The sequence below is a fragment of the Choloepus didactylus genome, chromosome 18 (assembly GCF_015220235.1).
Source record: "Choloepus didactylus isolate mChoDid1 chromosome 18, mChoDid1.pri, whole genome shotgun sequence".
Taxonomy (NCBI): domain Eukaryota; kingdom Metazoa; phylum Chordata; class Mammalia; order Pilosa; family Megalonychidae; genus Choloepus; species Choloepus didactylus.
This window is the reverse complement of record NC_051324.1, coordinates 53,213,728-53,283,265: the sequence shown is the minus strand read 5'-3', so window position 1 is coordinate 53,283,265 and position 69,538 is coordinate 53,213,728. Positions and strand designations below refer to the sequence as shown.

At 45.2% G+C, this 69,538-nt stretch overlaps 3 protein-coding genes across 4 annotated transcripts; 2 read left to right on the top strand and 1 right to left on the bottom strand.

The window, feature by feature from the left end:
• The first annotated feature begins 9,299 nt into the window (after positions 1-9,299).
• On the top strand, positions 9,300-20,487 carry LSM12 (LSM12 homolog). The gene is made up of 4 exons (XM_037810507.1): positions 9,300-9,305; positions 16,283-16,392; positions 17,965-18,091; positions 18,922-20,487. The coding sequence occupies exons 1-4, from the start codon at positions 9,300-9,302 to the stop codon at positions 19,012-19,014; spliced, it is 336 nt and encodes a 111-aa protein (XP_037666435.1). The 3' UTR covers positions 19,015-20,487.
• A 10,639-nt stretch (positions 20,488-31,126) lies between these two features.
• On the top strand, positions 31,127-34,624 carry TMEM101 (transmembrane protein 101). Its single transcript, XM_037810061.1, has 4 exons — positions 31,127-31,291; positions 31,612-31,792; positions 32,671-32,817; positions 33,581-34,624. Exons 1-4 carry the CDS (start codon positions 31,155-31,157, stop codon positions 33,887-33,889), a joined length of 774 nt encoding a protein of 257 aa, XP_037665989.1. The 5' UTR covers positions 31,127-31,154; the 3' UTR covers positions 33,890-34,624.
• Positions 34,625-35,462: 838 nt separating this feature from the next.
• On the bottom strand, positions 35,463-40,097 carry NAGS (N-acetylglutamate synthase). Of its 2 annotated transcripts, XM_037810059.1 has the most exons (8): positions 39,344-40,097; positions 39,196-39,240; positions 38,531-38,805; positions 38,211-38,424; positions 37,715-37,895; positions 37,035-37,206; positions 36,755-36,937; positions 35,463-36,084 (listed from the first exon to the last, which is right to left on the bottom strand). In XM_037810059.1, the coding sequence occupies exons 1-8, from the start codon at positions 39,767-39,769 to the stop codon at positions 35,931-35,933; spliced, it is 1,650 nt and encodes a 549-aa protein (XP_037665987.1). In that variant the 5' UTR covers positions 39,770-40,097; the 3' UTR covers positions 35,463-35,930. The 2 variants fall into 2 exon arrangements, with proteins under 2 accessions (XP_037665987.1, XP_037665988.1); XM_037810060.1 differs by lacking the exon at positions 39,196-39,240 and having other exon boundaries at positions 39,344-40,084.
• Between the last annotated feature and the right edge of the window lie 29,441 nt (positions 40,098-69,538).

Sequence of the window (69,538 nt, the reverse complement as noted above, 5' to 3'; positions counted from 1 at the left end):
TCCTCAGGGGCTTATGTAGGGATGTGTGGGTTACAGGTGAAAAAAAAAAAAGTTCTCATCTTCTCTTGCTTAGCCCAGCACATGCAGTCCTGACTTTTCCATAGTAGCAGTAGCCTCCCCTTTGAAAGTGGCAACGTTAAACCGAGTGAGAAGAAGTGGCCTGCTCTTGGGCTGAAAATGATTTCTGAATTACTCTGGAACTCAGTCTTGGAAACAAAACACTTCTGATTGGAATAAATGTGCCATCCCTCCCCTTTTATTTGAGCTACAAGTGGGTTTATTTGGATATTTTGGGGAGTAGGGGCTGTGATCCTTTGTGGCATCTTTCAAAATGAAGTTCCCACTGGGTTTGCTGCCTTTGAGTAGGAAGTATTCTAATTCGTTTAGCTACTACTTGTAGATTTGTAGTTTAGGAAGATGTCTTCTGAAACTATTACAGCAGTAACTATTGATTTTTTTTTTTTCTTTTTTAAAGAAGAGGTCATACCTGGACCTAATAAGACCCTTTACATTAATGGTTTCATTGGAAGGGTCTTTGGAATGAGGAATTACTTCTTTTTATTGGTATACAGTAAATGGCTGGAGAGTGAGTGAATGAATGAATGAATGAATGAACTAGCTGGGTCATCTTGGGTGAATTTCCTTTCCAGAGCTATAGTCTCTGCAAAATGGGAAACCTCGAATCTGAAAAATGAAAGAGCACTCTACAGATTCAGGGAATATCATGCTGCAAACAGAAAACACTGGGTCTGTTGTTGTGTGGTTAAAAGTTCAAGACAACATTATACATAAGGCTTTAAAACTGAATTGTGCCTCTCTTCATGAGACAGGGAGAGAGAAGAAACCCTTTTGAGGCTTCCAATTTTTGGTTGCATTTGGGTTTGTAAAGCTTAAAATCCTTTGGTATGGGGGGTGGGAGGAAAGTGAGAGGCAGAGATTTCCTGAGAATTGTGATTTTTGTGAGATTCCCCTCTCTTGCTTGTCATGCCTTTTACATGAACCTTTGGTCATGGTATGTCTTTTACATGACTTTGTGTGAATCGTGTTTTTCCAAGCCCCTTTTGGGATGCATCTGTGCCTCTGCTTGCCCCTGTTTTCCTTAACTTTATTTCTCACCAAATGTCCCTCTTCCGTGGAAAGCCCAACCATGGCGGACATCTGCTCATAATTTCAGTATGTTTCAGAAGTGGAAATAATTAATGACCGAACAGAAACCCCTCCTCCCCCCTAGCTTTCACCAATGTTAGTAAGGGTAAGGACTGGAGGACAGGTCTGCCTCACCAAAATGAAGGGAAAGATGAGTCTCATTGACTTACCTAATTTTGGGGTGTGTTTTGTTCTTTTCTTTGACTTATGATTGCTTGTTCTGAGTATTTTGTTGTTTGTTTGTTTGAATGTTGCTTGGTTTTTCTCTTTATTTCTGGGTATCTTCAGCAGGTCTTAAGAAACGTCTTAGGGCCCAAATAGAGTTGAGAGCTTGCTTTTTGCCTGTGTGAAAGAGGGTTTTTTGTTTGTTTGTTTGTTTGTTTTTGTTTTTGTTTTAAACCTAGAGTCCATGCATGAACTTGGGGTGGGGCCGGGGGTGTTGCCTGTGAACCTCCTAAAAGTGTGTACGTGTGCACCACAAATGTGTTTCCTAGGTGAGGATATGGAGAATTCAGATTCTCAGAAGGATTCATGCTTGACCTACAGAAGTTTGAAAACCTCTGCCTTAGAGCTTCCTTTGTGTGTCTTGTTTTTAAGAGAGCAAGTATAATTTTATTAATTTGGTGGGTGGAGGTCTACATGTAGTCTGTTAACACTTTATTTCAGTCATCCATACTTCAATCAGAAGTCAGTCATCAGCTACTATAGATAAGTATGAAATTAAGTTATGTTATGGATGCTGCTCTATTGTGACATGATACCACTTTTTAAAAAAAAAATGCAATTTTATTGAGCTATATTCACACACCATACAGTCCATAAAAAGTATACAATCAGTGGCTCACAGTATCGTCACAGCATTTGTGTCTTTATGTTTGAATTTTGAGGTCTAACAAATTTGGATATATAGAGTATTTAATCTTGGATGTACAAATTGTGATCTCTGGAACTGCCAGACCACTTTTGGACCCTTAAGGTTTGCTAACCAAAGTTCATGGTGATCGGTAATAATGATGTCCTAAGGTCTGTTGTGTCCTGTACTGTCCTCTGTACTTGAAACACGCTTCCTTCCAGAATGACTGGAGTCTTAACCATCAGTACTCAACTTAAATGGCATCTCTTTCAAGAGGTTTTTTCCTTGTCACCCAGGCTAAAACTGAAGCATTTTTGAGAGTAAAGAGGTATGCTTTTGTTTTACATTGGGACAGCAGGTGTAGAATATGTGACCTGGGGAAATTGGGATCTAAGATCACCCTATTCGTAGCCATTCGTAATTATAAAGACATATTTTGTTTAGTTGTCTAATGTCTGTCCTCACCAGATTTTGTTCCATGAGGATTAGAACCATACCTGTTTTGTTCACCACTGAATATACAGAGCCTTGCACAGAGTAGGTGCTCAATAAATATTTGTTGAATGAATAAGTTGTACTTCGGTTTTTAGTGTCACTGCCTTTCTTTAACTTTCTTGAATTAGTGTAATGAAAGTTTTTCCCCTCTAGAGGAATCTTGTAAAAATGTATATTTTCTTGCCTCTTTTGGGAATGTGGCATACTGACTACAGTTCAGCAAAGCAAGGAAGCCCTCAGGCAGCTGAAATGATAGAGGGCAACAGAGGCTAGCAGAATATAGGTTACCTCAGGGTCTGGAGCCCCCTTCTTGCCAGATTCCTTAAAATGCCACACGTTTTTTATTGATGGCTGAGGACAGATTCAGAAGGGTCTTGAGTTTCATATTAAAGTCTGTTGCCTACATGATATCCTGTTCTTAGAAACCTGTAGGGTTTTTGAAATCCTGGCTAATCAGATATCTCCTCCTAGAATTTAGGCACTCTTTGGACGGTCTTGAATCAGCTCCAGAGATTTTAAAGATCTGAGTAAAATAGGTTGATTCCTAGTAGGTTACAAAGAAAGTAGGCTCTGAATTATCCTTTGTGTATATAGGGTATGAGAAGTCTGTCACTATATGATGGACCTTTAGTGAATAGTAGGGAAAAGATTAACTGAAAGCAGGATGGTTTTGTCAAATTTAAAAGATAATGTATTTCGGCTCTTGTGACCACTAGGGCCACCATTTCTTAGAGAGGGGCTGGAGTGGTGCCAATGGGATTAAGTGGGAGCTGTTAAGAAGTTCTTGGTTATTTAGTTATAGATTCTCTTGCCTTTGGATTTTACTTTCTGCTGGTCACGTTTTAGTTTTAGTTGTTTACTAGCATTTTTATGAACTGATTGTTTACCTACTCATTCAAAAGAGCAGCAGGAAAGCAATAGATTGGGGAATACCAGAAATCTTTACTTTTCTTATTTTGTAGCCCGTTTGCCATTCTCAAAAAAGGTTTTGCTGGGAAGAGGAGGCAGAAACTAAAAACTAAAATTAGGTTGGAGGGTTATCTTTGGATTTCATTTATTCATTTTCCTTTTGCAGAGACGTTTATGAGTAAGCTATATTGGTTTCCCTTGAAACCAACCTTTAGGATGCTTTGCAGTTCCCTCCTTTGATTCATTTAGAATTAGAGGGAGCCTACTTGGCTGTCACTGAAAACACTAATGTGGGCAACTATATGTACATGTTGATGAAACAATACAAAAAGTTCAACCCATTTAAAGCCTGGACTTTGGGTTTTCTGAAGATGGAGGTTGGTTTGAGCATGCAGAAGGGAACTAAATTACGCTCCAGTCCTTGGAAAATACCTGAAGCGGGTTGTGCTTCAAATGCTCACAGTCCAGGGGAGCACTACTGAGCACCAGTAGCATCCAGGGGAAGATAACCATCAAGTGTCAGCTCACCTTGCTGGACAAAGTAAGTGCTCTGTTCAATTAAACCTGTTAATATGAACTGGATAGTGTTTACTCTGACCCACAGGAAATGGAAGAGAGGACCTTTTAAAAGGAAATTCTTAATTCCAGTCCATTAGAGAAGGTATGAACAGCAACTTCTTGTAGGTGAGCCTGTTTTTGCTTTGATTGGCAGTTTGCTGCAGGCTAAGAAGTCATGTTTCTGTCCACAGCTTTGGGATAGAAGCAGCTTGGGGGAGGAGAGTGAGGTTGCAGAGGAGGAAGGTTTTATCTTCTCCCTAGTAACATTGTACCCCTGTTAAAGTGTTCTGAATTTCTTGACTATAAAACAGAAGCAATCAAATAAAAATACAAAAGCATACCAGAGCCAACCAAAAATGATGTTCATTTATTCACCATTGTGGTTTATTCTTAGTTTTACTCTATCACAGAGGAAGACATATTTGCTTGAGGATGAGAACCCTAGGAGCCTCCTGGTAGGGTGAAGTTTTTTTACTTGACCCAGCGTCCTGTTCTCTGGAGATAAAGATTGCCTGTGGGTTACTAGTGCTCTCGGGAGATGATTTGGGACATAAGAGCATTAATAACATGTTCCTTCATGTAACATTTATCAAACATTTACTGAACATCTAATTTGTGCAAGGCATTGTGATAAGCTCAACTGGAGCCCATACCTTATATTTTCTAGGGCCTTAGGGTTTACAAAGAGATAAGGACACATCTCATTTCATCCTCACAACCACCCTGTGTGATCTTTAGAGTTTTTTTGTTTTTTCCCCCCCTTTTAGTTAAACTGGTGAGGAAATAAGCTTATCAGTTTAAAAGACTTGTTGAAGGTTACATGGCTAGTAGTATGGGATTTAATATTTGTTACGTGCCATGCTTGAAATTAGCCATCAGTAGATATCTCATTTAAACCCTCACACCAGTTCTTATGCTGTGGGTACCATCACCATCTTACAGATGAGTCACCTGAGACTTCAGAGTAGATGAATCACTGGCTTAAGATCATGAGGCTAGTAAAGTGATACAACAGTTTTTTTGTGTTTTTTTTTAGCATTTTTTTTAAAATTCAGTTTTATTGAGAAATATTCACATGGCGTATAATCATCCATGGTGTACCATCAGCTGTTTACAGTACCATCTTATAGTTGTGCATTCATCACCCCAATCTATTTTGAACATTTTTCTTACACCATAAGAATCAGAATAAAAAATAAAATTAAAAAAAAAGGATCCCCTCCCCCATCCCACCCTATTTTTCATTTAGGTTTGGTCCCCATTATTCTACTCATCCATAATAAAGGGAGTACGATCCAACAAGGTTTTCACAATCACACTGTCACCCCCTTGTAGCTAAGTTGTTATACAATCGTCTTCAAGAGTCAAGGCTACTGGGTTGGAGTTTGGTAGTTTCAGGTATTTACTTCTAGCTATTCCAATACATTAAAACCTAAAAAATGTTACCTATATAGTACGTAAGAGTGTCCACCAGAGTGACCTCTCGACTCCATTTGAAATCTCTCAGCCACTGAAGCTGTATTTCGTTTCATTTCGTATCCCCCTTTTGGTCAAGAAGATGTTCTCAATCCCACGATGCCAGGTCCAGATTCATCCCTGAGAGTCATATCCTGCATTGCCATGGGGATTTACACCCCTGGGAGTCAGATCCCAGGTAGGAGGGAGGGCAGCGAGGTTACCCCCCAAGGTGGCTTAGAGAGAGAGGGCCACATCTGAGCAACAAAGAGGCACTCAGGGGGAGACTCTTAGGCACAATTATAAGCAGGTTTAGCCTCTCCTTGCAGCAACAAGCTTCATAGGGGCCAGCTCCAAGACAGAGGGCTCAGCACATCAAGCCGTCAGTCCCCAATGTTTGGATACACGGTGAGTTTTGATCTCAGTCAAGTCCCATGTTTTTTTCTACTTTTGTATCCAAGGCACTTATAGAGTAGTCTGGCAAAGTGAAATGAGTACCCAAATATCTAAAAATACTAAGTAATTTTTCTAAGTAAAGAGAAACATCTGTGTTGTATGGTACATTTGCTATTACAGTTGGGTAGTGTGGTCCAGCAGGAGGAACCCAGGAATGAGCTGAGCAGATCTGTCTTTAAGTCGCTTCTCACCACTTAACCTTACTGAGCATCCATTTCCTCAGCTGTGAAAAGAGGGTAATGTTAGTGCCTGGCTCATAGGGTTGTTAAGATTTGTGAAGTTGACTGGAATCAGCAGATGTCATTTCTGTACTCCTGCATTACTGTGTATAGCCAACTGATGCTTCTTGAGTTGTGGGATGGCGGGGAGCAGTGGTGGGTAGTATAACAGAGAGAAGACATACAGGAACATCAATGTTATTATTACTGTGTCGGGTCTACCCAGCATTGGAACTGACTTTCATTCTGAGAGCAGAACTTCCCAGCCCAAAATTGGAAAAAATCAAAATTGTAGTATCTTATACTTAAAAGATGTTTTTAAGATGTCTCTTGTTGGTGACCAGTATTAACTTAAATTTCCAAGGCATTGTTACCAGGTGGCGTAAGAAAGTGAACACTTACCTGAGGACTGAAGACTAGAATGAGTGGTCACAATTTAGGAGCCTGGGCTTTCTGCCTGAGACTCTTGTTAAAGGAATTGTTGACACAGCCAAGGCCAGTGTGTGTATTTATTTGTTTAGATAAAACGCACCCCACTGCATTGCATGAGATGTGAGTCTTACACTTTGATGATCTGGAAAATACTTTCGGAAGAGATATTGGTGGGGTTGTGGGGGTGGGGTGGGGCAAGAAAAGGGACAGTATGGGAAATGAAGGTAATAGAGAATTTAGGTGTTCACCTTCCTTACCAAACCACTGACTTTAAAAGTCAGCCATTTATCCATTGCTAACAAGCAGTGAGTGATTAGATGGCACCAGGAAGAGATTCAGAGAGCTTATCATTTGCCCCTGGTAGTAGAGAATGAGTTGGCTGCCCTTGAATAAAAATGGTATTTATTGATTGGCTTGGGGGTAAGGCCTCTAAGATGGAAGACTCACAGAGTTGACTTTGAAAAGAAACTAATGAGGCCTTGGGCTGTCCCTCAGCCTCAGACCACTGGGAGCCACCCACCTCCTCTCCCCACCCTCAGGAACAACAAACAAAAAGAAAGAAACTGCTTTACCTTTGTTTATGATACCATGCTGAGGGAAGAACTGACTTTCTTTTTTCTTTTTCTTTTAGGGTTCCTAAAGTTGCTCTATTTTTATTTGGGATGTTTTTGCTCCAGATGTCAACAAAGCTGAGTTTCTTATCTCAGTTCTCAAAGGCACTTTTTGAGAGGGGTGTTGCATAATCATTCTACTAAAAAAGGGTCCCCTTCCCTAGACACTGTCTAACCCTTAGCCTACTTTAATTTTCTTTAGCGTAAACTTACTTGACCTTATTTGTTTGATGTGTTTCCTACCCACATTGTTCTGTGCATGTCATGAAAGAAGGGATTTTCTCTGGGTCTTTTCTGTTTTGTTTTGTTGTTTGCTTTACTTGTATAACACAGTTTTTTGTTGTTGTTTCTGTTTTTGTTTTTAGTATTTTTTTACAAACACTCTCATCCCCAGTCTCTAATCTGGGAATAGGCTATTTTTAGTCCCCTCTTATGAAGTGATAACCATACAAATTTTGTCCTTACTGTCCTTGCTTACTTCCCTGAGCATAATGTTTTCAAGTTTCTTTCATGTTGTGGCATGTCTCAGCGTCATTCTTTCTCATGGCCAAGTAATATTTCGTTTTGTGTATGTCTGTTTATCCATTCATTTGTTGAGGAAACCTTGTGTTGTTTCCACCTTTTAGCCATTGTGAATAATTCTGCTAAAAACATTGGTGTATAAGTACCTGTTTAAGACCCTGTTTTCACTCTCTTTGGGTATATGCCTAGACATGGACTTGCTGGATCATATGGTAAATCTGTATTTAACTTTTTGAGAAGCCACCATATTGCTTTCCACATTGGCTGCACCGTTTTACATTCCCACCAACGCACTCAATTTCCAGTTTCTCTGCATCCTCTCCAACACTTGTTATTTTCCGTTTTTTAAACAGCCGTTCTTGTGAGCATGAAGGGGTATCTTATTGTGGTTTTGATTTGCATTCCTCTAATGACTAATGATGTTGCGCATCTTTTCAGTGTTTATTGGCCATTTCCTCTTTGAAGAAATGCCTGCTTGAGTTTTTTGCCCATTTTCGGACTTTGTTTTTGTTTTGAGCTAAGCTTTACCATTACTTTATGAAGTTCTGGTTATTTGAAGGTTAATCTCCAAATATGAGTAAATTCCTGGGGTGGTTTATGACTGTTGCATTGTGGTCTTATGTTCATGAACCTAGCTTTTTAGCAAGGCACTTGGCATACTAGTTGATCACATCTTGACCCTAATGCACTGAGGTACTGATTGAGGTAGGGAGTCACCACCAAGTAGGGTCATGTGTGGCCTGGTCACCATCTGCTTAGGTGTGTGTATTTTGGTAGGAGGTGGAAGGTGTTCATATTGTGTGTGGTTGTGGGAAGGGAAATAACTAGTTGGCTAGGGTAAGCGAAAGTTTTTTGTTAGACAAATGTAGCTTTTCTGGTTCCTAGAGGCTATAACTTACTTGGCTCACTTGGTTAGAATATGTTGTCAAGGGCTCAGTCCCAGGTCAGAGTCCACCAGTAAGTTTTGCACCTGGCTCTTAGCAGACACTGTTTCCTCACAGGTGTGTCATGAAGATGCAAGTGTGGGGGGAGGGAGTATTAGTAGATGAGATCAAAGAGGTAGTGATTGGCATTTTAAAAATCACTGGCCTTTTGAAGTAGGTCAGATTTAGTGGCATTCAAACTTTGGAGTCAACCTGAAAGAACCATGGTGGCGAGTCCAGTGCCCTAGGTTTGCCCCACGTTTGCCTCAGGTTTGGGCTGGGACTCCTGACTCACTTTAGGTTATAGTACATGTTGGCCAGCTGACTCATTGGGGCTGCCGTTAGGCCAACGGTGCCTTCTTGGCATCATGGGGGTGTGTGGGGAATCACTGTCCACTTATAAAGACAAGCTGCTGAGCCCAGGTAACTCTGGCAGAGTTGTGCCATGGTTGTGTTATTGCAGCCACTTCCACACCCTGGAGACAATTCAAAATAAGGTTCTTACTGGTGAGTTAGTGATAGCATCTCTAGTGTTAAGAAAGGTCATTCTAACTGGTATAATATTCCTGGCAGAGGACAATCTTAAGAAATAAAGCAAGCACTGGAATTTTGAGTCTAGCTAAACTGTCTGAAAACTGCCCTGGAGAGTGAAGCAAATTGTATCTGGACTGGAAAATAAAGGGTCTACACATTATGCTACAAGCTAAAGTGGTACGGTAGAATGCCGGTAGTTTAAAGAACTGAGTTTTTTTTACAGCTGGACTGCTAATGAATTGTGTGGCTGTATGTTAGTCACTTAACCTCTGGGAACTGTTAGTTCTATGATTGGTTCTATGAATCTCTTAATAGTCATCAAGGTTTCTTCTCCTTTTATCTACCTTCCCTCCCCATCCCTCTCCCCCCTCCCCCTATCCCCTCCCCCATCCCTTCCCCCTCCCCCCTCCCCCCCCTCCGCCCTCCTCCCCTCCCCCACCCTCTCCTCCCCCATCCCTCTCCTCCCATCCCTCTCCTCCCCATCCCTCTCCTCCCCCCCCTCCCCATCCCTCTCCTCCCCCCTCCCCATCCCTCTCCTCCCCCCTCCCCATCCCTCTCCTCCCCCCCTCCCCATCCCTCTCCTCCCCATCCCTCTCCTCCCCCCTCCCCATCCCTCTCCTCCCCCCCTCCCCATCCCTCTCCTCCCCCCCCTCCCCATCCCTCTCCCCCCATCCCTCTCCTTCCCCTCCCCCCTCCCCATCCCTCTCCTCCCCCCCATCCCCATCCCTCTCCTCCCGCTCCTCCCCTCCCCCTCCCTCGCCTCCCCTCCCTCCCCCTCCCATCCCCCTCCTCCCCTCCCCACCCCCCTCCTCCCCCTCCCAATCCCCCCTCCCCCCCTCCCCCTCCTCCCCACCCCGCTCCTCCCCACCCCCCTCCTCCCCATCCCCCTCCCCCTCCTCCTCCTCCCCATCCCCCTCCTCCCTCCTCCCCATCCCTCCCCCTCCCTCCTTAATCAGGATAATTAAGATACTGCCCTTGCCCAGGAATCTCACTTTTTTTGGGAGTATTGAGGAGAGTAGCATTTAACTTAGGGATAACAATATGACAGGATTACACCTCTTTCACTGTCACTGATAAAGTCAACTCTTTTATTTAACAAGTGGAGCCCCCCCCACTCCCCATTTTGGCAGATAAAGGCATTTTCCAGCATATTATTCTGGCTGTATTTTGGGAGACATTCTCTTTAGGACTTAAGGCCTCACTAGCATCTCTTGTAGAAAACAGCTGAGAGAGAACACTGTGCTCATTCACTACAGGAAAGGTCGGATTATTGAATTTTTCTGAAATGACCCACAGGCCACCTTGTCTGTGCTAAAAAAATAATAGTAATAGTTAATATTTGTATAGTGCTTAAATAACTCACTTAGTGGTTTTCACCCATATTGTCTCCCTTAATCCTTAGCCAGGCTGTGAAAAGGCTCCTCTGAGCATAGCCCTCAGAGGTAGGTTGTTGAGGTCAAATTCCAGCTTGCATCCCAGCTAGTTTCTCACCAGTAGAACCGCATGGTAGATTGCAGAGCAGTATTTGGTTTCAGAGTCTCAGGACTCAGAAATTACTGTGTTGGTGTCTGGGAGGTTTAGTTATCTGTTGTAACTATGAATACTGTTTTGTGACATAATCACAAATAACGAACAAAAACTATTGACTGCTGACATCTAGTTTTTGCTTTAAACTAGGTGAAAAATAAAACTTTGCCTATAATGTGTATTGACTTTGATTTGAATCTGGTCCTATGTTGTAGGGTAGCAATGTGGCTGTTTTTACATGTAGAAACTTAGAGATTGAGGTGATAATATCACCACCCTGGATTTGCAAGGTGTTTTTATCATAGCTCAAAGTACTGACGTATTCATGTTGTTTTAACATTCTTGGGAAGTAAGTAGAGATTGGATAAATTCTTTTCATAAATAGAAAATTTGAGACCCACATTAGTTAAGAAATCTCTTCAGGATCTCATAGGGTTGGCCTGAAATGCATTAGATTTCCTCATTCTTCATCCTGTTGTCCCCCCATCGGGCTGCATGGAGAATCTGATTGTGGATTTAATAATTGCTAAACCATGTTTGACTCATCTGTTTAACATTCGTGGGTATAACATCCAGGAATGGGAGAATTTTTTTTCTGAAGACCAAAAACCTATCTTGTTTGTGTGAAGACCATTTCTGTAGCCCAACATAACAACTCCTGTGATTCAGATAAAAACATAAACTAGTTGGCTTTTTCTGACTCAGATCTGTCCTGTGCAGCTCCTTGCTTGACTTAACCTTCTCTAGTCTTGATGCATGAGAAAATGAGGGATCCAAGGAATATCTATTTCATTATTGGCATGAAATGCTTTCTCACACAGGATCTGATCTCTTCAAAGCATCCCTGTGAAATAACTTTAAGAAAAGAAATAAAGGATGTTCTTGAGGTTTAGGGTGAGACCAGAGCCACATTTTGGAAGAGACAAGGCAGATAGTTGTGTGTTCTGTATTGGAGACGTTGTCTGGTAGAAATAGCCAAATTGCTCTGGTAGAAAGAGAAGACAGCAGCTGAGTCTTAAAATATTTTCCCTTTTTAATAATTTTATTCTGCATTCAAATTTGTAACTGTATTTTTAATAGTAATTTAGACTTATTTCTCTTAAGTGAAAGTATTGTATAGTGTAGTTTAGTGGGTAAGAAGATTACAGGCTCTTGAAGCAGACTGTTTCAAATCCAGACTCCAACTTGTGGCTTGGTAACTGTGGGCAGGTTTCGTAACAGTTGTGCCTTAATTTCTCCATCTATCAAATGGGAGTGACATTAGTCCCTATTTCATAGGACTGTTGTGTGGGTGAAATGTTTTAGTATGTGTAGATTGTGTAACTTGGTGCCTATCATAGAGTCAGTTCTCATTCAACAAAAGTTAGCTGTTCTTAGGATTGTAGTGTCCACTGCCAGGCCTCTTTAGCTATACCTTCCCTCTGGATTCAATGTTTTTCATTCATATCTATGTATTCTAGGACATAGCTTCAAGTAGGTTGCTGTATTTTCTGAGTTCCTTACTGTCTGAGTAGTAAAGTTTATGTTAGAAACATTCAGGCAGGAGCTTTCACCTAGGGAACAGGGAGACTTGGGGATATTGGACTTTGGAATAAGTGTATTTGAGAGTCTGTTCCTAGCTAAGAACGAGCTTTCCAAGAGCCTGCCCCGGAATTGAAACAGCAGGAGCAGGCCTGGACCCTTAGGATGGCAGTTGTTCTTAGCCACTCTGGGCTGCAGTCAGCAGTTCCAGGGCAGCAGATGCAGTGCTTCCTAAGTCCTCTCTGAGGGCAGCTGGTTAGAAGACCCAAATCCACAGAGAGGACAGACTGAGAGTGGCTCATTGGAGTCAGTAGGTCACACCCAGCAGGTTGTATCAGCTGTTACAGCTTGTTAAATACTTGCAGTAGGAATCCCTCTGGATTCCCCACCGCACCTGTGCTTCCTGAGCTGGGTGTGTGGAAACAAGATGGCCCAGCTGGTGACTAAATAACAAGATGAAGTGCATATTACTTAGTTTTTTTTGCTACTCCGGTTTCCTGTTCCCCTCCATGTCATTGAGTATAGGAGGAGAGAGGTTTTCATTAATTCACCTACTCAGGGGTTACTCAGCAGCAGGCATGGTTAGAAGCCTTCATGTTGAAGTGCTTTGGTAGCTAGTCCACACACTTTTTTTCTTTGCCCACATCAAGGGGCTACATGTGAAATGGCTACAGGAGGAAGTGTTGGTTAGACTAGGAATGACTCTTTGTTTTCACTGGGAATCGTACAAAATGAAAGGAGAGGCAGGTAAGCCACAAGCTGTCTTGTATAGTCATTTCAATTAAGCCATATGCACACTAGTAACAAATACTTACTGTTTTGTGCTCCTGCAAATGATGTGTTCTTCAAGTTGGTACCTTTTATTTTGAGATGCTAACCAGTGAGTGCTTCAGTATTGATTTGGTAGAGAGGCCAGCAGCTAGCAGATTGGCATTGAAATTCGGTATAGAAAAGGTGATATCATTGAATTTTAAAAATTGCCATCCTCCTAACCCTCAGCCTAAACGGCACACCCTCTTTGCTGAGGATAGCTTTTATTTGTTCCTCTGGTGCTTTGATAGTAACCATAAACTTAACTTAGAGTAATGAGATCATTTATGTGTATACATCCATTTACGAAAATATGTGGAAAAATTTAGATTTGTACAACAGCTAGATTGGGGTAGAGTGCTATCACTTGCTTTACAAAAGGAGGCTTATTATTATAATACTAGTATACAAAAATGCAAGTTCTGCCACATTAGTTTTCGCCAAAAAAGGCAAAGTAATCTCCCTTCTCCTCCCCCAGTTTTGAGGAGAGGAAACACTTTTAGATTCTTTTTGTGAGGTCAGTCTCCCTTATACCTAATTGGTGGGTTTTCTGTGGGAGAAATTTGTCTCACTTGCACAACTTCCTTGTGAAAACAGATCCCTGTAGGAGAATAGCTGAGCATCAGATTCATGAGCCATGAAAATGCAATCTGTAAACTGACACCTGAGGATTCAGAGTCTGTGGTGAGTCTACACCCCATATCACAATTGCTGCAGGTACAGGTAGGGAGTTGAGGATATTAGGGGTGAATTGAAACCCATTAGCTTGCACTCATTTCTTCTGACTTTTCCATGCATGGCTCCCTGATATATCATTTAGCATTTGGATTTGTTTACACTAGAATTAAAATGAGGACCGTTTAGTCTACTCCTTTGCTTTCAGAACTTTTGAAGGAGATTGTACAACTGATATGTTGGAGGGCAAGGAGTATACTTTGAAATAATTATTCTATAACCAATGTGTCATTGCTCATGCTGACCAAACTAAATAATCACTTATGGCTGAGATTTATATCCATTCTACTCTGCCTCTTGTAAAAATTCAAAAGTGGCTCCTCTCCCAGCTTTTTTCCTCCCTCTTCTAACTTAATTTGTCAGTTTCATGCTTAAACATTCTGCAAAGATGCCTGATTCCCTTGAACCAACTCTTCTCTCTTACTGAACAGGGTGATGTTATGTTTTTAACATACTATGTAGGTGGTAAGGATATTTTACTCTTTAAGCACTCAGATTATCTGGTCAACACAAGCTTTATAGAAGCAGTTTTGTCTGATACAGCATTGGAGATGGTTTTGATTTCCAGGGATAAACATTTTTCAAAGAGACTGCGACTTCAAAGTGAGACTCTCCTGCCTACTCATGGGGTAAACATCTGTTGAACACTTCTCAGGAGCTGTTTCCCAGGAGCTCTGTAGGAGTTTGGTTAATCCAAGGGAGCTCTGCTACTTCAGTTTTTTCCTTCTTTTCTTGGAAACTTCAGATTCTAAGGGGTTATTTGGGAAGTGAGACTCAAGGAAACTCCACTTTGTAACCAGGTTTTTCTTGGTGACTGAGTAAGGTTTGCTAGTTGCTGCTGAACATACACCACCAGCAGTTCTTTCTCCATAGAAATTGTGTGTTTTCAAGCCATAAGGCTTTCTTGCTGCAGTTGGAATTGCCAAGGCTTGGGGGAATGCTGTTATCCCTGTGCATTTATTCCTCTGTAAAGTTGTAGCCTGGTGGGGCCAGAATGGCAGGACTGGGCTTGAAAGATTGTTTATTTACTGCTGCTTCATCTGTGTCTGCAATCCAAGTCTGGGAACATTGTGAAAAAGTAGCTCTGGCTTCAAATCACTGCATAGTTTGGACTTCCCTCTTTCACCTTGAGAAGTTGAAGTGACAGCACATATGAGCTAGCTCTTCTGCTCATCTGCGCTCCTGCCCCCTCTCCTCCACTCATTTGGAGTGGTCTCAGAGGCAGGGTTGAGACTACCCAGTGCCCTGTAACTGTTCTGGTATAACCCAGTTGAAGGTCTCTTCTCTTCTTCCTAGTCAAACCCAAGCCTTAATAAAGTGCTTCATTTTACCAACAAAGAATTAGACACTTCGCTTGCTTTTCCCCTTGAAGAACCATGTTTGATTTGTGGTTTGAAGGGCACAGTAAAAGCAGTAGCGATTATAATTCTGTAAGGATTCCAAAAATTTTTGGAACATGCTAGAGGTGTAATCCCTCTTTGTTTCTAAGGAGCTGATATTGGGGACAAATTATGTGTTCACACATGTATGTTTGAGTGTGTGAACTGCAGCATCATTATAGTCTGCTGTTCCTGTTGATGGAGGAAAGTAGGGTCTGAGAATCTCCAAATCATTTGACTTTGAAATGATTTGAAATGACCTTTTGTTTGTTTTAACAGTCTTTTCCAGCAGATTTGTTTTGTCTTACATTCAAATAAATTTGTACTTCTGTGGTCTGTAGCAACCAATAGTGTGTGGTGGGGACCAGAAATGTTCAGGGTGGGGTGGGGTGTGTGATAGGGATTGACAGCATTCTCATCTCTTGGGAGGGATTTAATAGAGCTCCTTTTCTTTTGGTCAGTTTGTAACGGTTCCACCAGAGGGCAGTCAGGAAATAGACACGAGGTATAATTCAGACTGTTCCCTTTTTCTGAAGGGCAGGACAGGGTTGCCTTCAGCTCAAGTGAAGGTGGACGGTATCCATGGTTACTTCTATTTGAGTTTTGGTTCCTCATGTGCACACAGATAATGGTGCTGGAAAGAGAGTCTTTAAGCCTCAAATTCTGGTCTGTAAAGGTGTGAAATCATTAATTTCTAGACCTGAGGCTTTAGCACAGAAGCTGATAAAAATTCTTAATTTTTCTCCTTCAAACAGAAGTGTGTGCATTACCTTTTGTCTCTGACCATCTCATCTAGACTAGCCCCCCAGTCACACTCTATCACATTACTCTACTTTATTTTTTTCCTAATACTTGTCCAAAGTTATCTTGTTTATGTTTTTGCTTACTTGTTTATAGTCTTATCTTCCCCTCTCCCTTTCAGGTCTGCTTTTCAGTGCTGTATCTCTTGCCTGGCACAGTGAATGTCTGTCACAAGATAGGCACTCAGTGATATTGGAAGGAAGGAAGGAATGTTTGCCAGAAATAACAGTGGTTGGGTTTTTGTTTTGTTTTTGTTTTAATTTCATTTTTGCCCTCTGAGAAAATTGAATCCACCAAACTTAGTCTTTTCTGGCTTCCTTTCTTCAGCTTAGGTCCTCACTATTGGAAAGAATGAAGGCGAATGGTTTTCTGAATCCCTTTCTCTCCCCTGCCCTAGCTTGCCAGCAAAGCACGGACAGAGAAGGAGGAGAAGCTGAGCCAGGCCTATGCAATCAGCGCTGGTGTCTCCCTCGAGGGCCAGCAGCTCTTCCAGACCATTCACAAGACGTGAGTCAGGGGTACACAGGGGTTCCCTTGTTCTGTGGTAATGCTGCCTGGTTGTGTTGTCTGGTGGCAGACTTTCAGGTGATTGTGGTTGTATTCCTGAAAGTCCGCCAGGGAGGCTGGGTAGAATATTGGCAATATTCTGGGTATACAGAGATGTGGGTGCTTGTTGCTTTTCTACACACAAGTATGGTGTAACCATGGACAAGTCATCTTTTCTTCTTTGGGCTTCTGTTTCTTTTTCTCTTTTTTTTTCTCTAATTTTATTGTGGTAAAATTTGCCATTTTAAATATACTATTTGGTGGCATTAATTACATTCACAGTGCGGGCTTTAGTTTCTCTGTCTGTAAAACTTAGTTTTGGATTAGATCATCATTCAAGTTCCCTCCAGACCTAGTTTTCCATAATTTAGAAATAGCCATCTCTTTTTATTATTTTGTTGTTGTTGTACCTTTCTCCAAAAGCTAATATAGTTTTATTAAGGAAAAGTTATAGCTGTCTCACTCTTCCCATTTATACACTGGGATGAACATAGGGAGCTAGAGAGAGCAGAAGGCTGCCTTCTTACCGCCTCCTAAAAGACATTTTGTCACAGCAGAAGTCATTTTGATTCTCTTTTGGCTCTCTAGCTGCTGAAAAACTTCAAACATTTGACAGTCTGTGCCCCCCGCCCTCCCCCCCCATACACACATGCCTTCTGTTACCCTATTTAACCTCCTGGGTCTGGTGCACAGGTGGCAGCTGGCATCAGTGCTGTTTGGGGCCATGGTGTGAGTATCTGAACATTTTACAGGTATGTGGAGGAACTCTCTTAGTAGCATCAGCTGCTCTGGGTTTCTCCAAGTGTGAACTGGAATGGGTTTTCCCAGTCTGGCAAGTGCCCAGCAGTCTGATAATTGAGAGGGGCCAGTTAGTGGAGCGGCTTATGTTGCCAGTGGTAGGGGGCAGAGTACAGATCACAGTAAGAGGGTGAATTTGTTCTCCTTTCTTTCCAAAGGTGCTATTTCCTCTCAGGCTGAGGATTGGCAAACTATGGCCAGTGAACCAAATCTGGTTTGCTGCCAGTTTTTGTAAAATTTTATTGGAACACATCCATGCTCACTTGTTTATGTATTGTCTGTGGCTGCTTTTTTATGACAACGGCAGGGTTCAGTTGTTATGACAGAGACCGTATGGCCCACAAAGCCTAAAATATTTACTGTCTGGCCTCTGCCCTAGGCTGCTGTCTAAATTGAATCTAGTAGCCTGAGCGTAGTGGTTTATTTGTGACTCAATTTGGTTTGGATTCTGAGTCTGCCACCAAGTTTCCTATGGTTCTCCAGTTCCTAATGCTTCAGAGTAACTCTTCTGGACCCTCCTTGGAATAAGTGTGCATCCATTTCATTGCTTTTCCTAGCTGCTGTTGCCTAGGAAATGTTTCTTGGCTACTCCTCTCTAGGTGGCTGCTGGCATCTAATTGTTGACTGAGTGGAGCTGGGAACTGGGGGCAGCTTTCTGGAGTTATTTATTCATCAGGCAGGAGGTGTGGGATGCCTGCAAGAGGTAATATTTCACCTCTTCTCTTCTCCTTCCAGCATTAAAGACTGTAAATGGCAAGAAAAAAACATTGTAGTCATGGAAGAAGTTGTTATTACACCCCCATATCAAGTGGAAAATTGTAAAGGCAAAGAGGGGAGTGCACTGAGCCATGTACGCAAAATAGTAAGTAAAGGAGCTGTGAGACTTTAGAGAGGGGATGATTCCTTGACCTTCACCATCCAGCATCAGGGCATGACATGATGCTCTCATCCCTTTCTGTGACATAGCTGGCTTGCTAGCAGCACTGCCTAACCTCCATGCCTGTCGGCTCTTGGGGCTCTGCAGCTATGGCTCAGGTAATCCTGTGAGGATGGGACCACTGGGCATTGTGGAATAAAGCAAGCAGCCAACTCCACGTCCTCTGCAGCATGGCTTTTTGGAAATTAGCCAGACCATTCCATGGTATTGAGCCTGGTTGGGTTCTTCTCAGCCACTGGGGACTTCTAGGAAGGGATAATTGGTATAATCGGTTGTAGTTGGTGTCTCTATGACCTTATGTATATCACCTGACTCTAAATTGAGTTACAACATTTGTTAAAAAAAAAACCCAAACGCTCCTCTATTTTTCTCTGAGGAACATTGAGAGACTAACATTGTGGCTGTAAAAAAACATGATAAGCCAGTAATTCCCCACCAGCTTTTCATTCTGCACTTCAGTGAAGAGGGGAGAGGGAGTTTGGGTCATAACAATCTCCCCTCATTTTATTTTATATTTTAGCTTATAGATTCAGCTTTTTCTAGCTAATCTTAGCTGAAGCTGTTAAAAATGTGGCTGAAACAAGAGAGCCCTGCCTACCTTGTGGTTGGGAAGGCCAGTAGACAGCAAGGACAAATGTACCAGGAAAGTCCAGGGCTGGACAGCCATTTTGGGGCTTTTGAAGCCTGGTGGACTGTTGGGGAGACCTTGCTTGCCCATCCTCCTTTTCTGACCATGCTTGCCTGGTCTCTTTTAGGTTGAAAAACATTTTAGAGACGTGGAAAGCCAAAAGATACTGCAACGTTCACAAGCCCAGCAACCACAGAAGGAGGCTGCCCTGTCATCCTGAGTCCATCTACGTGGAGGACTCTTCCAGCATCCGGCCAAGGAGGCATCGATGGCTTCAGCGGAGGCAGACCGGGGGAGGGAAGGGATCCTTTATTTCCTGTTGACTCTTGTTAACAAAGGGTCAGCATTTCCAAATCTTAGACTTGAACAAACAAAACACCCAACAAAAAAGAACAAGAGAATAATTTAAAAGTTGAATCATTACTTGACTAACAGACTTTGGTCCACCCATGTCCTTTTCACAGCCCCCTTCTGGAGCAGTCACCTTGTTAATTTTATTTTTGAAAATTCTCTTCCTCTCCTGCTCTGCACTTCCACCTTTGACTTTCCTTTTCTTCTCTGTTCCCTGCCATTCTGTTTTTATAAAGTGGTTACACTTGCCTTCTGAGCGATTGAAAGAAACTTTTACATCTTCTCTTCCAAAATAAAAGTAACAAGCTGACTGTGATACTTAAGTTGAGACCAGAGCAGACGGAGGTCTCAATTTAAATTTTTTTTTTTTTTTTTTTTTTTTTTCACAGGGCATGGCTTGAATTAGTTTTATTTTTCTTAACTTTAAATATATATATGAAAATATATATTAAAATGTTCTCTAAATATTTTCTGCTTCTTGCAGGCCTCTTTTTACTAGATCATGGCCATTTTTCCCCACCTCATTCCTCCAAAAATAAAAATGTATTGCCCTCTTACCACTCAAAGCCAGGCAACTAACTTGACTTAGTTCACAGCAAGAATCTCCTGCAGCACTATGTAGAATCAGTGTGTGCAGATGGGATTTGGGGTTTGAGGGTTCTTGATGACTTTTTAGTCTTTAACTGTGTATGTACCAGGCTCATGTTTGGCTAAAACCTCAGGATTCTCCCTCTGCCTTTTACCTACTTCATGGTACTAGAAGAACCACCTCACCACTCTCCTTGATGGGAGAGTCAGCTGCCCTTTCCTGTGCTTCTGCAGGAAGAACTATTTTACATGGCACATCATCTCAGCTCCTCCTCCTTGAGGGATGACTTTCTTTTATAAGAAACCTGGAGTTCACCCACCTGACCTCTCTTCCTGTTGAGCCACTAGCCTAGGAAATAGCTAGGGTGACCTATAGTTTCTCTTCTCCAGCCAACCTCCTGCTCCTGTGCCGTCTTCCCCCCCACCCCCTTTAAATTTTACAAGCTTATGACAGTTTGTATGTGCTCTCAGCCAGTGGGCAGAAAACCTGGGAAAGAGAGTTTCTGGACTTTAGCCCACCAGTTTGTCTGGTTTTGATTAACCTGCTGAGGGCTAAAACTGGCACCCATTGCTCCTGTGCCTTCAGGTGGTTACATGGGACAGTGTAGGCCATCAGCTGCATATCAAGCACTGAGTGGGATGTAGGTGATGCTCATGTGACTGGCTAGAGCTCTGGGCATGGGGGGGGGGGGGGTTAGTTACTATTTTTTTGGCCATGATCTGTTTCCCCTTCCTTTTTTTTTTTTTTTAATTAAATAAATGGATCAAAATTAAATAATTCAAGCCCTGCCTTCAAAATGAATTTTTTTTTTTTTTTTTTTTTTTTTTTTTAGTATTATTTAGCAAAACAATAAAACCCAAATTTTTTTAACCATCATTCATGTCTCAGGTTTGTGCTTACTTTCTAGGCTCAAAATGGGGAGCATCCAAGGCTATGTGTGTTTGGTTTGACCTTTCCCTTTAGATTCTCTGCTTTTTATTCTTTGCTCTCTCCTTTCACACTCCACACCCTGAATTCATCCAAAAATACAGTGTGAAGGGCATAATTGTAAGGAGGGATCCAGGGCTCAGAGTTGTGTGTAAGTGGAGTAGGGGAAGAAGAGAGTACATGCATAAGACCATTTGTTACCGGGCTGTGTTTGAAGGCACAAATGACAAGAATGAAGTAAACTTCCAAATCTACCTGCCATTGGTCTGAACTTGATTAAGGAAAAGTAGATTTTTAGAGCTAGTGAAAGAGGGAGAGGAGGAGAGGCCTTTGCAAGATGTATAAAACCTAAGAGATTCTTGAGTTTAAAGGAGTGAAGGTAATTTAATTAGTGGGAAATAGCAAACTGGGAGGGAACTTGTGTCATGTGCCCCATGTCATCAACGTCCCTCCCCATTAATCTCTATAAGTCTATGAATGAGGTAATGTGGGTGCCAGCTGGTTTTGGCTGGAAGCGCTTTTGACTCTTCAGTCTTAGTTTCTGCAGTGGTTTGGGGAACTTTGCTCTGAAGTGTTCAGGAGGTGGAGTTACTGTAATTGGAAGGGAGGGCAGTGAGGTATAGCAGAAAGAATAAGAGCTTTGGAGACATCAATGAGTTAATTCCTCACAACTCCATTTCCTCGTTTTGGGTAAGCCATTTCACCTTTCTGAGCTTTAGTTTCCGTGGCAGTAAAAATGAAAATAATACCTGTCTCCTAGAATTGGTGTGAAGGGTTAAATAAAATATGTTAAATGCCTAGCATTTAGAAGATGCTCCATAAATGGTAACATAAATATTAGCTTGGTCCTGGGATGGTTAAATCTGGAGACAAGATTGGATTTTAGAAGCCTTTGTTTAAGATGAAATCTTAAGGGAGACTAATGTGTAAAATATTGAAATTTGATTCTGGCAGGGGTAGGGGTCTCAGATGCCCACGCTCTGAGTCTTACAGATATCACCCCTTCCCTGTCTCTGGCATTCCTGGGGGATGTCTTTGATCATAATTTGAAAAGAACTCATTTTATAGACAAGGAGAGTGAGTTCCACCAAGGCCAAATCACTTGTCCTGTGTGGTGGCAGAGCTGGAACAAGAACCCAGGTCTTATCCACTTGGGTAATACTGCTCTTGTTCCTTTCCTAAACTCATGTCCTGTGTATTGGTCCGTTTTATTTGCCAGGTTTAAGAAGGAACACAGAGGATGCTATGGCGAGAGTGGCAGAAATTGCCTCTCTAGGTTGAAAGAACACTGAACTGTTTGAAATGTGAACTTCAAAGTTCACAAGGACTTGCATGTGTGATGAAACATGTACAGATAATTTTGCACTATCCCTTGGCTTTGGGGCTTTCTCCTTCCTCCCCAAATACATACATCATTACACCCCAGCACTTACTCTGACTGCTGTACACACATGCCTTTGGGCTATGTAGAGCATCCAGTCAATATAGTATAAAGTCTTATCAGGGTGGGTTGATACTGAGTCTGTGCTGCATAGGTGTGAGCAATTTATTTCTGATTCTTTTGGTGTTTTGAAATTTTGAAAATTGCTCAAGCACTTAAATATTATTAGTTCAGGGGCTTCAGCCTGGGAACCACTAATTCAGGGTAAAAGCTCTTTGACATTCTTGGAGATAAGATGTGTGTCAAAATCTGTTTTCCCAGAAGACATCCTGGTAAAGGAAGGAGTAGAGGGATCTCAGTCATATACAGAGTTAGTTGAATCAGCCATCCTACCTACTAATGGAGGACACAACACAGAGGATACTGTGGTATGAGAATGTATAATGCTGGAGGCTGAACTGCATGAGGATGAGTGGTGGGATGGGAGGGGACGAGAGTTTTGGGAGCCAGAGATGGCCATCTGGGTTGGAGGATGGTTGTATTTACCTGTGGATTTGCTTTCCCATCACTCCTGGCAGCCACTGGTGCCAGAGAATTTTCCTTTAAGAAACTTGGACTCATAAGCATGCACTGCCTAAATTTCGGGAGCATAATGTAATAGTCAGATAAACACAGCATCTTACTGGTAAAGAAGGGATGCTGTTGGCCTGCCATCCACTAGGATAGACTGCTGCTGGTTAATCAAGTTTCAAAACATGTTTATTTTGTATTATAAACACCTTACATGTCTCATTACAGAAAATCTAGAAAATAAAGCATTTTCCCATTTCCCATCCCCCGAAACATTGTGTAAATACCTTTTATAACCTTTCCAATCTTTTTCTATACAAATCATGTTTTCTAGGTTCTAAGACACTTCTCCCTGCCCCTTTTGTGAAAATGCTGTTTACTTTGAAGTTAATGTTAAACTTGCCAACTGGTTCCCTCATCCCCAGCCCAAAAAGTTAACAGATTTATTGATGGTATACTCTACAATTTATTGGCATCTTAGAATTGATGTTAATAAAAGGTACAGGGCGAGGTGATCTCTTAGATTGCTTTCAGCCTCAACAGTCTTCCATGTTGTCCTACAATCCCAGGCTTCAAAGCTAATTGCGAGGCCATCCTTGAAAATTAGAATGGAAAATGATCTATTTAAGAGTTTGTTTCTATTGCTTGTGCCATGGCATATATGACTTGCCTTGTAGTTATGTTTAGGTTTATCTTTAGTGATCTAATGGGGAGTTTTGAGGCTTTTTCAAGGCAAGGATGATGACTTTTTTTATTATTCCTTAGCTCTCAGCTGTTGAGATAAGGCTGAAAGGTAGAGTTTTGTAAGTCATCATTATAATAAATGGATGAGTTGCTGGAGCCAAGACGAATAATGACCCAGGACTGGGTTTAGAGAGAAGCATTGAAGTTCAAGTTTAGAAGTGGACGAGGTCTCAGTAAAGTACAGGAAGAGATGAGGAAGGCATGTCAAGTCCCTGGTTGAGAAGCGGCAGGAATCTCCCCAGCTTTCTCCAGAGCAGACTTAGGCGGCTGGGACCAAGTCGGGTCAGGTTGTAGCCTCCCTCCCTCTCAATTTTCCTTTTCAATTTTGTTGAGAAGTCCAAAGTGTTCTTTCTTTCTGAACTAGTGGGGTGGGGTGAGGGCAAGGCATATTACTGGTGACACCTCAAAAACCTCTCCTCCCATTTCCCCAACTAATCCTGGTGCTGGCCCCAGCATGTTAGTCAGGACCTTATGTGGGTCTTTAGCAGAGGGGCCAACAAGTGGGGAATCCTTTTTCTAATCTGGCCCCCTTTATTCTGGTCTGTCTTCTAGCTTAAGGTTGTTGGTTTGTGCTTTAATGGAGGAGGCGAGGGTACCATTCTAAATAAAATATTGGCCTCTAAGAAGCTGCACTTCAAGCTGAAATAGAACAAGGTGCCAGCCATTCAGCTGTGCTCAAGATGATGGAACAGCCTTGAGGCTGATGCACTTGGGGTGTTTAAGAAATAAGAGAAGACAGGTGGCTGAAGCCTAGTGAGCAAGATGGACAGGGAAGTAGGCAGGAGCCAGAGCATGCAAGGCCTTGTAGCCATGGTAAAGAGGCTGGATTCTGATTTTGGCACAATGGGAAATTATTAAGGGGGTTTGAGCAGTCCTTGGAACTGATTCATTTTAGTTTGCTTGTTTTAGCGCATTGGTGATACAGGGAAAGTTAGCAACAGTGAAAGCAGAAAGACTGTTCTGTTGTGAGTCTGTTTCCAAAGTCTAGGCAAGATAACTCTGCAGATAAACTCACTACACTCTCCCCTACGTGGGACATGACGCCCAGGGTGAGCCTGGCCCTGACATCGTGGGATTGAAAATGTCTTCTGGACCAAAAGGGAAAAAGAAATGGAACAAAATAAAGTTTCAGTGGCTAAGAGATTTACTTCAAATAGAGTTGAGCAGTCATTCTGGAGGTTATTCTTATGCAATCTTTAGTCAGATATTGCAAACTACCACAATATGCCAAGCCCCGACCAAGAGTATTCCTGAAAACCCTAGGAAGTGCTCTGGGCTTTTTCTAAGTTTCTATAAAAATTTTTCTTATTAAAATTATTCAGGAACTTAAGGCCTCTAGGTGGCTCCTATGCCAGATAAATATCCCTGAAACCCAGAGGTACTAGGGTCTCCATGAACATCAACCAATTTCATGACTCTATTGCATAAGGTCAACACCCCTTTCTAGCACGAAGAAGTTAAAATGATCACTGCCCAGATACCCCTGAAGATTGACATGACAGATCAAATGAGAGGGAGGAGGTGTAACTTGAGAAATTTGGATTTAACAAATGACTGTGACTACTGACTCATATAGGTATTTCTTTCTAGTGTCTAGTGTTTTGGAATAGCCAGCAGGAAATATATAGCCCCAAAACCCACAAAAGTCAGTTGCCTGTGTTTCAATGGGTCTACTTCTGGATGTTTTGTTCTGTTCCACTGATTTTATATATATATATATATATATATATATATATATATATATATATATATATATATATATATATCTGACAATACTACCCTGTCTTAGTTAACCTACCTCTATTGTAAGTCTTAAAATTGGGTAGAGTGCAAGACTAGTGATCAATAAGAGGGAGAGGTAAGGGGAAGGGGATATTTTGGGTCTTCTTTTTCCTTTTTATTTCTTTTTCTGGAGTATTGCAAATGTTCTAAAAATGATCATAGTGATGAATACATAAATATGATATACCGTGAATCACTGATTGTATTCTTTGGATAGATTGTATGGTGTGTGACTATATCTCAATAAAATTATGTTTGAAAATGTCCAGGCAAGAGATGATAAGTGTCAGAGCAGTGATTTCAGAACTGGTAGGACTGGCTGTGAAGGCAAGGTGGTGAGGGAAATGGAGGAGCTAAGAATGACTTCTAGGTGGGCGGTGGTGCTGTTTACTGAGATGTTGAATGGTTGGGGAGGAAGTTCTGATTTGCCTTTGTAAGTTTGTCTTGCCCATGAAACACAAGAGCAGATGGCAAGTAGGCAGTTGGATAATGAGCCTGGAGTTCAGGGGAAAGGACTGGGCTGGAGATAGACTTTTTTTTTTTTTTTTTTAATTAAATTCAGTTTTATTGAAATACATTCACACACCATACAGTCATCCATGGTATACAATCCACTGTCCACAGTATGATAACATAGTTATGCGTTCATCACCACAATCTATCTCTGAACATTTTCTTTACATCAGAAAGAACCAGAACAAGAATAAAAAATAAAAGTGAAAAAAGAACACCCAAATCATCACCCCATCCCACCCCATTTGTCCTTTAGTTTTTATCCCCATTTTTCTACTCATCCATACACTAAAGGGGGTGTGATCCACAAGGTCTTCACAATCACACTGTCACCCCTTGTAATCTACATTATTATATAATTGTCTTCAGGAGTCCAGACTGCTGGGTTGGAGTTTGGTAGTTTCAGGTATTTACTTCTAGCTATTCCAATACATTAAAACCTAAGAGGTGTTGTCTATATAGTGCGTAAGAATGTCCAGCAGAGTGACCTCTCGACTCCATTTGAAATCAGCCACTGAAACTATTTCGTCTCATTTTGCATCCCCCTTTTGGTCAAGAAGATACTCTCAGCCCCATGATGCCGGGTCCACACTCATCCCCAGGAGTCATATTCTGCATTGCCAGGGAGATTTACACCCCTGGGAGTCGGGTCCCACGTAGAGGGGAGGGCAGCGAGTTCACCTGTCGAGATGGCTCAGTTAGACAGAGAGAGCGCCACATCTGAGCAACAAAGAGGTACTCGGGGAGACTCTTAGGTACCATTACATGCAAGTTTAGACTCTCCTTTGTGGTAATGAGCTTCATAAGGGCAAGTCCCATGCTCAAGGGCTCAGCACATCAAACCGCCAGTCCCAGTGTTTGTGACAACATCAACACCAGTCCAGGTGAGGATGTCCAACACATCTGCACCTTTCCCCAGATCCTCGGGGCTGGGGAGGGGGAGGCTGTAAATATATTTTTTATTATCTGCCCAAATTACTCTGGGATGTGTCACTGTTTCACTCCAGCCTATACTAACCTACCGTATCTCACTTCCTATTCAAAGTTCCATGCAATTGTGGTGTTTGAACAAATCGACTGTAGAGTTGTACCATTTAGAAAATTTAGATCCTGTACCAAATAGATATCTATTCCCTTGGTCTCATATGGAAGTTGAAGTTTTAAAACACAATCAGTTTCAACCTTTACCCTTTGGCCTGGCTTGCCCTGGTCTTAACCAGACCTGCTTCATTCATATCACTAATTGAAATCTGGGCTCTTTTTCAGCTTTTTTTTTTTTGACAGTGGCTGTATGCACTAATACTGACATTCATATCTGCCGAGCTCTAGCTCTGAGTTTCAGTTGTCTCAGAGATATGCATTGTTCCAGAGACCAATCAGGTTATACGCTAGAGGATCAGCATCTCAAAGTTTAGAGATAGGCATTACAATTCAGAGATAGAGTTAACTGCTGTAAGAGCTTACAATCTAGGGACTATTACAATTATTATGTCCACGTTAGGCTATGTTCTAAGATTCAATTCTGAGTTTACACATTGTAGTTAGTCCATATTGGTGAGGCATCACCCCTCTCACCATGTTTTCTCCAACACTTTTACTCCTATATATATAGTTTCCTACAATTTTATAGAGTTATATTCACATACCATACATTTATCCACAGTGTACAATCAGTTGTTCATGGTATCATCATAAAGTTGTACATATATCACCACAATCAGCACTTGAACATATTGATTACTACAAGAAAAAAAAATTTTTTAGCAATAAGAAAAAAATGATAAAAAGAAAAATAACGTCATACAATACAATATACTAGTAAGGATAGCAAATAACACCACTACCAAGAATCCCATATTCCTCCCCTATGTCCCCCTCGCATATACATTTAGCATTGGCATATTGCCTTTGTTACATTTAATGGAGGTATATTACAATGTTACTGTTGACCATAGACTCCAGTTTGCTTTGATTATGTTTTTTCCTGAATACCATCCCCTTTTCAAATTTCTACATGGTTGACATTCATTTGCTTTCCCAGATGCAAAACCATTTTTATATTTGTATATTTAGTAACAGTCATTGGCCACTCCAGTTTTTGCCACATTACACAGTCCCAGTCTTTATCATCTATCTTTACCTCTGGTGTCATACATTCTCCTATCCCACCTCTTTCAGCTTTACTCACAGACATCTTTGTTCAGTGTACTTACAATACTGTGCTACCATCACACAGTATTATGCTATCTATTTCTGGATCTATGCAATCAATCCTAAACATTCTGTAGTCCTTCAGCGTCAAATGGCTGATCTCTGCCCTCTTTCTATCTCCTGGTCGCCTGTAGTTGTCAGCTTTTAACTCCCAAAGTTTGTTCATTAATGTCTGTTCATATTAGTGAGACCATACAGAATCTGTCCTTTTGTTTCTGGCTAACTTCACTCAACATAATGTCCTCAAGGTTCATCCACATTATTACATGATCCATGTCTTTGTTCTGTCTTACAGCTGCATAATATTCCATCATGTGTATATACCACAGTTTGTTTATCCACTTGTCCTTTGATGGACATTTGGGCTGTTTCCATCTCTTGGCAATTGTGAATAATGCTGCAATAAACATCGGTTTACAAATGTCTGTTTGTGTCTTAAGTTTCAGTTCCTCTGAGTATATACCTAGCAATGGAATAGCTGGGTCATATGGCAAATCTATATTTAGCTTCCTGAGGAACCTCCATACTGTCTTCCAGAGTGGTTGCACCATTCTACATTCCCACCAACAATGAATAAGTGTGCCTCTTTCTCCACATCCTCTCCAGCACTTGTCATTTTCTGTTTTTTGGATAATGGCCATTCTGATAGGTGTGAGATGATATCTCATTGTGGTTTTGATTTGCATTTCCTTAATAGCCAGTGAAGTTGAGCATTTTTTCATATGCTTTTGAGCCATTTGTATTTCCTCTTCAGAAAAATGTCTGTTCATGTCTTTTGCCCATTTTTTAATTGGATTGTTTGTCTTTCTGTTATTGAGATGCAGGATTCCTTTATATATTTGGGATATTAAACCCTTATCTGATATGTGGTTTCCAAATATCATCTCCCATTGTGTAGGTTGCCTTTTTACTTTTCTGACAAAGTCCTTTGATGTACAAAAGTGTTTAATTTTGAGGAGATCCCATTTGTCTATTTGTTCTTTGGTTGCTCGTGCCTTGGGTGTGAGGTCTAAGAAACCACCTCCTATCACAAGATCTTTAAGATATTGCCCTACATTTTCTTCTAAGAGTTTTATGGTCTTGGTGCTAATGTTTAGGTCTTTGATCCACTTTGAGTTAATTTTGGTATAAGGTGTGAGATGGACATCCTCTTTCATTCTTTTGGAAATGGATATCCAGTTCTCCAAACACCATTTATTGAACAGGCTGCTCTTTCCCAGTTGTTCGGCTTCACTGCCTTATCAAAGATCAGTTGTCCATAGATGCGAGGGTCTACTTCTGAACACTCAATTCGATTCCATTGATCAGTATATCTGTCCTTATGCCAGTACCATGCTGTTTTGAGCACTGTAGCTTTGTAATATGCTTCAAAGTCAGGTAGTGTGAGACCTCCCACTTCATTCGTCTTTCTCAAGATATTTTTGGCTATTCGGGGCAACTTACCCTTCCAAATAAATTTAGTTATTGGTTTTTCTATTTCTGTAAAGTAAGTTTTCGGGATTTGAATTGGTATTGCATTGAATCTGTAAATCAGTTTAGGTAAAATTGCCATCTTAACTATATTTAGTCTTCCAATCCATGAACATGGTATGTTCTTCCATTTTTTCAGGTCTTGTTCAATTTCTTTTAGCAGTTTCTTATAGTTTTCTATGTAAAGGTCTTTTGTGTTGGAGACAGACTTTTAGGAGTAGTTCTTTTGTCATGAACTCAAGATGGCTAGGTGGCTAGGATCCATGGCCTCAGTGGATAGATTGGCTTCAGATAGAAGAGGACACTTCCTCCATTATAAAAGGAAAGGAGGAGGAAGACGATTTAGTTGCAGGCAAGTCTGTAGATTTGGTTAGGAAGAACAGGGTGTAGCTAGGGTTTCTCTCATTCCCCTTACCTGGAGATCTCCCCACCCTCAGCATACATTTAATCCCATTCCCTAGTTCTTTGCATGGACACATCCCTCTCTCATGTTCTTTTTGATATACCTAAACTGAACGCTAGTGACTTTGTTAAAAAATGAGATACGATAAGATGATATTTTATTGTTCAGCTTTCAACTGACTGAGTGGAAATTTATAATTCACGGTGTCACAAATGCTGTTTGGATATAAGCTCCCTTCTGGCTCCCCAGGGAACTGGAAACAGCCCTCCCTTATTAAGTGACCTACTTGGGGTGCTCGCAGGATCTTAACTTCAACACTGGAAGATAAATTCATGAATTCATGTGTTGGGTCAGGGGAGTATGCAGGAAAGTAGTGGGGGGAACTCTGGTGGCAACCTTAGAATGTCAGGAATGTTTGTCTATTTACTTGACAAACATTTATGGAGCACCTACTATGATCTAGGCATGTACATTTATTTATCTATTCAGCACATTTTTCTTGTATACAAGGTCCTGAGGATATAATAGTATACAGAAATCAGACACGATCCTTACCCTCATGGGGCTCACCATCTAGCGGGGGAAGATGGTTACTGATAAAAGAATCACAATATATAATTGCCACTGTGTTAAGTGTTTCAAAGGAAGGGTACCTGATGTTATGAGAACATAACAGGGAAGCTAAAAAACAAACTGGAGGGTGCCAGAGGGGAAGTGGTGGAGACCAGTGGGAAGGCTGTTGTAGTTAAACCGACAAAAGAACATAGGCTAGAGTAGGAGGAGAAAAAGGACTGATTTGAGGTGTTCCATATGTCCACATCTGATCTCCCTCTTTCATGGGACAGATAAAGGCAGACTAAGACCAAATTTCTCTACAGGTGACTTCTCTGAGCCAGCAGAACCCCTTACTTGGAATTCAAGCAGAAGCAGGGGGATTTTCTCTGGTGCGTGTATGTGTATATCACCTATTGCACCCCTGCTATGTCACATTTAAACCTCACGAGAACCTCACAAGGTGTCATTATTCCCATTTCACAGATGAGCCTTGGAAAGTTCAGGCTAAGTGTCCAAAGTTACAGAGTTGAAACGAGGATTGGAGCCCAGGTCTGGCTGCATTCAAAGACTTATTCACTTCAATACATCAAGCTACGGTTCAGGGCTTCCGATAGCCTGAACCCGCTGTTCCTTTCTCCAATCTGGTTTTTAGTTTTGCAGCTACAAGGAGGAGGCCTGAAGCCCTCCACCGGCACAGAAGGCTGAATTCCGCAGCCGTAAAAGGCCTCCTTCGGTCCGGAACTAGGAAGAGAAAGCATTGCTCTCCGACGGAGAGACGAGCGCGAGGCCCGGAAGTGGCGTGTCCAGTCCCCGCGCCGGCGTCCTTGCCGGGGATGAGGCCGCGGAGGACTGCCCTTCCCCAAGATGGCGTCGAAGATGGGTTCGCGACGGTGGATGCTGCAGCTGATAATGCAGTTGGGTTCTGTGCTGCTCACACGCTGCCCCTTCTGGGGCTGCTTCAGCCAGCTCATGCTGTACGCTGAGAGGGCCGAGGCACGCCGGTGAGCGGGCCCACGCAGCCGCCGAACGCGGTGGGGGGGCGGTACGCCCGTCCGGGAACTGGGTACGGTGGGTGGGGAAATAGTTGGGGCTCAGAAGTTGGGACCCCCGGACTGAAAGAAATTGGAACCTCGGGCTTTTGGGGAGGGGCTCTAGTCCGGAGCGAGGTGGGCACTGAGCACAGTGCAGGTTCCTGGTCGCGTGGATTCGGTGCGTGGATTCCGGTTTGGGGGAGCAGCGGAGCTTGAGGGGCCTCAGGGCATCTCAGTGTCCCCTTCTCTTTTCTTTCTGTCCTCGTCGCTTACCCCTTCTCGACTCGCAGGAAGCCCGACATCCCAGTGCCCTACCTGTACTTCGACATGGGGGCGGCCGTGCTGTGCGCTAGCTTCATGTCCTTTGGTGTGAAGCGGCGCTGGTTTGCGCTGGGGGCCGCGCTGCAGCTGGCTATTAGCACGTACGCCGCCTACATCGGAGGCTACGTCCACTACGGGGACTGGCAGAAGGTGAGCGTCTCGGCCTTAGAGGGAGCTTGGCGAGAGTGAGGGAGGCTAATGTTCCGCGCGGTTGTTGGGGAATACATGGGGTTACCAGGTGCACAGTGGAGGCTGTGAAGACTGGAAGGACGCACCCTCAGTTTGTGGAGATTATTACAGAGCATCCGGGATGGAAGGACCTTAGAGATCACACAAGTCTCCCTTTAAGAGTGTGGAAACTGAGACCCAGAGATGGGAAAGTGACTGTCCCAAAATCACACAAGTTAGCATTACAGGTGGGACCATAACCCAGGTCATCAGGTTCCCCAGAGGCTTTTGTACAGTTTGTTTAGTAATCCCAAACTCACAGGGTGAAAGAGAACTTGGGGAATACTTGGTCCAACCATCTGATTTTATGAAATGTAGTTAATCTTAGTGCAGAATTTAAGCCTGTAAATGCCACTACCTGAGCCAGGTACTGCAGACTAGGAGATAAGGCTGGACAAAGTAACTGTCCTCAGGGAACAAACTCTCAGTCTAGTAGGGAAGTGTTAACAGCTAGGTATGGGACTGTGGGATCAGTGAGGTTTTTAATGGTATAGACTATTATAGAGAGAAAACAACATTGGGATTAGTCTGAAGACCTGGGGGTGGGCTGGGGAGCAACATGTGGTGTCTGGATTCTGCCACTTACATGCTGTAGAACCTTGGACAATTCTCTTAACCCCTCGGACTTCAGTTTCCACTTCTGTAAAAAGATTTATCTATCCCTGCTATACCTGCTCACACACTTGGAGATGGTCAGAGGGTTCATCCAATGGAATGGGCTGTGTAACTGGGCATTTCTGCCCTTTGGGAGAAATGTGGTGATTGCATTTTCTGACTGGGGTCCCCTTGCCCCGGCCTAGGTCCGTATGTACTCGCGCACAGTTGCCATCATCGGTGGTTTTCTCGTGTTGGCCAGCGGTGCTGGGGAGCTATACCGCCAGAAACCCCGTAGTCGCTCCTTGCAGTCCACCGGCCAGGTGTTCCTGGGAATCTACCTCATCTGTGTGGTAGGTTGGGGGACTAATGGCTAGAGGAGTCTGGCTGGGAATGAAATGTGAGCGCAAGCCTGGCAGAACTTGGGAGATAGGCAGAACAAGGCCTTGCATGCAGTCCCTGATGGCCTGTTCCCCAGGAACTGCTTCAGCCACATTCTGGGCCTCAGGGCCTTCCAAGTGCCTCAGGCATGGCTGGGTGTCCCGTCTTCCAACTTTACTGCTGCCAAGGAGAGAAGAGGTTGGATTGACCATTCATTCTCTGCCCAGAGAGCCAGGAGAACAAGATAGGCTAATCCTCTCATGGCTTCAGCCCCTAGGGAACTGGATTAGGGGACACAGGAGAGGTTTGGTGGGGTTCAGGTGCCATAGAGCTGATGGGGGCTGCCCCGAGTAGCTAGTTGTGGTCCTCCCTGGTGCTAAGGGAGGCCAGCGTGGATGGGGACATGGACAGGCCCTCGGCCACTTGGCCCCATCTTAGTTATGGCACCATATCCTGTGTGCAGAGTTCAGTGTGGGCCTCCGTGGATTATTCAGATGCTGGAAACACCTTTGCTCTTCAGAGTCCCCAGCATCAGGGAGATATAGGCTTTAACCTCACGGAGCTCCCTAGTTTGAGGGGGAGACAGAGAGCCTGTTTTCAGAGATCCCCAATTCTGAGAGTAGAATTAGAAACGCACCTTGAAAGGGTTGACTTGCAGGCACTGTCTCGGGGGTGACTTCCCCAGACAGAATTCTAGCCTGCTGGCGAGTCTTTGAGAGGATGGTGTGTCTCCAGGCCTACTCGCTGCAGCACAGCAAGGAGGACCGGCTGGCGTATCTGAACCACCTCCCAGGAGGGGAGCTCATGATCCAGCTGTTCTTCGTGCTGTATGGCATCCTGGCCTTGGCCTTCCTGTCAGGCTACTACGTGACCTTGGCTGCTCAGATCCTGGCAGTGCTGCTGCCCCCAGTCATGCTGCTCATTGACGGCAATGTTGCCTACTGGCACAACACACGGCGCGTCGAGTTCTGGAACCAGATGAAGCTCCTTGGAGAGAGTGTGGGCATCTTTGGGGCTGCTGTCATCCTGGCCACTGATGGCTGAATTGCAAGGCAAGATGCTGACAGGATGTAGGGAGCCACTGAGGGCTGCCCTGCCTTGTTCCTTGCTGGCCCAGTTGCTGTTTATTTATGCTTTTCAGTCTGTTTGTTTGATATTTTTATTTTTTATTTTTTTTTCTTTAGTAGGAGACAGGTCTCTTTCCCAAATTCCTGTGCTTGGCCCTTGGGAGGGTGGGAGCCCTGAAGATGATGCTTCACAGGTTTGTTCCTTGTCATTTTAAGGAGAGTCGAGGGCCAGCTGCTCCCCAGGCCTTCTATCCCTGAGAAGGGAATAAAGTGGGGCTGGAGTGGGAGCACTGATAATGGAGACAGAGGAAGGAAGACAGAGAACTGGTGGGAGCAAATGTGAAAAATTACTTTTTGAACCTGGTGGATTCAGCCTGGCTCTGCAGTGGTTTTTTGAAGACTGAGTAAGTGTGTAGGTTGATCCATGTGTATCAGGCCCAGGAAGAGCAGAGGGGCTGAGCTGGGCACCACCAAAGACACCTGGATTCTCAGGTATGCCAGGGGCAAAGACAGTACTAGCTCTCTCCTGCCCACTTTGAGAACAGAGCAGGCCCCAGTCTGCTCTGGGGTGTGCCAAGGAGGGGTGAGGAGTGGCCAACTTCCTGCTTCCTGCTGTCTCTGTTTCCAGCTGTGTGGTTGGCCTGGTAAGGGTGGAGGGCCTTCCCAAACACCAGACCGCATGGTCCTCCAAAAAATAAACATTTTATATAGACATTTGACTTTCTTCTCTGTTCTCCCCATAGGGCACTTTGCCATTGGCTGGGATTGATCCTGAACTTCTTAAATGACCATATCTAGTCAAACCCACTTTGGCCTTTCCCCTCTCCTGAGAGTTCCCAGAGTCCTCCAGCTCTCTTCTCAAGAATCTCATAATCCTTCCTGCAGTATATGCTTTTGATATCTAACCTTGGTCCTTCTTGATGTAGCTTTGTCTTTTTTTCTCCCTGTTGGGTGCCAGTGCTTCTTGAAGAAGTCTTCAGCTGAGGGCAGCTAGAGGAGACAAACTAACATTAAGTGTCCACTGTGAGGCCAGGTATTATATCTATTACAGAAATGGAGAATCAGAGAAGGTAAGCAGCTTGCCTAAAGCTACACAGCCAATTGATGACTGGATTCCAGGTCAGGTGTGTCTAATGCCCAAGCCCTGATGTATGCTGAACACACACAGCATGGGGCTCAAAAAATGTCAAATGAAACCTCTGGGTTTTGGACTCCTGCCCCTCTGAGGTGTTCTGGTCCCACAGAGATTGAGACACAACCTCCAGTAGGGCCCCAGGGAAAAGTCTGGGCTTTTCAACCAAAGCCATCTTGTCATGGTTTCTGCTGGAGACTATGAGGAGAAAGGGAGCTGGGGCTGCTGTTGGCCTGCTCTGTGTAATGGAGGATGTTTCCTAACTTAGGGGTAGGGAGGGAGATGGCCACAGTGTTCATCCTTGTGGCCCTCTGTTTCATTTAGCTCCCCTAATCCCTCTAGGAGTCCCCTGGTTTCCCAGCCTTAAAGAGTTTGCTCCCAGAGGGTTGCTACTAATTTCCTTTAAAGTGTGAGCTAATTCTCAGACAAAGCTCTGTGTTTTAATAGAGTCCTCCTGAAAAGCTGTAAAACCCAAAGGAATTTAAATGAGTGGTGGAATAACAGGCAGGTGGGGAGGGTGATATTTTGGGCAAGGGGGCCTCAAAACACAGCACTGAGGCCACAGAAACTAGCCCACCCTTATGGTAAGCATTCAGTGGAGACCTTTTTTGGCAACTTCCCAACCACCCCCCAATCTCTAGGCTGAATATTGAAGGCCAGCTGGTTGTGGCTCTGGGGCAAGTAGGGGTCTTAGGCTGACCCTTTTCCTTCCATTGTCCCTTTGGCGTCCCCATCTGGACAGAGTCGCGTCGAGACTGCTTCCTCTTCTGCAGATTACTTAGCCAACAAGCCTGGTCCTGCCCGTGGCTGCCTGGGGCCTTCCCCAGCAGGCATGGCTTTTGGTCCACCCTGGCTGTCCCAGGGCCTGTAGGGCCCATGGTGAAGGTCAGCTGCCTGAATCAGAAGCTGGCTTGCAGAAGGAGTCCGGCAGCCCCTTGGCATGGTTGACCAGCTCATAGGAGTCCCGGATATCAGCCAGGCCGAACCAGAAGAAGATCCACTGCTTGTTGGAGAAGCTGCCATCACAGTGCTTGAAGTACCTGGGAGGGATAGGGGAGAAGAGGTGGCCAGCTTTTAGTCCATGGCCAGTGTTCACTCACTGTTTCTGTTTTCAAACAGCATTTATTGAGGACCTCCTGCATGCTAGACACCTGCTAAGACCTGCTGTCTATCTGGTTTTGTCCTGAGCTTTGTATTGTTATGCTCATTTCACAGAGGAGCATTTAAGGCTCAGAGAAGTTAGGATTCAGGGTTACACAGCTAGGAAGATTCAGTGAGGATGTCCTTGCTCTTTCCACACTGCCTTGGCTTTACCACAATGGGGAGTGGTATTGTTTGTCTCTTGATGTCCACAGAGTAAAGAAGTGGGCAGTGAGGGAATAACTGCTGAAGGAAGGAGAGAAGGGGCAGTTCCGCTGGAGGTGTAGTGGGCCTGGGGTCTGGGGCTTGGCAACTGGGCATGGAATAGAGCCTGAAGGGTCAGGACTTCTTGGAACCCTGAGAGGGGCTGCATGAAGGCCTTCACTGGCTTAACAGAATGCACTGAACCAGGACAGAGCAGGGTTCCATGGGCTCTGCCACTGGGGAATGTCGGCCAGGCCTTTCCCTGGGGAAGGGAGGCAAATGGAAGGTCGGGGAGCCAGCCTTCCAGGCTTCCCGGTCGTGGCTGGCAAAGTCTGGAGTGGAGAGGGAGGAAGGGGTGGGACCTACCAGGAGTTGATGGGGTTGGTAACACGGGAGCGCCAGAAAAGCGTCTGCAGGTCTCGCCGCAGGCACTCCCACAGCATCTGGCCGGATCCCTGGCCCTGGCGGCTGGAGCTCACCACGAACTTGTCCAGGTATGGGGTGCCCCCCAGCACCGGCTCCATGGTCAGAACGGCAGCCGCGTTGTACCTGACGCAGCGGGGGAGAGGCAGGCTGGGACCGCGCCTTGGCACGGAGTTGCCCGGCTTTGTCCTTCAGGCCCTGCCCTCTGGGCCCGCAGGCTTACCCCTCAGAGACATAGATGGAGTGCAGCCGCGGGCGCAGCGAGGCCAGGTAGTCCTCCCGAAGCTTCTTGCCGAAGCTGGCATTGAGCAGGGCCACCAGGCGGCGCTGCTCTAGGCTGTCCAGGCTCCGCACTCTCAGCATCCGCTCGGCGTTCTTGAACAGAGTCCCGGACCCTAGCGTGAGACCCAGAAGGAGGGGTTAGTCTAGCCCGGCCCCACCCACTTCTCGGTTTTTGTGGTTGGGTGAAGGTTTCAGGAACGACAGGGGCTGGTGGGACACTTATCCTTTTTGAGGGATCTATACAATTAAATGATCTGGCTCATCTGCATAGATTTGTATATGATTCTCACTGTAGATGATTCTCCCAGGCAGCTTGTCCCCCAGGTCTCGCCCATCGGCCGTAGTCCCGCCCACTTCCCCTCCCATGCCCCCCTCCACCTCACCTAGTCCAGCCCATCCCACTTGGTTCCGCCCACCCGCCCGTCTCCCCAGTTCCACCCAAGTTCCATCCAAGTTGGGTCCATCACCTCCTTGTTCACCTCCCCCAGGTTTTAACAAGGGGAGGAAGCCATCGCTATGGCAACCCCCTATGGCTTCACTTCTCCCATGCCGCTCCCCTACCCCCAGCCCAACTCCCCCAGTCACCCAGGCCGAGACCCAGTCCATGCCCGCGGCTCTTACCCTTGTTGCTGAAAAGCTCGGTGAGCAGCGTGCTGGCGGCCGTGATGACGGCGGAGGAGTGGTGGGGCAGGCGGCTGAGGACGTCCACGATGAGCCGCATCTGCTGCCGTTCTTTGGTGCTCACCCACTTGGCGTTGGTCACCAGGTCCAGGTCGGCGGGCAGATTCACGTTACTCAGGACCTGCGTCCGAGGGGAGAGGGTGAGCCTCCGCCCACAGCCGGCCACGGACCGCTCCTGGCTCCCAGGTGCGCCGCTGCTCTACGGACTCCTCCTCACTGACCCCCTTCCCGGTGTTTCCTCCCGGAGACCCGCCCAGGGGGGGCTCAGATGTGGCACAGGCGGAGCCCTTCCCTGGCACTCCTTAAGGCTTCTTGACCCACCCGGCTTAAGAATGACTCCCGCTCGTCAGAGGGGCGCGCTGGGGGCGCAGGAGCGGGGGCTCAGCCAGGCCCGGAGTCGAGGGGAAGGGACAGGCACGAAAGGAGGAAGGCACACCTTGTGGCTGCTGTCCCGCAGGCCGCCTGTGACGTTGAGGAAGATGATTTTTGTGGGCTGCAGCGCCTTGGCGAGCGCCGCGGTCACCTCCAGCGAGTCGAGGAGCACGGAGCGGCGCGCGGCCGTCTCCCCAATGGGGCACAGGATGGGGATGCTGCCAGACTCCAGGCACCACTGCAGTAAGTCCGTCTCCACCGAGACGATGCCGCCATAGCTGTGGGCCAGATGTGGTGCTCGAGAGGGCCGCGGCCAGGCCGGGCGGGGGGCAGGGCCGGCAGAGGAGCGCGCCCTAAGGACGCCGGGGCGGGGCTGGCACTAACCTGGCATGGGGGGCTGGCTCGGCAGCTCCCAGCACCGACCCGCCGCCAAAGAAGGGCACAGCTGTGGCGGCGTTGTGCCGCAGCGCATCCACCAGCACTTTGCAGCTCTGGGCGAGCTGGGCCTTGGCCTCCCAGAAGGAGAGACAGCCTGAGGGCGCCGTGGGGGCAGGCAGCCCCAGCACCACCAGAGGCTTCATGTCCATGCGCTGCAGGAAGGCCAGGGCGAAGGCCAGGCTGGACACGGCCTGCCGGCACTTGAGCACCTCCTCATCCACCTGCGGAGGAGGGGCGTTCAGGGGGCGACTCTGGCCCTGAGTCTCGCTGTATACTTCCCACAAAGAAGCTCGCTCCTACAGCCTGGCACTGCCCCCAGGGACCTCTCCGTGCCCCCACCCGCCAGGAACTGGCAGCCCCCACTTTTGGCCACCGGTAGTCCACCTCTCTGCCCTTTGCCCTTTGGGTCCTGCCACCTCCTTATCTCACACCGGTTCCTCCCTCCACTCCTCCCTGCTACCTTGGACTCTGGGACACCTTGGGGGAGGGGTGATGCAGGCGGCTCCTGTCCAGGTTTTGCACTAGCCTTCTGGACCCCTGACTGCTCCCATGGAAGGATGGCCTTCTGTAGAGCATCTCTCCGGGCTGGCTGGGGTGCCCGGGCTCCTCACCCCGGCTGGGCACTCCTCCCGGCTCGGCCGCGCCCCTTCCTGGTCCTGCAGAGCAGGATCGGCAGCTGGTCCTGCCATGCTCGGCGACATGTGGCCACACAACCCTCATCCATTCGCTGTGACACAGCCAACTCCGGGCTCCGCTTACCTCGATGACGGCGAAGGGCTTGTCCGCGCAACAGTGGTAGCTCTGGAACTGCGTGAGCCAGTGGCGCGCCTCCCTCGGGCTGGCCCCGCACTGGTTCAGGAAGGTCTGGATGTCCCGCTGCACCAGCGAGCGGCCAGTCGGGGTTTCAGGGGACTCGGGGAGCATGGAGGGCGTGGAGGATGGCGCCCACGACGGCTCCTTGGAGGCGGGAGGCTGGGCGTTGTCCTCCGCGCCTTCCGCCTCCTCCAGCGGGGGCTGCGCGGGCGCCTGGGCCGTGCTGAGCCGGCGCCCGGGGCTAGCGCCCCTCGCCGCCCGCCTCCACGCGCTGCTACTCAGCCGCCGGGCACCCCAAGTGCTTCGAGGGTCGCGCAGCCTCCTGCTCACAGTGGCGGCCCGCAGGGCTCTGGCCGCCTGCGCCGTCGCCATGACAATCAAATCGGCTCACCCCCCCACAGGTGACCGTCTGTCCGGAGCGCCCGGCTCTGGGGGGCTCTTAACCTGCCGCCGGGCGGGGCTGGACCGGGCCGGGGCGGGGCCCGGACTGGGGACTCCGAGTCGCCTCTGCGCGCTTTGGAGGAGGGTCAGGCCAGGGGTCAGAGGGCGGGGCCGCCAAGATCCCCGCCCCTGGGAAGGATGGTACCGGCTAGCGGAGGTCACCACGCCAAGATATAGGGTGGCGGGGCGTCTTCAATCTGTTGCCAAGGCCGGTTCCAGGAAGCGTTCGGCAGACCCGTGGTGGCTTTGGGGGTCTGCAGGGTCATGGATAGGGTGAATGATTAAAGGGGAATCTGCTAGTGCAGTGATAAAGGAGAGCAGGTGACAGTTACCCAGAACTCAGGGAAGGGACTGGATTTGGATGGGGAGAGGGGCTGGAGGGAGAGGTGGGGAGAGAGGGGCTAGAAGGAGACGTGGGGGGAGAGGGGCTGGAATGAAAGGTGGGGGGACTAGGGGCATCAGTGCTGGGTGCAAAGAAGATTCTAGTCGATCCTGAGGGTTACCAGGGTTTGCCAAACTACAGCCATTGGGTATCACCTTGAAGAATTTTGTCATGTCCATACATCATCTCTTAAAAGTTTTAAAGTTTTTTCTTTAAACTTTTCAAATGTAATTTTATCCATATTAGGGCTGTAACTAGAAGGGCACTATCACTTGCTGTAAACAAGAGAAAGCTTTAAGAATAAAGTGAGAACAAAACAATGATATTCAATCCCAGCAGGACAGAGCTGCCTGCTCTCTTGGTAACATGGAAGGTTAACAAATGTCAGGCCTTGCAGACACCCCAGTGCCACTTGGTAGCATGGTAGCTGACATGCGAAGAACCCCACGCACTGTGCTAAGCCCTTTACTGCACAAATTCATTTAATCCTCAGGATGACTCCAGGATAAGTGTTATTATTAACCCCATTTTGCAGGCGAGGAAATTGCAGAGCTCTGCGAGGCCCAAGGCCACTCCTCCATCTCTCCCTCCGTGGCTGCTCTGGGCCTCTGCCCCTGTCTGGCCTCTCTGCATTCCTTCCCATCCATGTGCATTCCCCTTCCAGTCTTCTCCCCACCCAGGCTGAGTCCTGCCCCCTGCCAAGTCAGGGCCCCTGTGAGGACAAGGATTGCCTCTTTCCTCAGATTGGGGCTCCCTCAGGATAGGGCTGATGTCTCCCTCCTCAGACTTGGTAGGGAACAACTGCATCGCCCCACTTCCCCAGGGCCAGGTGCAGACCCTGACTGGGAGGCTGCTTCCAACTCCCTTGGGTTTCAGCCCAGAGGGCTGTGTCCCCAGGCAGCCAATGGGACACAGGGATACCCCAAGTAGATGATTAACTCAGGGTCTGGTGACCCTGGGGCCATTGTGTCCCTCCTGACTCTTCCTAGGGGAAGGCCAGGGCCCTGGGTGGGGAGCTGGCCCAGCTTTCAGGAGGAAATGCAGGTGAGTGTATGGTCGACACCCCCATCTGACCCCGCCCCTCTGAACACAAGGTCACTGTCAGTCCCTGGTTCCAGCTTGAATTGGCTCTTTCTTGCTCCCAAGCTGCCTGTTGCTTAGTTTTGTTTTCTAGAGCAGAGCCTGTGGTCAATGTGTCCGTAATCTGGGTCCCACCTTCTCACCAGGCCTTGGGTCTTGGAGATTCTGGGAGAAGAGGCACAATCCTCCAACTCCCCCAGCACTGCCCCCCAGTAGGGGCCTCCGCTCTGAGCACAGGGGGCTGGTTTGAGGGGCCAAGGCTTCCCCTCCCAAGAGGGGCCTGCTTGGCGACAACCCTGAACGGGTGGGCATGGAGGTGACAGAAGCCTGGGCATGGGGAGAGACCAGGGTTGACACCTGACAGTCCCACATCATAGCACCCAAGGGAAGACACGCACAAAGATACACAGAGTACGCAGATACAGGGACCCACACCATTGATAGAGATTTCCACTGGTGCACAGTTGTGGAGGCACACAGGTGTACAGAGATACAGAGAACACCAACATGGAGCCCCATAATATCCACAGAGAGGCACACAGACATGCACATAGAGAGAGATAAGTGCATGTCGACTCGCAGGCATGCAGGAGCACAGGTCCACTCACATACATTTGTGAGCAGAAGCATGTACACTTACAGAGGCTCTGGCTGTGAACATGTCATACATAGGAACACACACACCTACATGGAAAGACACGGAGAACACGTGGAAATACACCCACCTATAGTCATTGACAATATGAGACACTGAGACCTGAAGACACGAAAATACATGAACTTGTTTACACTCATGCACACACATGCAGATACACACACATATACATGCTGAGTTAGAAGCAGAATACACACTTGAGACCACAGAGTGACACACGTCCATGCTCATTCACATGCCCAGACACATACACACAAACACTGATACAGCCATACAATAATCTAGAGCATTAGAATATACATCAAGGCACACCCAGAGAAGCACAGACTTCTCCTGAGAGTGCCCTCTGCACTTTTCCACAGGGATACACACAGGTACACTCAGGTGTCGCCAAAGGCTAAGGCAAGGCAGTCCCATCCATTCATTTCCTTCCTGCACCACACAGCTGAACATGCTTGACAGCTGGAGAAAGAAGCAAGCCAGTTCCTGGTCTCACTTTAAATTGACAACCACAGAACCATAAACCCTTAATGCTGCCGGCCAGAATCTATTCATTTTCTCTCCCGAACAATGATTTCTCACCTTCCCTCTTCCAACTTCAGGCACTTCATCCCCATCAGCCACAGTTTCCTGTTTCACAGCCACCCCAGCATCTGCACCCCTGTCTCTGCTTTCTACCTGTTACATAGAGGAAATGCCCATGCCCCCATCTAAAGCCAATCCCTCCACGGGTGCCCAGGACCCTATCCCCTCTCTTCCCAAATCCACTGCTCCTGCAGTTCTCCCCTCTGCAGCCCCCTCTTCCCATTAGCATATAAACACAGTTATTTCTCCATTGTAACCAAACCTCTTGATCTCATTCCCCAACCCTACTCCATTCCCAGGTCAACTAACCACTCTTAATTTCTTTGTTCCTTTCCCTTCAAAACTTCCTGAAATGGATGAACAAACTTGCCCCCTCATCCCGGTCTCTGTTAGACCCTCTCTGCCCAGACTGTCCTCTTCCCCTCTGGCTCCCTCCCTCCTCCCTGATGCACTTCCTTTACTTGGTTCTCAGGACTCTCCTGGTTTCCCTCCTTCCTGACTGGCTGCTCCTTCCCACACTTCCTTTCTGTTCCTCCTTTTTTTCCTGATCTCATACTGTTGGAGAATCTCAGGGCTCAGGTGAGGTCCTCCTCTCCATTTTCTCTCTCCCTGGATCCCGTCTAGTTTCATGACTTAAATATCATCCCTAAGCTGATGAGTCCCACCTTTGTAATTTCAGCCCAGTACGCTCTTCTGAACTCTAGGTTCGTGTCTCTAACTGCCTACTTGACCTCTTGGTTCTATAATAGAATAATAGACATTTCAAATCTTATGAATCTAAAACGGATCTCTACCCTCCAACTCAGTTTCCCCATCTCAGTTGGTGGCAACTCAATCTTTTCTGTTTGCTCCAGCCCCAAAGTTTATAGTTATCCTGACTCTCCTCTCTCTCTCTCTCTTTTTTTTTTCATAGACTGCATTGAATCCATCAGCAAATCCTGTTGACTCTATCTGTAAAATATATAAATTGCTTCTCACCTCCTCCAGGCTGCCAACCTGCTTCACAGAACAAGCCTCCTAAATGGTTTCCCTGCTTCCACTTTTGCCCCTTGTTGGGAATTGAATTATGTTCCCCACAAAGATATGTTGAAATCCTAATCCTCAGTATCTCAGAATGTGACCTTATTTGGAAATAGGGTCATTACAGATGGAATTAGGCAAGGTAAAATGAGGTCACACTGGCGTGTGATGGCCCTTACTCCAATCTGACTGTTGTCCTTATAAGACAGACATGGAAAGGAGACAGACAGACACAGAGAGAAGACGGCCATGTTAAGATAGAGGCAGAAGGATGCATCTGCAACCAAAGAATGCCATGGCTTGCCAACAGACACCAGAATTCAGGAGAGAGGCGTGGAGTGGATCCTCTTCTAGAGACGTTAGAGGGAACATGGCCCTGCCAACACCTTGGTTTTGAACTTCTGGTCTCCAGAACTGTGAGACAATAAGTTTCTCTTGTTTTAAGCCTTCCAGTTTGTGGTCCTTAGTTACAGCGGCCCTGGGAAACCAAGACAGCTTCTAGAGTCTATTCTAAACACAGCAGCCTCAGTGATGTTTTCAAAGGCAGGTATGTTATGTCACTCCTCTGCTCTGAACAAAGGAGTGTGTCCTGTCTTAGAGTAACAGCGAGGCCTTGTGGAGGCCAGTTCCTTCTCTGGCCTCATCTCCTGCTGCCTCGGCCACCACCACCGTCCAGCTCAGCTCCTTCCTCTCTAGCCACACAGGCCTCTTCACGTTCCTTAGACATGTCAGGCACAAAAGACATGGCAGGCATGATTGCTTTTGCCTTCGAACTAGCTGTGTCCTCTGCCTGGAATATACTTGTGCCTTGATATCCCCATGAAAAACTTCTTCAAGATTTGCTCAAAATGGAAATGTTCTCATATAGATTGTGGTAGTGAATGCCTATCCATGTGATTATACCGGAAGTCATTGATTGTACACTTAGGATGGATTATATGGTGTGTGAATAATACTGCTTTAAAAATAAACAGAGAGATACAAGTGCTGGAGAAGATGTGAAGAGAGAGATGTAGCTATTGACTGTTGATAGGGAAGTAGAATGGTGCAGCCCTTCTGGAGGGCAGTGTGGTGGTTCCACAGGAGGCTGAGTATAGGGTTGCCATATGATCCTGCAACCCCATTATTTGGTATATACTTGGAAAAACTGAAAGCAGGGACACAAATAGACATTTACACACTGGTGTTTATGGCGGCAGCATTCACGATGTGTAATGGATGGAGGTGGCCTAAGGGCACACTGACCGTTGAGCAGAAAGGCGAATTGTGGTGTATACATACAATGGAATATTGAGTGGCTGCAGGAAGGAATGAAGTCTCAACTAAAGTGAATGAATCTTGAGGACATTATGTTGAGTGAAATAAGCCAGAAACAAATATTGTATGGTTTCACTGATATAAACTAACTATAATGAACAAACTCTGAGAATTGAAATCAAGAGCATAGGTTATCAGGGGACAGAAAGTGGCCAGACATTGGACAATCGATGATTAAGGAGTACAGAGTGCTCAATAAGGTTCATTGTAAAGCTTCCTGGATTGTAAGCTCTTACAGCAGTCACATCTGCTCCTGAGTTTTAAATGTTATTTCTTAATTCTGAGATGCTGTGCTCTTTGTGTATAACCTAGTAGTTCCCTGGAACTTTGGGTATCTGTGTGACACCTGAAACTCAGAGTTCAAGTCCTGCAGCTATGAAAGTCAGCATTACTCCATATCGCAACTGTTAAAGAAGCTGAGAAAGAGATCAGGCTTCAATGAGAGATATGAATGAAACAGACCTGGTTAGGACTAAGGTAAATCAGAATACAGGGTAAAAGATTATATTGTCTATGTTTTAAAACCTCAACTTCTGTGTGAGACCAAAGGAAGAGATGTTTATTTTGTCAAAAATTTAAGTTTTCTGTAGCACACTATTTTAACACTATCTGGTCAGTTTATTTAAACAACACAACTACATGGAACCCAGAATAGGGAATGAGAGCTTGTTATTCTGTACAGGTTAATATAAAGCCCTGATACATTCCAGAGTATTTGGGGCAGAAAATAAACAAGTATTTGCAAAGTCCCCTTGAGGGTCTTGGGAAAAATGTGGAAGTATTAAACTCCCTCACCTGGGGAATTCTGATATTCTCTCAAGCATTAGGGACTCCCAATTTAATAAGCCAAGCCCTCGATCTTGAGGCTTGCCCTTATGAAACTTATTTCTGCAGTGGTGAAGCTAAGCCTACTTATAATTATGCCTTAGAGTCACCTCCAGAGAACCTTTTCTGTTGCTCAGATGTGGCCTCCCTCTCTAAGCCAACTCTGCAAATATACTCACTACCCTCTCCCCTACGTGAGACATGACTCCCAAGTCATCTTGGCATTGTGGGACATAACTCCCAAGGATGAGCCTGGCCCCGGCATCCTGGGATTGAGAATGCCTAAAAGAAATGCAACCGAGTTTCAATGGCTAAGAGATTTCAAATAGAGTCAAGAGGTCATTCTGGAGGTTATTCTTATGCAATATGTAGATATTTCTTTTTAGTTTCTAGTGTATTAGAATAGCTAGAAGGAAAAACCTGAAACTGTTGAGCTGTCACCCAGTAGCCTTGATCCTTGATGGTGATTGTTTAACTATATAGCTTTCATCATATCCGTGTGATTGTGAAAACCTTGTGACTGATACTCCTTTTATCCAGTGTATGGGCAGATGAGTAATAAAGACAAAAAAAAATAGGGATGAAGGATAAAGTGTATGGGATATTTTGGGTGTTCTTATTTATTTAGAAATAACAAAAATGTTCTAAAATTATGGTGATGAATGGGCAATTTTATGACAATACTGTGAGCCATTGATTGTATACTTTGGATGGATTATATGAGGTGTGAATACATCTCAATAACATTGCATTAAAAAAATAAAAGTTTTGCTCATTGAGTCCTTGCATGACCACGTTATTTAAAATTATAGCATCCCTAACCCCCAGCATCCCTGGTCCCCCTTACCTGGCTCTTTCTTTGTCTTTTCCATAGCATTTACCACCTTTTAGCATATATATATATAGAATGTATATGTAGGTATGTAATTAACATACACACACGTATTTATTATGTCTGTTGTTATATGAGTTACTATTGCTGCATAGAAATTACCCCCCAGACCCAGTGACTTCAATCACCATTTTCTTATGCTCATGGGTGCTGTTGGTTGGGAATTCAGGAAGGGCTTCCCTAGGGTTCCTCATATGGTTTTAGTCAGATGGTGCCTGGAGCTGGAACGTCAAGGCTAGGGGCTTCACTTGCTAGGGGCTGGTCAGGCATCTCTCTCTCTTTATGTGGCCTCATGGCCCCTCGATGTGGTCTCTCCCAGTGGGCAGACGTGGGTTCCTCCCCACGGGAAGCCTCAGGGCAGTGGGGCTGCTCACACAGCAGCTGGAGGTTTCAGGCCCTTGGGGTCTGGCAGACAAGGGCTCTTGTGGTCCAGTCCCAGCGGTCCTGCAGCATCCCTTTGGCCATATCCTATTAGTTACAAGGAAGTCACAAGCCCACCCAGATTCAAGGGGAGGATCCGTGGGCCCCATTTCTCGATGGGTGGTTTGTCGAGGTCATCTTGTAGAAGGGCATGTGGGATGAGAGGTATCTTTACAGCCATCTGTGGAGAATACAATCTGTGACAATTGTTTATAGTCTGATCCCTCTCCCCCTGGTTCCCACAGGGATCCGTGAGGGCAGGGATCTTTCTCTGCTCCGTTCACTGCTCTATCCCAAATTTCTAGAATACTGTCTGGTACATGGGAAGTTCTCAAGAAATATTTACTGAATGAATTAAGCAGAGAGAGCACAGAGAGAAGTAGAGCTGGCAGAAAGAGCGGTCTGGCTCTGTGGTTTGTGGGGTCTGTGGAATCCTATTCCTGGGGTTGGCCCTGGGGCTGTTCAGATCAGCCCCCAGGCCACCCTCTCCGTCAGTGAGGAGCAGAGCCCGGAGGGAACTGTCTCAGAGTTGCACGTGGATCTTCTTAGTCAACCACTGACAAATTTTTGAGCACATACTATGTGCCAGGCACTGAGCAGGGTGCTCTGAGGATGCAGTCCCATTTTTCCTGGCCAGAAGTCAAGAGAACTGGATGCATGATCTAGTTTTGCCACTTCCTGGGCTGAAGAGGTTTGGACAACTTATTTAACTTCTCTGAGCCTCAGTTTTATCATCTGTAAAATGGGGGCAAGGGAATAAGTCTCATTGCATCATGGTGAAGATTAAAAGTTCCCCATGGACATGCAGTTGGCAAAATCCAGACTGTGGGAAATTCTCCAAGATGAAAAACCTGCTTTCTTCCTCAAATAAATTGCAAGGAAAGGGGGCAGGAGAGAGGGAAGGATGAACATATAAATTAAAAAATATATTTTAAAAATCTTTTTTAATGCTTATTTGAATTCAGATTCAAACAAACCTTAAAAAATATTATACATGCTGAAATATATGGAATACATGATACGATGCTTTGAATTTGCTTCAAAGTAACCCTGGGGGAAAGGGAATAGGTGGGGGAACCGATGAAACAGGACTGGCCATGAGTTAGAAAGTGATACTTGTTGAAACTGGTGATGGCTACGCGGGTTCATTGTACTCTCTCTTGACTTTTAAATATGCTTGAACATTTTCAAAATCAAAAGTAAAAGAGATTCAGTGAGTTCCCATATGTGCAGGTGCCCAGACTGACGTGCAAACACTCAGTAAATGCTAGTTTGCTTCTTGCTGACATAGTTTTCCTCCAAGGCATATATATGTGAAATCCCAAATAATCCACAACAGTAGAAGGCTGAAGAGGGAGCCCGCTTCAATTTCAAGTGTTCCAGCAGGGGGCGCCTTTCTCTCTCCCTCCCTTTCTGCGGCCACTACAATAGCTGTTGCCCTGGGGGCCTGTTAAAAGGAAGATTCTCCACCACTTAAGAGAGAGGTTGAGGACAGGTTAGCATCTGGGAGAAATCTCCGGTCTATGGTGATTAGAAAACAACAAAAACCAAGGCAGGGAGTATGTGTGGAGAAAGACTTTGTTTTTAATCCTTTGGTAGGAAGTGTCTTCCCTCGGTTTATAATATGTTTGTGGGGGGAAGAAATCTGTGTGGGGTGGGAGTACTTAGGAAAGCCTACTATCTTCAAGATAATAGTAAACTCTTCCCCAGGCACCGTTCCAAGCATGTGACATGTATTCATTTATTTAATCCTCACCATTAGGCCATGGAGTAGGTGTTACCATTATCACAGAGCTCCTAGGAGGCAGGTTTCAGACAAGTGGAGGTTAAGGGGCTCTTGGAGCACAGGTGGAGCTTCCTAGCAGACAAGGGGAGAAGGAGCCTGGAGCTCAGGAGAGAGGTCAGGGCTGGGAGATCCTGGAGGGGTGATGGATAGAGCTCCTGGGGGGTGGGCGTGAGTTGCCAAGGAGGGACTGTGGAAAGAGTCCCTAATGGAGAGGTGGGAGGCCCACCAGGAGTTGCCCAAAAGTCGTGAGGGGATGTGTTTCAAGAAGGAAGGGGCAGCCCACAGAGTAAATGCCTCAGGGACTGAGAAAAGGCCCTTAGCTTCACTCATCAGTGATGGCTTCATTTCGGTGTGGTGGTGGCGGGGTGGGGAGGGGAGGCCAGGTGGGGAGGGATCAGGGATAAGGCCACGAGCGTGGAATTCCTGGAGAAACGGTGGCTGGAGAAGTAAGCAGAGCCTCATTGTTCAAAGTGTGGTTTGTGGTACCACCTGGGAGCTGGTTAGAAATACAGAATTTGGTGCCATCCTAGGCCTACTAAATTAGGATCTGCATTTTAATGAGGTCCTCAGGCAGTCCTCTGTGCATTTAAGTCTGAAACATAGTGGAGCATGACTGGGTGGTCCCTATAGGTCAAGAGAGGGGGCTTTCAATACGGATGACCTGAGTGAGTTTGAGGCAAGGAGGGGGTGAGAGGGAACCGTGAAGACTCGGCAGAGCTGCTGAGGGAGAAGAGCCTCATGGGGTGCGGCGAGTGAACTGTTTTGTCTGTGTGGGGGTTGAGGTGTGTGTGGGACTCACGGTTAAGGTGTGGTGACACGTGCCACTTCTGTGTCCATGGCTGAAATCTTCCTGAGGGGCGTCCATCTCGGTGCTGGTAGAGGCCTCGCATGTCCGCGCGGGTGCGGGTGAGGTGTGGGGCGGAGTTCGGGCTTGTCTGCCGTCGGAGAGGTGTGTGTGGGGAATATTGTACGTTCCATGGGTTGGTGTGTTAGAGATTAAGCCACATGAGGTCTGTGTGTGCATATGAATTAGATAAACCATACGAAGTTGCTGTTTTTGTATGGAAATTTGTTATGGTTCAACCTCATACGTGTATCTCCCAAAATGAGGTTTATGTGTGGGTGAGGGATTATGGGGTATCGGGGTTCAGGAAACTGTCTTAAGGCTGACTACTCGGCCTCCTGGATTCGGGACGCAGGCTGCAGGTCTGCACCCTAACTATCCCTCCTGTCCTCAGTGGATGGAGGGTGAGGACGCCACTTTGGGCCCTTAGGTTGTAATTACAGCTATGGGCACCAGAGGGCGATGCCGGCTCGGCCATGGCCATACGAGGTCCTGGGGATTCTGCCCGAGATCCCCGAAGGGCGAGTGGGAACAGGCCCGGGACGGCAAGGACAATCCCCTCGGGCCGAGCCTTACCGCCCCTCACCCTGGGCTCCGACCTCCAGCCTACGCTGTCCCAGAGCTCTCGGCCACCCCACCTCGGCTCACCCCAGCACCTCTCAGCCCTCAGGCAGGGCCCTCTGATCCCGAGACCCCGAGCCTCTTCTGTGAGAATCCAGCTCGGGGGTGGAGAGTGTGGGTGAAGCCTAAGGGGGGTGGTCAGGGGCAATCGCGTTGGGAGGAGTGGAAGGCTTCATTTGGGGAGTTCTCCCCGCAGGCTGTGAGCCCTGGAGGCGGGGGCTGCGGCTCAGCCAGGCGGGACGCGTCAGCCGAGCGCCCACCGCGTACAGGCAGCGTGCCGGGCGCGCGCGGCCAGAGGGCGGCGTCCTCGCTTGGACCCGGGACCGGAACGCTGGGCTCGAGTCCCAGCAGGTCCAGCCTTAGCTACGGGCCCGGGGCTGACTTTGAGCAGGACTTTTAAGCCCACTGTAGGGACCCTCCGTTTCCCCGTCTTCTCTGTAGGGAGCAAGCTCACTTTTCGTCTCTGCCTTACCGTGTGTGGCTCAGAGTGACGGGATTTCAGTCTGGCTCTTGGAAGATAAATTGGAAGATAAGGAATGAATTGCGAGGGTGGGGTGGGGAAAAATCCAACGCAGAGAAACCAGGGTCGTGGCAGTGGGACTGGAGAGAAGGGGCTAGTGCTTAAAATTAGGGTATATGTTTGTTGGTTTGTTTTTTTAGAAAACGTTTTACCATTGTAAAAATAATTTAGGAAAATTACTGAAAATTGGGTAAACAAAACCACGCCAGTCTGCAGGTATGCTACTGTTTGCATTTGGTCTATTTCCTTCCAAACTTCTTTAATACATTTTTTTTTACACGATTGTTTCATTGTGTACATATAAATCAGTTTTCCTGATTTTTTATTTATCAGGATGTCCCAAGTAGTTTTCATATTACTTCTCTCTTACTTCCTAACTGTGCTTTTTAGCGACTGCCTAAGATTTCAACGAGAGTAAAATTCCCTCCTTTAGTTGCTCAATTTCCTATTGTAAACACTTGATTTGCATCTAATTTATATGATTATAAACAGTGCTGTAATTTGCACCATTATGCATTGAGCTTCCTCTCATATTGTTGAATTTATATTAAAGGTAAATATACAGAAGAGGGAATAGTGGACTATTTGGGGAGAGGAACAGGGTGGGGAGAGGAAGCATAGAAAAGCTGATAGAAGAAAAGAAGAATTACCCACAGCCCCATCACCCAGAAATAACTTTCACCAGCCTGCCCATCCATTTTTATTCAAAAGACCCACTACCCTAATTTTTTTTTACCTAGTTGAGATCTTATTGCAGGTAACATTGGTATCTGGTATCCTGTTTTTCCTACTTAACATTAAATCCTAATAGTTTCCCATCCCATAAACTTTATGATCATCTTTTTGGTGACTGCATAATGTTACATTTTAGGAGTGTTGTATAATTTAATATCAGTTAGGCAGTTATTAGAAATTTTGATGTTTCTAATCCAATGTTTTTTTTACTATCATAAACTGTGGTACACATTTTTGTGCATGTATTTCTGAATTGAGTTTATTTCAGTAAGTGCCCAGAGGCTGAATTTCTGGGAAAAGCACATGAATAATTTTTAATGTTCTTGTGTCTTGGAAGTTACTTTTCAAAGGATTGTACCAATGTAGTCTTTCAGAAGTCCTGAGGGAGGGGCCATGGCTATTTCTCTACATTCTTGCCAGAAGTGAATTTACTTTATTTTATTTTATTTTTTTGGTTTTGAAATCCCATCAAGTAAGATGGTTGATTACCTATGATGCCGACTATTTGTTCTTACAGTGGTTTTCTCATTGCTTTTCCCCTTTTGGAATTGTCTGTTCCTGTCCATTTTCTTTTGGGGATCCTCCTATTTTACTTAGTGATGTGTATATTCATTTTACATATAAATAATATTAATCCTTTGTCATATCTGCCATCTGGATTCCTCTTAGTTTGTTGCCCCCATCATTTAAAAAAGAAAAGTTCTTGAGCTCTCCCCTGTGCTAAGTATCTGGGTGTGCTGAGCATGGAGATTATAAAGACATAAGACCTGAAGGAGCCCGTGGTCCACGGGGGTGGAAAACCACAAACCAGTTTCATCTATGCTTCTGCAGAGGGTGAAGCAGCCTGGGTGCCCCGGAGCAGGCGAGGGGAGGGTGGGGGTGTCAGGGAGGTCCCTGGGGAGCTGAATCTAGGTCTACTTAGGAGTTAGCCTGGCAAAGAGGGGTGGTCTGATGTGTGATTCCTGTTCTGCTTTTATGACATACACATGTTTAACGCTTAGGTGGGCAAGGCTGTTGACCTGTGTCTTTGTGATTTCTTCCACTGCTTTTAAGCTCATAAAGATCTCTTCCCTCAAGAGATCTGATAGTTCTTTTTCTCTCTGTTTTTCTATGGTTTGATTTATTTTTACATTTAACTCTTTAATCTACTTGGGAATTTTTTTTCTTCGATGAATAGTGGGGGGATAAGAGACCCCAGTGGAAGGATGAAGAGGCAGAAATGGGAAGTTGGGCAGCTGCAGGGGTCCCTGTGTCGCCTCATTCTGCAGCCCTCTCCCCTCATGTGGTACCTCAGGTGGGGGGGATCTCGGTGTTCTCCCTCTCTCCTTCCCGTGGATTTTTAGATGAGGGGTGGGGTGTGTGTGTGCCATGATCCCAGGTGATGGAGAGGACAGTTTAGTAAGACCGTGTTGGCCTTGAAGTATGAAGCATACAGAGCAGACAGCTGTAAGGACTTCCAGCACGGAGATGCAGTGGGATGGGATGGAGGGGAAGTGCCGTCTCCTCCTGCTGCTCCTGCTAGGGAGTGATGGCTTTATCATTATCTCAGCTTCTGCTTTCCCCTCCTTATGAATAATTTTATTTATGCTTGTTTGCTTGTTTGGGGCTGTGTTTGCTGCTAGACCATAGGCTTCTGGAAGGCAGGTGTTGCGTTTGTCTTGCTCCCTGTTGTATTTCCACTGCCTGGAGCAGGGACTAGTGCAGAGGAGGTGCTCAGTGAATATTGGTTGAATGAACGAAGAGAAGAAATGGCCCCTCTGTGCTGGTCCTTCGGGGGTGCAAGCATGTGGGAAGCCCGGGGGAGCTGCCACCCTGAGCTGCCTGCTCCAATGCCCAGGGGCAGGTGGCTTCATGGGCGGCCTTAGGATCTGGGCCTTCCAAACTGGAGCAGTCCCCATTCAGGTGCGAGTTCCACTGGTGGCGGAGGGTTGGTGGGGCTGGGAGTCTCCCACCCACACATGTCCTTTGTGGCTGAAGCTTGGGGCAAGGGGCCTGAACACGGGCAGGGCCCGGGCAGATGGCCTGGGCCCGAAGGAACAAGGCTGGGGAGGCGGGGCTGGACTCGCGGAGGCCGCAGCTCCTGATGAAGTTTTCTGTCTCAGGGGCCCAAGTCATTCATTACAGCCAGGAGGAGAAGTAATTAAGCCAGAGATCGAGGGCGGGGGGAAGGAGTGAGGCCTGATTACTCAGGGGGCTCTCAGTGCAGTTAACAAGGGAGAGAGGAATATTGATGATGGAGACAGCGTTGGACCACAGCTCCCCACGTCTGTGCCAACCGCAGAGGAGGGATGGCTGTGGGGACCCAAGAAATGTTCTAGCATCTGGCTTCATGAGGCAGCATGAGGCAGAGGAAAACTCTCAGACTGGGACCAGACTGGCCTGAGCTTGGGTCCTGGTTTTGCCATTTACTTGCTGTGGGACCTTGGGCAGGTGGCTTAACCTCTCTGAGCCTTGGTTTCCTTCTCAGTAAAATGGAGCTAATACCAGCCTCACAGGAGTGTTATGGGAGTCACATGTAAAGTACTTAGCAGTGTGTCCAGCATGCAACAAGCACTCAAAAAACTTCCCAGTGGGTGGGAATGGGAATTGCCAGTGAACAGATAAATGTGGGTGGGAGGACGGGTACCAGCAGCTCCCGGGACACTGGCCTGTGGTTTTGAGTCCTGGAGCAGACATACCAGCCTCCGGTGTGGTTTAATGTGCTTTCCCCTCTGTTATCTGTGGGCCTTACAATCACCATGCAAGGATATTATTTTTCTCATTTTAAAGATGAGCAAGCTGAGTCTCACATAGGCAAAGTGGCTAGTAGAAGTCAGTGGGTTGGAGCACTGAGATTCTAGCCCAGGCCTCTAGTGTCACAGCCCTCAACCGTTCCTTTCCTTTTCACTGCAAGGCCACAGGGCACAGGAAAGCCCATGACCCTGTCTGGAGGTGAGCCATGGGGAGTACCGGGGCACCTGGCCTCCTCCTCAGACACCCCCAATGCCACCCACTTGGACATACACACGGCACGTGTCTTCAGGGGGAAAGACCTAGATGCATTTCTCTCTCTATGGGCCAGAGGGTGACTCACCCAGCGAGTCCTGGGTCCCGGCTCCTCCCCTCTCTCCCAGGCACCAGGCCTGGCCTCTCCTGCCTGGCTCCGATCACAGCCCCCGTGGGCTCCGGTCCTCCCTGGGGCCCTCATTTCTGGCCAGAGGCCCGAGGAGGTGAGGGAGAGGAGGCTGGGCCTTGGCACTGAGGCAGGGCAGGGCAGGGGGGCTGGGGGCATTAAGCTGTCGTCCTGAGGCCTTATGAGGAGATGGGGAACCAGAAGCTGGAGTGCTGTAGACTGTACAAACCTCCGCCTTGCAGAGGGAGCCAGGAAAGGGGAGGGCAGCAACCGAAATGTGGGGTGAGACAACCTCGGCAAGTGTGGAGGTCCCTGCAGGCAGGCTCACCCGAGGGTGGCTTTCAGGAGGTAGGGCACCCCACCGCGGGGCAAGTGGGGTCTCCTATCCCTGAAGAAACTTCAGGACCCTGGTGTCTCTCAGCTTGGGCTATAGTGCCCATAAGACAGAGGAAATGGCTTTATGGAGATTATACTCTTTTTGTTGTTCTTTTTCTGTTTTTAATTTTATTGTGGTAACATGTATAACATAAAATTGGCCATTTTTAACCTTTCTTTAAGTGTACAATTCAGTGGCACTGGTTACATTCACAATGTTGTGCTACCGTCACCATTACCACACTTTTTCATCACCTCAAACGAAACTCTGTATCCATTAAGCAATACTTTCCCATCGCCCCTCCCTCCACCCCCTCACCCCGCCCCCCCCCCCCCCCCCCCCGTTACCTCAAATCTACTTTCTGTCTCTATGAATTTGCTTAAAAGGTATCATTTTGATGGGGTATATAGGTATATATTCTAGATCTTAATACTTCTTTGATTGTATACATTGTGAATGTTTCCTTAATTTTGAGGCTTGCCTTTTACTTTTTAAAATTATATAGAGAAGTGTTATGTTTTCACTAGTCAAATTTATAAAAAATTTTCCTTTCTGTTCATTTCATTTATTATATATTTAGAAGGGCCTCTTCTTTTTCATTAGAAAAGTCATATAACCACTTTTCTAAAAGTTTGGAAGAGAAACAAACAAAATTTTCCGCAGTTTCACCACCTCATGCAAACAGACGGGACTTAATTAAGAGCAAAGTGGAGATTTAATGAGGCCATCAGTCCCTTGTCTAGACAATCGATTGAAGTAACCTCAGAGCCGAATCCATACCCGACACCCAGAAATGGTGGGAAGGGCACAGAACCGTCTGCCCAGAGGACTGCCTGGGTGTCTCTGATGGCAAAATGAGGAGGCTAGGACTAGCAGGGTGGTCTCTTAGGAGAGGAAGCAGGTGCAGACTCTGGGTTCAAATCCCCACCCTGCCACTTACATGCTACAGGTCCTAAGGGTTTCAACCTAAGTGAGCAGTTTACACCTATGTAAAACGGGGGTGATAACATCACCCTCCTCGGGGTTTGGAAAGATTGAATCAGATAATAGTAATGCTTTTATCCAGGTAAGCCTCTGTCAAGTTAGATATAATAATTATTTTTATTATTGGTAGTAGCAGCAGTAGTGACAGTATAGTGATTAGGAATTCCTGACAAGCCTCCAGCTCCCATCCACTGGGAATTCAGGCCAAGAGGTGGGTCCCTGGGTGCAGAGACGGTGACAAGTGGAAGGAGGCTGGGACAGACAGGTGTACATGGGTCAGCCAAGGCTGATGACCACAAGTTCAGGTCATGGATGGAGGAAGGGAGGGGGCTGACTAAGGAAAGAGTTGGCAGCAGCAGGGATGGGGTCTGGGAAGTCTCTCAGTTTCGCCGGTGTTGGGGACTCCCTAATAGCGACCCCTTCATTTCCCTGGATCCCAAGGATGACACGAGGTGAGGAGAGGGTGTACTGGGGAGTGGCGTCCCCTCCTCTCGCTCCAGTCCTTATCAGTGATGGACCGATAAGCAAGGCTCCGATAAGGGTTCCGGTCGCTGTGCGCACTAATGGAGCGGGGGAGGCACCCACGCAGCGGGAGGTTTCGGCGGTTCCGGGCACGGTGTTTGCGGGAGATAAGGGTGGCTGGTCCGCTCCCGCCCGGCTCTGTACACAGATGCCACTTAGCTGCGCAAACACACGCTTGCTCGCCTCAAGGCACCCAGTCCCAGGCTGGCACCGGAGATGCGTCTCCACTGCGCGCAGCTGGATGGAGGACCCCCTCGCCAGGGTGTGTGTTTGTGTGTGTGTGTGTGTGTGTGTGTGTGTGTGTGGAGGGGGCGACAGTGGTGGTCACCAGCCACACCAGCACAGCGTTGGGGTGAAAAAGTGTGTACGAGTGGGTGCATGTGTGGGGTGTGTATGTGAGTGAACCAGTCTGTGGGGTTGTTGGCGTATACATGAGCATGAGCGTGTGCGGGAAGCCTGTGATAGTGTGTAGACTTGCACACATGTGGATCTGCTGATTTAAAATGTTGATGGAAATTGACACAATGTGCTTTTGAGCATATCATTGAGAAAATGGAAAGGCAACCAGGAGTGGAAGAAGACTAGTAAAGGACTCATATCCAAAATATATAGAGAATGCCTACAAATCAATAAGAAAAAGACAATTAATAGGAAAATGGCCAAAGACTTGAATGGGCAGTTCACAAAAGAAGATATCCAAATGGTCAATAAACTTAAGAAAAGATGCTCAACTTAATGAGTCACCAGGAAAAAGCAAATTAAAGCCACAAGGACATACCGTTGCACACCTATCAAAATGGTGAAATGAGAAAGGGTGACCGAGTGTCAGCCAGGATATGGAATGCCAGAACTCTTTCCACCACTGGTGGGAGTGTAAATTGGTACAATCCCTTGGGAAAACTGGTCATGTCTCCTAAAGTTTAACATACGTTCACCCTATGACCCAACAATTCCACACTTAGGTATATACTCAACAGAAATGTGTAAGCATGCTCACCAAAAGACACCTACAAGGATTTTTGTAGCCCTAGTATCCATAATAGCCCCAAATGCCCACATGTTCATCAACAAAAGAATGAATAAATAAATTGCAATATAGTCACAAATGGAACATTTTACAGAGGTAAGAATGAACAAACTGTAACTACATACAACATAGATGAAAGAAGCTGGACACAAAAGAATACATACAATGTGATTCCATGGATTTGTTAGGAGTGAGGATTAGGTAGTTTCCCTTAACAGGGAAGTGATGGGAAAGGGGTGCAGGGGAGGTAGTACTCAGTTTTGCAAGCTGGGTTCTGGCTACACTAGTGTGTTTAGTTTGAGAAAATTCATCAAGCAGAACATTCACAATTTGTGTACCTTCCTGTTATGTGTGCCATTCTTCAACCAAAGGTTGAAAATGTTTTGAACATTTATGGAGCTACCGTTTGGATGAATTTAAGATGGATGCCACTAATTAAATCCTCTCTGTATGATCCCCCCCCTCCCCCGCCGCCTCCTTTATTTCTGGGCCTCCTCTAGCTGCCCACTTCCCATTCCCCAAGGCTTCTTGCTCTGGTTACTCAAGTTGTGCCATTATATTCCCATATCAAATTATTTGGTTAGAGGAAGGAGCACTTGAAAAAATGCAAGTATGCTGGACAGGCTGGTGCAGCCCTGCCTGGAAGCCCTGTCTCCGCTTTGATATTTTATCAGTTGGGATCAGGTTCAGCTGTGAGTGAAGACAACTCAAATTAACAGTGCTTAAACCAGCAGTTCTCAAACTGGAGTATGCATCAGAATCACCTGGAAGGTTCATTAAACCACAGATTGGTGGGCCCCACCCCCAGAGGTTCCCATTTAGTAGGTCTAGGGTAGTGCCCAAGAATGTTTGCTTCTAACAAGTTCCCAGGTGATGCCAATGTTGATTGCCAGAGAACCATACTTTGAGAACAACTGTTGTAAGTACACAAGGTTTTATTCTCTCATGTAACAAGTCCAGACATTGGCAGCCCAGGGTTTTGCTCTGGTATCCCCAGAATGTGTCCTTTGCCTCCTGGACTGAGATGGCTGCTTGAGCTCCAGCCATTAGGTCTTCATTCCAGCAAGCAGGAAGGAGGAAGGAACAGAAGAAGAGCATATTCCCTGCCTTTAAGGACACATCCTGGAAGTTATAAATACCACTTCCACTTGTAATTCTTTGGCAAGAACTTTGTCACATATACATAACTGCAAGGGAGGTGGGAATTATGATTTTTTTTATTCTGTATGACCAGGTAGCAGCTAAATCAGGGCTTATCTGACTAAAGAAGCAGGGAAGAACAGATAGTGGGGACAACCAGAAGGAGCCAGATGTCACCCCCACCACATCCTATCTGTCCAAAGTCAGGGAGCCACGCCTGTGTCTGGAAGTCCAGCGCCAGCAGGTAAAGATTAGGTGACCTCAGGTAAGGTAAGTCACTTTACCTCTTTGTGTCATATTTCCTCATCTGTGAAATGAGGACTCATTCAAGTCTTCGTCCAGTACACACTCACTGAGCCCCTTCCCTGGCTGGTGCTGTGCTGGAGCCGGGAATAGGAATAAGACAAGGGCCCTGCACACCAGGCAGCCACAGTCCGGGGAAGGGGGTGGGGGGCACAGATGCACAAATACCTCAGCCCTTTTAAAGCAGGGTGTTGAGGCCTGTGCTGGGGAGAGCAGAGGGAGGGGCCCTGGAACTAGTCAGGGGGTGGGGGTGACCTCTACAAAGAGCAAGTCCAATCTGCTTTAGTTTTGTTCTGAGGAGTAAATAAAATAAAGGACGTGATTTACAAACCGCAAAGTACAAGAGGGGTTCGTGGCTTTTCCCTCCGAGGCCCAGATCCAAATTGGGTGGTAAGGGGGTACTTCCCAATGCCACTGGGCCCCACTAGCAGGTCAGGGGATCTAGGGAGAGGGTGCTGAGGGCTTTAAGTGTTGATGGGAACCATAGACCCTCTTCCCCAGAAAGCTGTACTTCCACACAAGTTTTGTCATGCAACTTCAAGGGGTTCACAGACCCCCAAAGCCCACTGAAGGATTGTAGAGAAAAATCCTCATCTCAGCTAGTGGTGGTTTCCAGGAGGCCCCAGGCTCTGGAACAGCAGTTTCAAGAGGTTTTCCTGAATAGTCCCAACTCTGGAGGAGGGACTTTACACAGGAAGACCCCTGGGGCAGTGGCAGATATGGCTCTGAGACTAGGCTGCCGTTTCACGAAACCCCAGCTCTGGTTGGAGGAGACAGAGCAGAGCTGGGTGAGGGGAGGCAGGAGAACGTGGACACAGCGGCAAAGGCGGAAGGAAGCAGGCGGAGCCACAGGTGCTTTGTGCCAAGGAACAGACAGGTCAGTGGCACCTGTGGTGGGACTTTGGTGGGCATTGGAACAGGCTTCAGGCCAGTGTCCCTGGCTGGGGGACAGTGTCCCCCTGTGTCCTGAAAGATGTGAGGGGTCCTGGTGCAAAGGGATGTCAAGGAGAGGCCCCTGGACCCCTAGTTTCCTTCTAGATGGACCTGGCCGTGTCCTCCCAGGGAGGTGACAGGAGGCTGGAGTCGGGTCATTTTTCTTGTTTTCTCCTGTCTCTGCTGTCACCCTCCAACCCCCCTCCCTGATGGATGGCATAGACTGAGTCACAGCTAATAGCTTTTCACGGAGCCTGCAGAACTAATGAAGCTGCTAACGAGTGGCTGAGTAAATGAGTCGACACCACCTCATAACCTCTCCCCTCTCCACAGCCCTCCCCACAGAAGGCCCTGGAGTAGGCCACTGGCTGTGCAGAGGCTTGTGGACACTGGGGACATGGGATGGGGAGTGGGGCACGGGGCCTGCAACCAGGGCTGGGGAATGCAAGCAGGTGGGGAGGGGGCAGAAGGATGAAGGAGGGGGTGTGTGTGTGTGTGTACACGCGTGGACAGAGAGAGAGAGAAGGGGTGAGGCTCTGGGTAAAGGAGGGGAAAACTGTGGAGAGAGCTGGGGACAGGTTTGGAGGGTGCGGCCGACATCTGCCGGGTGCCCCATGCCAGGCTCTGTGCCAGGCCCTGGGGTACAAAGATAGGAGCCCCAGGCCTTGGCCTTGAGGAGGTGGGGGCTTGGTGGGGGAGGAAGATGCACGGACAGGTACATCCGCTATTTTAGTTGTCAAAAGAAGCCAGTGAAACTGGCATTATTCTTTTTCTCCAGTGACGTGACTGAGGCTCAGAGAGGTCAGGTAACTTTCCCAAAGTCACACAGCTAAGAAATAGAAACGGGATTTAAACACAGAAGGGTCAGACTCCGGAATCCATGCCCTTTCCACTTCTCTGGGTTTGTAAGTATATGGAAAGGGAAGACATGATCAATAGAGACTAAAAACATTCCTTTGGGTTGATCTGATTTTCTCCGTTGATGGAATTAACTGTGTGCTGCAGGTTCCTTGTCTCTGGCCTTCAACAAGCTGCTCAGCAAAATCTCTCCTGACATCTTGTGGACACAGGGTGACGTGGGCAAGATGGCTCAACAGCTGGAAGAATTTCTAATTAGATGAGGGGCCTGTTCAAAAGCCATCAAGGCTATCTGTCAGAGGCGGTGGCCTTGGACCACCGGGATCTGTTCTTGATCTTGTTCTGCTTAAGACTTTTTTCCTCTTCCCTTCCTCTGTAGTTTTCCCCTCCCCTGTATTTATTTTTGATTACCCAAGTAATATACATCTGCCATAGAAAAACATATAAACTATAGATAAGCAAAAAGAAAGAAAAAGCATCCAAAATCTCATCAACACTCACTGAACCCTCTTTTCAATTTTATGTAACTTTGACTTTTTTCATAATGAAATGTTGGGGATAAAAATCCCACATTAGAAGGTAATCCACTGTTTATATTTTGAGTGCATCCTGCTGAGTTTTTAATTGCAAACAGTAGTAATGACATGTAATATTTTGCTGGCACGTGTTGGATCACAGTGCTGAGCGTCTTACATGCATTATTTCGTTAAATCTTCACAACAACCCTTTACAGGTACTTGTATGTTCTATTTTTCACAGATGACAAAACCAAGGTTCAAAGATGAAATAATTTGCTCAGGCCACGGAGGCCGAGGGAGCTGTTTGAACTAGGCTTTGCCTGGCTCTGTGACTGGGTTTTGAACTGTGATGAAGGACGCCATCCCTAGGCGCTCGCTTGCTTGAGGTCGGGAAACAGACAGCCTCCACGTCCTGCCCCTTCAACCCACCCTCCACTGGGGGCTTGTTTGTGCAGGATGATTAGGAATCTTGAGGTTGCTTCCCTTCTGCTTGCATAGAAGCATGTGGGGACATTGCCTAGAACTGTGACCCAGCAGAACCCAAACCTCAGGAGTCAGACCTTGTCTTCAAGTAGCCATCAGTGGGTGCTTCTATACAGGCAGGTGCCTGGGCTTGCAATCTAGGGATTTATCTGATTTTTACCTAACAAACACTTTTTGAAGGCTTACAGTGTGCCAGGCACTGTTCTGAGCAATTTAGAGATAATAACTTTTAATATTAATTTTAATAAATATCTAATATTATTTTTTCTTTGATTTCTTTCTTCAGTGCTTTATAGTTTTCAGCATCATGATCCTGAACATGTTTTGTTAGATTTATACATAAATACTTTATTTTTTTGGACCTATTACAATGGTATTTTAAAAAGTGTTCAGTTTCCAATTGTTTATTGCTAATATATAGAAATACAATTGATTTTTGTGTGTTGACCTTGTATTCTGAAAATTTACTAAACTCATTTCTCACTTTTAGGAGTGTTTTTGTAGACTGCTTGGAGTTGTCTATGTAGTCAATCACGTCATCTGAAAATAGGGGCAATTTTATTTCTTCCTTTCTGAATTGTATGCATGTTATTACTTTTTCTTGCCTTATTGCACTGGCTAGGACTTCCAGGATAATGTTGAGTAGGAATGGTGAGAGTAGCTCCCCTTGCCTTGCTCCAGGTATTAAAGGGGAAACATTCAGTCTTTTACCATGAAGTATGATGTTAGCTATACATTTTTTGTAGATGCCCTTTAAAAGGGTGAGGAAGATCCCTTCTATTCCTAATTTGCTAAGAGTTTTTTTTTTTAATCATGACTATGTTGAATTTTGTCAAATTCTTTTTCTTTATTGATCTGATCATTTGATTTTTCTACTTTAGACTTTAATATGGAGATTACAGCAATTGATTTTTCAATATTGAATCAGCATTCCATTGCCAGGATAAGGCCTACTTTGTTGTGGTATATTATTATTTTCATATATCACTGCATTCAATTTGCCAATATCTTGTTGAAGGTTTTTGCATTTATATTCATGAAAAACATTAGTCTTTAGCTTTCTTTTCTTGTAATATCTTTGTCTGGTTTTAGTGTCAAGGTAATGTCGGCCTCATAAGATGAATTGGGAAGTATTCCCTCTTGTTCTATTTTCTGAAAGAGATTGTAAAATTGGTGTTATTTCTTCTTTAAATGTTTGGTATAATTCACCAGTGAAGTCATCTGGTCCTATAGATCTCTTTTTTTTTGTAGTTTTTAGCTACAAATTTAATTTTCAGTTATAGGACCATTCCATTATCTTTTTCATCTGTTTTTTTGAGAAATTGGTCCATTTTATCTCAGTTGTTGAATTTTTGTGAGTAGAGTTGTTTGTAGTATTTCTTTATCATCCTATTACTGTCTGTGGGGTCTGTGGTGATAGACCATCTTTCATTCCTGACGTTGGTAATTTGTGTCTTCTTTTGGTTTGTCTTTGTCAGTCTTGCTAGAGGTGTATCAATTCTATTCATATTTTTCAAAGAACTAGCTTTAGTTTAATTGATTTTCTCTATTGTTTTCCTGGTTTCAGTTTCACTGGTTTCTGCTCTTATCTTTACGTTATTCCTTCTGTTTGCTTTGAGTTTATTTGCTCTTTCTTTTGGGGTGGGGGGAGGCAGTATCTCTTAAGGTGGAAGCTTATTGTTTTGAAATCTTTCTTCTTTTCTATTACAAGCATTTTAAAATCTATTCTATCAATCTTTTTCTTTTAATTAGTGTTTTTAGACCATTTATATAATGCTATAGATTTCTTTCAAAGTGTTTCTTTAGCTGTATCTTACAAATTTTGGTATATCATATTTTCATTTTAGTTAAGTTCAAATTACTTTCTAATTTTTCATGAGAATTTCTCTTTTACCCATGAATTATTTAGATCTATTCTGTTTAGGATCCAATGTTTGAATATTTTCCTGTTATCTCTCTGCTATTGATTTCTACTTTTAGTCCATTATGGTCACAAAACATACTTTATATGGTTTCAATAATTTTAAATTTGTTAAGTTTTATTTGCTGTTACCTAGGATATAGTCTAATATTGGTGAATGTTCTCTATATACTTGAAAACAATTGTATTTGCCATTGTTGGATGGAGTGTTCTATAATTATCAATTAGATCTGGTTGGTTGATGATGGTGTTCAGCTCTTCTATAGTCTTGCTGATTTTCTGTATGTTCTATTCCTGGACATTTAAAAATATTATGTTATAAGAGTCTGGGTATTGTTGGAATCCTACTGAGAGAGGAGTGTTGAAATATCTAAGTGAGATTGTGGATTTGTCTATTTCTCCTTTCAGTTCTATCTGTTTTTGTTTCATATATTTGGAAGCTTTGTTGTTAGGTGCATATACACTTAGGATTGTTATGTCTTGATGAATTGACCCTTTTATTATTATTTATTATTTCTTCTTTATCCCTGGTATCTCTGCTCTGAAGTCTACTTTGATATTAATATAGACTTTCTCCTCCATCCTTCTTTCCCTCTGTCTCTTCCTTCCTTCCTTCCTTTCTGCAGACATCAGAAGTTTATCATATGTTTAGTCCAAACACATTCAAATGGAAACTCAAAGAATATCTTCCACCTGAAACAATTAAATTAGATTCTACTAGCATATAATGCTTGACACATCACAGTAATAAAGATAATTCTTGCTTTCTTTTGATGAATATTTACATGGTGTGCTGGTTTGGATGTATTGTGTCCCCCAAAATGCCAGTATCTTTGATGTAATCTTGTGTTGGCAGAGGTATCAGTGTTAACTAGATTGTAATTCTTGGAGTGTTTCCATGGAGATGTGACCCACCCGACTGTGGGTGATGACTCTAATTGGATAATTTCCATGGAGGTGTGACCCCATTCAGGGTGGGTCTGAATTAGTTTACTAGGGCACTATATAAGCTCAGACAGAAGAAGCAAGCTTGCTACAGCCAAGAGGGACACTCTGAAGAATGCCCAAGAGCTGAGAGAGGAGCTGCAGACAAGAGACAGTTTGAAGATGGCCATTGAAAGCAGACTCTTGCTCCGAAGCTAAGAGATGACAAACACCACAAGAACAACTAGAGTGACATTTTGAAGTGGAGCTGTGGCCTAGAGAGGAACATCCTGGGAGAAAGCCATTTTGAAACCAGAACTCTGGAGCAGACATCAGCCACGTGCCTTCCCAGCTAACAGAGGTTTCCTGGACACCATTGGCCATCCTCCAGTGAAGGTACCCAATTGTTGATGACTTAACTTGGACACTTTATGGCCTTCAGACTATAACAGTGTAACCAAATAAACCCCCTTTATAAAAGCCAATCCATTTCTGGTGTTTTGCATTCCAGCAGCATTAGCAAACTAGAATGCATGATATACCTTCCTATATCCTTTTACTTTTAACTTACCTATATCTTTATTTTTGAAGTGAATTTCTTGTAGACAACATATATTTGAGTCTTTAAAAAATAATCTTTCTATGCAAAATGAGACGAAATAGTTTCAGTGGCTGAGAGATTTCAAATGGAGTCAAGAGGTCACTCTGCTGGACATTCTTATGCACTATATAGATAACACGTCTTAGGTTTTAATGTATTGGAATAGCTAGAAGTAAATACCTGAAACTACCAAACTCCAACCCAGCAGTCTGGACTCCTGAAGACAATTATATAATAATGTAGATTACAAGGGGTGACAGTGTGATTGTGAAGACCTTGTGGATCACACCCCCTTTATCTAGCATATGGATGAGTAGAAAAATGGGGATAAAAACTAAAGGACAAATGGGGTGGGATGGGGGGATGATTTGGGTGTTCTTTTTTCACTTTTATTTTTTATTCTTGTTCTGGTTCTTTCTGATGTAAGGCAAATGTTCAGAGATAGATTGTGGTGATGAACGCATAACTATGTTATCATACTGTGGACAGTGGATTGTATACCATGGATGATTGTATGGTGTGTGAATGTATTTCAATAAAACTGAATTTAATAAAAAAAATAATCTTTCTAGAAGACAGAAGAAGATAGTGGCATAGAGAGGAATGGAAGCTAGTTTGTCCCCTTGGAACAGCTAATAAAAAAACAGGAACAACTAGTAAATAATCTGTAATAACTGTGAGGGGACAAATGTGACTGTCCACTCATCATACACCAAACTGAATTGGGAGGAATGCCTGAGATTGTGGCATAAAATCTGTAAGTAAAAACTGTGGATCCAAGTCAGGGGCCCCCTCCCCCCATGGCCGAAACTGCAAAGCCTCGCAGTGCTAGAGAGCAGCACTCTCTGAGCAAGCGGATATACCTCAGCTGAGCTCCAACTGGGGTTTTAATTCTCAAACATGGACTGCTCAATACAAGATATGAATCCCCAACAAGCAGACAGAGGCTTTTGGTGACAACTGACCTTGGAGAACCAGAGGGTGGCCATGGACTGTACCTGAAGGGGGCTTTCTGTCCCTTTTTCAGCTTAGTGGAGAAAACCTCAGCCATTTTCAGTTCCCAGCACTCTGACCCAGACAAGGGTGGAGATAGCACAGGCAGAGAGACTATTCAAATGTAAATGACTTCTCCCTAGGTGGTATATTTTCCCTAAGAGGAAGAAGGTGGTGCCAAGCTCTACTACCTGCCTTCCATTCAGAACCAGACCCCAGAGCCTTAGGGAAAACAACAACAGACCACACCTCCTTACCAGTCTGGAGCTACAGGCTGACAGGTACCACTTGCTAGGCAGAAAAACACAGTGACCTGAGGCCTCACAGGTTGTACCAATCTTCTAAGACACATCCTCGGGGAGATGTGATACTATTTCCTCCTTCTGAGACCTGAGCCTGTTCTGGTCTGGGAAAACCTGATTGAGGTAACCAAGGAAATCAGATGCCTAGATAACAGAATATTACAACCTACACTAAGAAAAATGAAGTTATGGCCCAGTCAAAGGAACAAACTTACAGTTCAACCGAGATACAGGAATTTAAACAACTAATAGTAAATCAATTCAAAAAGTTTAGGGAAGATATGGCAAAAGAGATGAAGCATATAGAGAAAACACTGGGCGTACATGAGGTGGAAATTGAAAGTTTGAGAAAACAACTGGCAGAATCTATGGAAATGAAAGGCACAACACAAGAGATGAAAGACACAATGGAAACATACAACAACAAATCTCAAGAGGCAGAAGAAAACACTCAGGAACTGGAGAACAATGCACCTGAAAGCCTACACACAAAAGAACAGATAGAGAAAAGAATGGAAAAATATGAGCAATGTCTCCAGGAACTTAAGGACAAAACAAAATGCAGGAATGTATGTGGCACTGGTGTCCCAGAAGGAGAAGAGAAGAGAAAAGGGGCAGAAGCAATAATAGAAGAAATAATCAATGAAAATTTCCCATCTCTTATGAAAGACATAAAATTAGGGATCCAAGAAGTGCAGCATAACCCAAATAGAATAGATCTGAATAGGCCTATGCCAAGACACTTAATAATCAGATTATGAAACATCAAAGATAAAGAGAGAATCCTGAAAGCAAGAGAAAAGCAATCCATTACATACAAAGGAAGCTTGATAAGACTATGTGCAGATCTCTCAATAGAAACCATAGAGGCAAGAAGGAAGTGGGGTGATATATTTGAGATACTGAAAGAGAAAAACTATCAACCAAGAAGCCTATATCTGGCAAAACTGTCCTTCAAATATGAGGGAGAGCTTAAAATATTCTCTGACAAACAGACAAAGACAGAGTTTGTGAACAAGATACCTGCTCTACAGGAAACCAATACTAAAGGAAGCACTGCAGACAGAAAGGAAAAGACAGGAGTGAGAGGTTTGGAAAACAATTTTGGGAGACAGTAGCACAGCAATGTAAGTACACTGAACAAAGAGGACTGTGAGCATGGTTGAAAGAGGAAGGTTAGGAACGTGTGGAACACTAGAATGAAAGACGAAAGATAAAGACTGGGACTATATAACTCAGTGAAATCTAGGGTGCTCAATGATTGTAATAAAAGGTACAAATATGCTTTTACATGAGGTAGAACAAATGAATGTCAACACTGCAAGGTGTTAAAAATAGGGTGGGATTGAGGGGAAAATACAATCAATGCAAACTAGAGACTATAATTAATGGAAACATTGTATTGTGCTTCCTTTAACATAATAAAGGCAATATACCAAAGCTAAATGCTTATGGTGGGGGCAACATAGAGGAAGGGTATGGGACTTCTGGCATTGGTGACGTTGCCTGACTCTATTTACTTTAGCTTAATGCTATCTTTCCTTTTGTTGCTTTCTAGCTGTTATGTTTTTTTTCCTCTCTTTCTTTTTTTCTTTTTCTTTTGTCTCTCTACCTTCTTTGACTCTTCCTCCTTCTTTGTGGAAGAAATGGAGATGTCCTTATATAGACAGTGGTGATGGTGCTGAATACATAAATACGTGACTATACAGGGAACCAACGATTGTTTACTTAGGACAGAATGTATGGTGTGTGAACAAAACTGTCTTTAAAAAAATGGGTTGATGAAGAAAACTTGAGGGCACTATATTGAGTGAAATAAGACACATAAGGACAGATATTGCAGAATCTCACTGATATGAACTAATTATAATATGTAAACTCATAGACATGAAATATAAGTTACTGGGATATAGAATGAGGCTAAAGAACGGGGAGCGGTTGTTTATTATGGGCAGAATGTTCAACTAGAGTGAACTTAAACGTTTGGAAATGGACAGAGGTGATGGTAGCATGTTGTGAGAATAACTAACTGCTGAATGATGTGTGAAGGTGGTGGAAAGGGTAAGCTCAGAGTCACATATGTCACTAGAAGGAGGTTTGGAGGCTGAAGGATGGGAATGTACAGCGCAGTGAATCTTGTGGTGGACAGTGTCTGTGATCAACTGTACAAATATTAGAAATCCCTCTCATGAACTAGAACAAATGTATGACACTATAACCAGAAGGTAATAATAGAAGGGCATATAGGAAAAAATATATACCTATTGCACACTATATACTACAGTTAGTAGTATTTTGGCATTCTTTTGTCAACAGTAACAAATGTACTATAGCAAGGCTATGAGTCAATGATGGAGGGGGGTGGTTAGGGGTATGGGAGGACTGGAGTTTCCTTTTTTTGTCTTTTTTTTTTCTGGAGTAATGAAAATGCTCTAGGGATTGGGGGAGGAAATTAATTGTGGTGATGGATGCACAGCTGTATGATGGTACCATGAGCAATTCATAGTACACTTTGGATATTTGGATAGTTGTATAGTATGTGAGCAATCTCAATAAAAAATTTAAAAAATAATCTTTCTGATTATTATTCAGAAGCTCTCTTCTGACACTCTCTTTCTTTTAATTAGTGCTTTTAGACCATTTACAGTTAATGTAACTATTGATATGTTTGATTTAGGACTAGCAATTTATTATTATTTATTATTGTTTTCTCTTGGTTTCCTGTGTTTTTCATTCTCCTATTTCTCATTTCCTGCCTTCTTTTGGTTTATTAGATTACTTTTTAGTATTCCATTTTAATGTTTCTATTGAGTTTTTAAATATATCTCTTTAATTTATTTTATTATCTTATTTTTTATTTTTAAAATGGTCATTCCAGGCACTGAATACACATACATATACTTGACTTTTCACACTCTACTTACAATAAATATTTGGCACTCCAAATGGAATGTATAACCCTTGCTATCATATAGGTTCCTTTACTTTCTTCCCTTTATGTTTTAATTGTCTTATATATTA

What these genes read in the sequence shown, in the direction of transcription:
- LSM12 (XM_037810507.1), top strand. An exon ending in TTCCAGACCATTCACAAGAC is followed by an intron (nt 16,393 to 17,964) that starts GTGAGTCAGGGG and finishes TTCTCCTTCCAG; the next exon opens with CATTAAAGACTGTAAATGGC. An exon ending in TGAGCCATGTACGCAAAATA is followed by an intron (nt 18,092 to 18,921) that starts GTAAGTAAAGGA and finishes GGTCTCTTTTAG; the next exon opens with GTTGAAAAACATTTTAGAGA.
- TMEM101 (XM_037810061.1), top strand. Translation starts at nt 31,155, where the DNA reads ATGGCGTCGAAGATGGGTTCGCGACGGTGGATGCTGCAGCTGATAATG. An exon ending in ACTACGGGGACTGGCAGAAG is followed by an intron (nt 31,793 to 32,670) that starts GTGAGCGTCTCG and finishes GCCCCGGCCTAG; the next exon opens with GTCCGTATGTACTCGCGCAC. An exon ending in GAATCTACCTCATCTGTGTG is followed by an intron (nt 32,818 to 33,580) that starts GTAGGTTGGGGG and finishes GTGTGTCTCCAG; the next exon opens with GCCTACTCGCTGCAGCACAG.
- NAGS (XM_037810059.1), bottom strand. Translation starts at nt 39,769, where the DNA reads ATGGCGACGGCGCAGGCGGCCAGAGCCCTGCGGGCCGCCACTGTGAGC. An exon ending in GGGAGGAGTGCCCAGCCGGG is followed by an intron (nt 38,806 to 39,195) that starts GTGAGGAGCCCG and finishes CCTCCTCCGCAG; the next exon opens with GTGGATGAGGAGGTGCTCAA. An exon ending in ACCAACCCCATCAACTCCTG is followed by an intron (nt 36,085 to 36,754) that starts GTAGGTCCCACC and finishes TATCCCTCCCAG; the next exon opens with GTACTTCAAGCACTGTGATG.